This window comes from Rutidosis leptorrhynchoides, chromosome 3 (genome assembly GCF_046630445.1).
Source record: "Rutidosis leptorrhynchoides isolate AG116_Rl617_1_P2 chromosome 3, CSIRO_AGI_Rlap_v1, whole genome shotgun sequence".
In the NCBI taxonomy this organism is placed as follows: Eukaryota; Viridiplantae; Streptophyta; class Magnoliopsida; order Asterales; family Asteraceae; genus Rutidosis; species Rutidosis leptorrhynchoides.
Genome location: NC_092335.1, coordinates 506244048 through 506299549, shown reverse-complemented (window position 1 = coordinate 506299549; position 55502 = coordinate 506244048). Strand labels below are relative to the sequence as shown.

At 33.7% G+C, this 55502-nt stretch overlaps 1 non-coding gene across 1 annotated transcript; it reads left to right on the top strand.

The window, feature by feature from the left end:
• Positions 1 to 24307: 24307 nt before the first annotated feature.
• LOC139903128 (small nucleolar RNA R71) lies at positions 24308 to 24414 on the top strand. The gene has a single exon (XR_011777972.1). It is a non-coding gene; the product is annotated as a small nucleolar RNA R71 (small nucleolar RNA).
• Positions 24415 to 55502: the final 31088 nt, after the last annotated feature.

The window sequence follows — 55502 nt, the reverse complement described above, 5'->3', positions numbered from 1 at the left end:
AATGTTTCTTGAGATCCTTGTACATCTTCCCCGTTCCAGGATGTATTGAGTATCTGGTTTTATGAGCTTCTCTAAGTACCATTTCTCTCATATCTCCAAATTTTGGTACCCAAATCCTTTCAGCCCTATACCGGGTTCCGTCTTCCCGAATATTAAGATGTTTCTCCGATCCCTTGGGTATTTCATCCTTTAAATTTCCCTCTTTTAAAGCTCCTTGTTGCGCCTCCTTTATTTGAGTAGTAAGGTTATTATGAATCATTATATTCATAGATTTTACTCGAATGGGTTCTTTGTCCTTCCTGCTCAAGGCATCGGCTACCACATTTGCCTTTCCCGGGTGGTAACGAATCTCAAAGTCGTAATCATTCAATAATTCAATCCACCTACGCTGCCTCATATTCAGTTGTTTCTGATTAAATATGTGTTGAAGACTTTTATGGTCGGTATATATAATACTTTTGACCCCATATAAATAGTGCCTCCAAGTCTTTAATGCAAAAACAACCGCGCCTAATTCCAAATCATGCGTCGTATAATTTTGTTCGTGAATCTTCAATTGTCTAGACGCATAAGCAATCACCTTCGTTCGTTGCATTAATACACAACCGAGACCTTGCTTTGACGCATCACAATAAATCACAAAATCATCATTCCCTTCAGGCAATGACAATATAGGTGCCGTAGTTAGCTTTTTCTTCAATAACTGAAACGCTTTCTCTTGTTCATCATTCCATTCAAATTTCTTCCCTTTATGCGTTAATGCAGTCAAGGGTTTTGCTATTCTGGAAAAGTCTTGGATGAACCTTCTGTAGTAACCAGCTAGTCCTAAAAATTGGCGTATGTGTTTCGGAGTTTTCGGGGTTTCCCACTTTTCAACTGTTTCTATCTTTGCCGGATCCACCTTAATACCTTCTTTGTTCACTATGTGACCGAGGAATTGAACTTCTTCCAACCAAAATGCACACTTTGAAAACTTAGCGTACAATTCTTCCTTCCTCAATACTTCTAACACCTTTCTCAAATGTTCACCGTGTTCTTGGTCATTCTTTGAGTAAATAAGTATGTCATCAATGAAAACAATGACAAACTTGTCAAGGTATGGTCCACACACCCGGTTCATAAGGTCCATGAACATAGCTGGTGCATTAGTTAAACCAAATGGCATGACCATAAACTCGTAATGACCGTAACGTGTTCTGAAAGCAGTCTTTGGAATATCATCTTCTTTCACCCGCATTTGATGATACCCGGAACGTAAGTCAATCTTTGAATAAACAGACGAGCCTTGTAGTTGATCAAATAAGTCGTCGATTCTCGGTAGTGGGTAGCGGTTCTTGATGGTAAGTTTGTTCAACTCTCGGTAGTCGATACACAACCTGAAAGTACCATCTTTCTTCTTGACAAACAAAACAGGAGCTCCCCACGGTGATGTGCTCGGTCGAATGAAACCACGCTCTAAAAGTTCTTGTAATTGGCTTTGCAGTTCTTTCATCTCGTTGGGTGCGAGTCTGTAAGGAGCACGAGCTATTGGTGCAGCTCCTGGTACAAGATCTATTTGAAATTCAATGGATCGATGTGGGGGTAATCCCGGTAATTCTTTCGGAAATACATCGGGAAATTCTTTTGCGATGGGAACATCATTGATGCTCTTTTCTTCAGTTTGTACTTTCTCGACGTGTGCTAGAACAGCATAGCAACCTTTTCTTATTAGTTTTTGTGCCTTCAAATTACTAATAAGATGTAGCTTCGTGTTGCCCTTTTCTCCATACACCATTAAGGGTTTTCCTTTTTCTCGTATAATGCGAATTGCATTTTTGTAACAAATGATCTCTGCTTTCACTTCTTTCAACCAGTCCATACCGATTATCACATCAAAACTCCCTAACTCTACTGGTATCAAATCAATCTTAAATGTTTCGCTAACCAGTTTAATTTCTCGATTCCGACATATATTATCTGCTGAAATTAATTTACCATTTGCTAATTCGAGTAAAAATTTACTATCCAAAGGCGTCAATGGACAACTTAATTTAGCACAAAAATCTCTACTCATATAGCTTCTATCCGCACCCGAATCAAATAAAACGTAAGCAAATTTATTATCAATAAGAAACGTACCCGTAACAAGCTCCGGGTCTTCTTGTGCCTCTGCCGCATTAATATTGAAAACTCTTCCGCGGCCTTGTCCATTCGTGTTCTCCTGGTTCGGGCAATTTCTAATAATGTGGCCCGGTTTTCCACATTTATAACAAACTACATTGGCATAACTTGCTCCGACACTACTTGCTCCGCCATTACTCGTTCTGACACCATTTGTTCCTTTCGTTCTATTAACCCCTGGTCCGTAGACCTCACACTTCGCCGCGCTATGACCATTTCTTTTACACTTGTTGCAAAATTTGGTGCAGAACCCCGAGTGATACTTTTCACACCTTTGGCATAGATGCTTCTGATTGTTGTTGTTGTTGTTGTTGTTGCGGTTATTATTGTTGTTGGGATGATTGTTGTAGTTGCTGTTGTTGTTGTTGTTGTTGTTGTTGGGCCGTTTGTTGTAGTTGCGATTGATGTTGCGATTGTTGGGATAATTGTTGCGATTATTGTTGTAATTGTTGTTGTTGTTGTATTGGTGATTCTTATCACCGTTTTCCTCCCACTTTCTTTTGACTTACTTCACATTGGCCTCTTCAGCAGTCTGTTCTTTAATTCTTTCTTCAATCTGGTTCACTAGTTTGTGAGCCATTCTACATGCCTGTTGTATGGAGGCGGGCTCGTGTGAACTTATATCTTCTTGGATTCTTTCCGGTAATCCTTTCACAAACGCGTCGATCTTCTCTTCCTCATCTTCGAATGCTCCCGGACACAATAGGCACAATTCTGTGAATCGTCTTTCATACGTGGTAATATCAAATCCTTGGGTTCGTAACCCTCTAAGTTCTGTCTTGAGCTTATTGACCTCGGTTCTGGGACGGTACTTCTCGTTCATCAAGTGCTTGAATGCTGACCACGGTAGTGCGTACGCATCGTCTTGTCCCACCTGCTCTAGATAGGTATTCCACCATGTTAACGCAGAACCTGTGAAGGTATGCGTAGCGTACTTCACTTTGTCCTCTTCAGTACACTTACTTATGGCAAACACCGATTCGACCTTCTCGGTCCACCGTTTCAATCCGATCGGTCCTTCGGTTCCATCAAATTCCAAAGGTTTGCAGGCAGTGAATTCTTTGTAGGTACATTCTACACGATTTCCTGTATTGCTAGATCCAAGGTTATTGTTGGTATGTAGCGTAGCCTGTACTGCGGCTATGTTTGAAGCTAGAAAAGTACGGAATTCCTCTTCATTCATATTCACGGTGTGTCGAGTAGTCGGTGCCATTTCCTTCAAAATAGTCAAATGGAACAAGTTAATCATACAGAATATTAAGAGTAGTTAATAGTATTTTGTAGCATAATATGAACTCATTTATAAAAGCTTTTTCTTCATATTAGCGTTTTATAAGTTTAAATTCGGGTAGTACCTACCCGTTAAGTTCATACTTAGTAGCTAATATACAATTCAACTACTACAATTCTATATGAAAAACTGATTATAATAATATTTCGCGTTCAAACTTTTATACAATATTTTACAAACTTACAATACCGCTTATTTTACATAAAGCATGAAATATAGCACACAATAACTTTGATACAAGATAGTTGTGAAGATTATTCTAGCTAGTACACAAGTCGTTCAGCAAAGGCAATAAAGACACGTAATTCATACGTCCAGAAACAAGTCATGCATTCTGGTTTTACTAGGACTACTTCCCATCCTTGGTCTTGTGGAACATAACCGTTATGGCCGTTGATAAGACAGTGTGTTGTAACGTCGTCAAAGGGACGAGGGTTACGTAATGTCCAACAGTCCCGTAACAATCTAAAAACCTCATTTCTTACCCCAATTACCGACTCCGTCACTTGTGGGAACATTTTGTTTAATAGTTGTAGGCCGATGTTCTTGTTCTCACTTTGGTGAGAAGCGAACATTACTAATCCGTAAGCATAACATGCTTCTTTATGTTGCATGTTAGCCGCTTTTTCTAAATCACGAAGTCCAATATTCGGATATATTGAGTCAAAATAATTTCTTAACCCATTGCGTAAAATAGCATTTGGGTTCCCCGCAATATATGCGTCAAAGTAAACACATCGTAACTTATGGATTTCCCAATGTGATATCCCCCATCTTTCGAACGAAAGCCTTTTATAAACCAAGGCATTCTTGGAACGTTCTTCGAATGTCTTACAAACTGATCTCGCCTTAAATAGTTGTGCCGAAGAATTCTGACCGACTCTAGACAAGATTTCATCAATCATGTCTCCGGGTAGGTCTCTTAAAATATTGGGTTGTCTATCCATTTTGTGTTTTTATACTGTAAAATAGACAAGAGTTAGATTCATAAAAAAAATACTTATTAATACAAGCAATTTTTACATATATCATAAAGCATAAGCACACTATATTACATATATTACACCACACGAATACAACTATCTTATTCCGACTCGCTCGTTTCTTCTTCTTCGGTTTTGGTTCGTTTTGCCAAGTTTCTAGGGATATATGATGTTCCCCTAATACTAGCTGTTATTTTCCACATTGGTTTAGAAAAACCTGGTGGTTTAGAGGTTCCCGGGTCATTGTTACAACTTAAGGACTTCGGGGGTTGACGATACATATAAAGTTCATCGGGGTTGGAATTAGATTTCTCTATTTTTATGCCCTTTCCCTTATTATTTTCTTTTGCCTTTTTAAATTCAATTGGGGTAATTTCTATAACATCATCGGAATTCTCGTCGGAATCCGATTCATCGGAGAATTGGTAATCCTCCCAATATTTTGCTTCCTTGGCGGAAACACCATTGACCATAATTAACCTTGGTCGGTTGGTTGAGGATTTTCTTTTACTTAACCGTTTTATTATTTTCCCCACCGGTTCTATTTCTTCATCCGGTTCCGATTCTTCTTCCGGTTCCGACTCTTCTTCCGGTTCCTCTTCGGGAACTTGTGAATCAGTCCACGAATCATTCCAATTTACATTTGACTCTTCATTATTATTAGGTGAGTCAATGGGACTTGTTCTAGAGGAAGACATCTATCACATAATATCAAACACGTTAAGAGATTAATATACCACATAATATTCACATGTTAAAAATATATAGTTTCCAACAAAATTTGTTAAGCAATCATTTTTCAAGTAAACACGGTCGAAGTCCAGACTCACTAATGCATCCTAACAAACTCGATAAGACACACTAATGCAAAATTCTGGTTCTCTAAGACCAACGCTCTGATACCAACTGAAATGTCCCGTTCTTATTGATTAAAAACGTTCCATATTAATTGATTTCGTTGCGAGGTTTTGACCTCTATATGAGACGTTTTTCAAAGACTGCATTCATTTTTAAAACACCATAACCTTTATTTCGTAAATAAAGGTTTAAAAAAAACTTTACGTAGATTATCAAATAATGATAATCTAAAATATCCTGTTTACACACGACCATTACATAATGGTTTACAATACAAATATGTTACATCGAAATCAGTTTCTTGAATGCAGTTTTTACACAATATCATACAAACATGGACTCCAAATCTTGTCCTTATTTTAGTATGCAACAGCGGAAGCTCTTAGTATTCACCTGAGAATAAACATGCTTTAAACGTCAACAAAAATGTTGGTGAGTTATAGGTTTAACCTATATATATCAAATCGTAACCATAGACCACAAGATTTCATATTTCAATACACATCCCATACATAGAGATAAAAATTATTCATATGGTGAACACCTGGTAACCGACATTAACAAGATGCATATATAAGAATATCCCCATCATTCCGGGACACCCTTCGGATATGATATAAATTTCGAAGTACTAAAGCATCCGGTACTTTGGATGGGGCTTGTTGGGCCCAATAGATCTATCTTTAGGATTCGCGTCAATTAGGGTGTCTGTTCCCTAATTCTTAGATTACCAGACTTAATAAAAAGGGGCATATTCGATTTCGATAATTCAACCATAGAATGTAGTTTCACGTACTTGTGTCTATTTTGTAAATCATTTATAAAACCTGCATGTATTCTCATCCCAAAAATATTAGATTTTAAAAGTGGGACTATAACTCACTTTCACAGATTTTTACTTCGTCGGGAAGTAAGACTTGGCCACTGGTTGATTCACGAACCTATAACAATATATACATATATATCAAAGTATGTTCAAAATATATTTACAACACTTTTAATATATTTTGATGTTTTAAGTTTATTAAGTTAGCTGTCCTCGTTAGTAACCTACAACTAGTTGTCCACAGTTAGATGTACAGAAATAAATCGATAAATATTATCTTGAATCAATCCACAACCCAGTGTATACGTATCTCAGTATTGATCACAACTCAAACTATATATATTTTGGAATCAACCTCAACCCTGTATAGCTAACTCCAACATTCACATATAGAGTGTCTATGGTTGTTCCGAAATATATATAGATGTGTCGACATGATAGGTCGAAACATTGTATACGTGTCAATGGTATCTCAAGATTACATAATATACAATACAAGTTGATTAAGTTATGGTTGGAATAGATTTGTTACCAATTTTCACGTAGCTAAAATGAGAAAAATTATCCAATCTTGTTTTACCCATAACTTCTTCATTTTAAATCCGTTTTGAGTGAATCAAATTGCTATGGTTTCATATTGAACTCTATTTTATGAATCTAAACAGAAAAAGTATAGGTTTATAGTCGAAAAAATAAGTTACAAGTCGTTTTTGTAAAGGTAGTCATTTCAGTCGAAAGAACGACGTCTAGATGACCATTTTAGAAAACATACTTCCACTTTGAGTTTAACCATAATTTTTGGATATAGTTTCATGTTCATAATAAAAATCATTTTCTAAGAATAACAACTTTTAAATCAAAGTTTATCATAGTTTTTAATTAACTAACCCAAAACAGCCCGCGGTGTTACTACGACGGCGTAAATCCGGTTTTACGGTGTTTTTCGTGTTTCCAGGTTTTAAATCATTAAGTTAGCATATCATATAGATATAGAACATGTGTTTAGTTGATTTTAAAAGTCAAGTTAGAAGGATTAACTTTTGTTTGCGAACAAGTTTAGAATTAACTAAACTATGTTCTAGTGATTACGAGTTTAAACCTTCGAATAAGATAGTTTTATATATATGAATCGAATAATGTTATGAACATCATTACTACCTCAAGTTTAGTAGGTAAACCTACTGGAAGTGACAAGAAATGATCTAGCTTCAAAGGATCTTGGATGGCTTGAAAGTTCTTGAAGTAGGATCATGACACAAAAACAAGTTCAAGTAAGATTTTTACTCGAATTAAGATAGTTTATAGTTATAGAAATTGAATCAAAGTTTGAATATGAATATTACCTTGAATAAGAAAGATAACCTACTGTATATAACAAAGGTTTCTTGATCTTAGATGATTACTTGGAATGGATTAGAAAGCTTGGAAGTAAATTAGTAAACTTGAAGGGATTTTTGAAGTGTTCTTGAAGTGTTCTTCCTATGATGATTATAGCTTGATTCTTGAAGTGATTTTTGATGAAGATGATGATTAACTACTGGAAAAATACGTTCATAATAGTGTGGGTGTGTTGAGAGAGAATTAGAAAGAGAATTGGAAGTGAAATGGAGTGAATGATGAGTGGTAATTGGTGAGTGGTGAGTGGGGTTAAAAGGAGTTCTAGTTAGTTGACTAGCTCATGGTAGAAGTTAAAATTGATTAGTCATACATGACATAATCAAGAGTGGAATCCCATGCTAGTTCCTATTGGTATATACCCATAGTAAGTACGTTTTGAAGCTGTGTATAATACGGGTAAAAATACGACTAGAATTCTTGATGAAAGAAAAGAATGGAAAAGTAACTGTAACCATTTTCGTTAAGTATGAGTATTTTGATATATGTCTTGAAGTCTTCCAAAAGTATTTTAATACATCTAAATAGACTACATGTATATACATTTTAACTGAGTCGTTAAGTCATCGTTAGTCGTTACATGTAAGTGTTGTTTTGAAACCTTTAAGTTAACGATCTCAATTAATGTTGTTAACCCATTGTTTATTATATCTAATGAGATGTTAAATTATTATATTATTATGATATTATGATATATTAATATATCTTAATATGATTTATATAAATTTAAATGTCGTTACAATGATAATCGTTACATATATGTCTCGTTTCGAAATCCTTAAGTTAGTAGTCTTGTTTATATGTATATAACTCATTGTTAATATACTTATGGAGATACTTATTTATCATAATCTCATGTTAACCATATGTATATCCATATATATATCGTCATGTCATTTTTTACAAGTTTTAACGTTCGTGAATCGCCGGTCAACTTGGGTGGTCAATTGTCTATATGAAACATATTTCAATTAATCAAGTCTTAACAAGTTTGATTGCTTAACATGTTGGAAATATTTAATCATGTAAATATCAATCTCAATTAATATATATAAATATGGAAAAGTTCGGGTCACTACAGTTTTTCCCAAATATTTTTCGAAACGAGACCTCCAAAGCCTTCAATTTTACCTTTTTAGATGCTCTTTTAACCGTTTTCAATTTCTTTTGTGTATGCATGACTTTGCATGGTACATATAGTTTTATGGCCTATTATTTCACTCACAATGTATTTATGTATGACACATATAATTTTGAATCTAATGTCAATTCATTAAACATGCTTTTTAAATCACAAAGATGCGCCGCCAAATGGAGTAACATTTGGCGGCGCATCACCTTAGGTTTCAGATTGTGCTGAAATTCTTCAAATCACCCTAAAACGACCCTAACATCAAGAATCTCGGAAAGTGTCTTGCCATTCGAGGTCGTCAGGATGCCAAAAAAGACATTTTACTCATTTTTAATGTTCTCTTTGAACGTTTTCAATTTATATCGTATTATTAGTTTTGTGTATGCATGACTTAGCATGGTATATATAGTTTTAAGGCCTACTATTTCACTTGCAATGTAATTATGTATAACGCATATAATTTAGAATCTAATGTCACTTCATTAAACACGCTTTTTAAATCATTTATATGCGTCGCCAGATGGAGTAGCATTTGGTGGCGCAAAACCTTCAGTTTCAAATTGTGTTAAAATTCTCAAGATCACCCTAAGACGGTCGAACGAGCAACACTCTCTGAACCTGCGTGCCATTCGAGGTTGTACAGATTCCAAAAAGGACATCTTTCCTAGCAAATTCTCACCACGCACCAAACACCACCGACGCTTCGTGGTGCTTGGTGTTTTGTGTCTCTAGCCAAAATATTAGATCTATCGTATCTTTTGACTCGTAGCTCTAATTTAGTCACCGTTTTTTTTAAATCGTGTATTTTTTCGAGATCTATCCTTTGGAAAACTGCCGTAGGCGGTTTTTCCCAAATATTTTTCGAAACGAGACCTCCAAAGCCTTCAATTTTGCCTTTTTAGATGCTCTTTTAACCGTTTTCAATTTCTTTTGTGTATGCATGACTTTGCATGGTACATATAGTTTTAAGGCATATTATTTTACTCACAATGTATTTATGTTTGACACATATTATTTTGAATCTAATGTCACTTCATGAAACACGCTTTTTAAATCACAAAGATGCGTCGCCAAATGGAGTAATATTTGGTGACGCATCACCTTTGATTACAGATTGTGCTGAAATTCTCCAGATCACCCTAAAATGACCCTAACATCAAGAATCTTGGAAAGTGTCTTGCCATTCGAGGTCTTCAGGATGCCAAAAAAGACATTTTACTCATTTTTAATGTTCTGTTTGAACGTTTTCAATTTATATCGTATTATTAGTTTTGTGTATGCATGACTTAGCATGGTATATATAGTTTTAAGGCCAATTATTTCACTCGCAATGTAATTTGTATAACGCATATAATTTCAAATCTAATGTCATTTCATTAAACACGCTTTTTAAATCATTAATATGCGCCGCTAGATGGAGTAGCTTTTTCGGCGCATAAGCTTCGGTTTCAGATTGTGCTGTAATTCTCAAGATCACCCTAAAATGGCCGAACAAGCAAGACTCTCTGAACGTGCTTTCCATTCGAGGTCGTATAGATTCCGAAAAAGATTTCTTTCCTAGCAAATTCGCACCACACACCAAACACCACCGACGGTTTGTGGTGCTTGGTGTTTTGTGTCTTTGGCTAAAATGTTAGATCTATTGTATCTTTTGACTCGTAGTTCCGATTTAGTCACCGTTTTTTAGAACGTGTATTTTTTCGAGATCTATCCATTGGCAAACTGCCGTAGGAGGTTTGTCCCAATTTTTTTCGAAACGAGACCTCTAAAGCCTTCAATTTTGCCTTTTTAGACGCTCTTTTGACCATTTTCAATTTCTTTCGTATTATTCCTTTTGTGTATGCATGACTTTGCATGGTACATATAGTTTTAAGGCCTATTATTTAACTCATAATGTAATTATGTATAACACATATAATTTTGAGTCAAATGTAACTTCATAAACACGCTTTTTAAATCACAAAGTAGCGTCGCCAAATAGAGTAACATTTGGCGGCGCATCACCTTTGGTTTCAGATTGTGCTAAAATTCTCCAGATTACCCTAAAACGACCCTAACATCAAGAATCTCGGAAAGTGTCTTGCAATTCGAGGTCGCTAGGATGCCGAAAAAGACATTTTACTCATTTCTAATGTTCTCTTTGAACGTTTACAATTTATATCGTATTATTAGTTTTGTGTATGCATGAGTTAGCATGGTATATATTTTTTTAAGGCCTATTATTTCACTCGCAATGTAATTATGTATAACACATATAATTTAGAATCTAATGTCACTTTATTAAACACGCTTTTTAAATCATTAATATGCGCCGCCAGATGGAGTAGCATTTGGCGGCGCATAACCTTGGTTTCAGATTGTGCTGAAATTCTCAAGATCACCCTAAAACGGCCGAACGAGCAAGACTCTCTGAACGTGCTTGCCATTCGAGGTCATATAGATTCCAAAAAATACTTCTTTCCTGGCAAATTTGCACCACGCACCAAACATCACCGACGGTCCGTGGTGCTTGGTGTTTTGTGTCTTTAGCCAAAATGTTAGATTTATCGTATCTTTTGACTCGTAGCTCCAATTTAGTCACTTTTTTTTAAATCGTGTATATTTTCGAGATCCATCCGTTGGAAAACTGCCGTAGGCGGTTTTTCCCAAATGTTTTTCGAAACGAGACCTCTAAAGCCTTCATTGCCTTTTTAGATGCTCCTTTAACCGTTTTCAATTTATTTCATATTATTTCTTTTGTGTATGCATGACTTTGCATGGTACATATAGTTTTAAGGCCTATTATTTCACTCACAATGTATTTATGTATGACACATATTATTTTAAATCTTATGTCACTTCATTAAACATGCTTTTTAAATCACAAAGATGCGCCGACAAATGGAGTAATATTTGGCGGCGCATCACCTTTGGTTTCAGATTATGCTGAAATTCTCTAGGTCACCCTAAAACGACCCTAACATCAAGAATATCGAAAAGTGTCTTGCCATTCGAGGTCGTCAGGATGCCAAAAAAGATATTTTACTCAATTTTAATGTTCTCTTTGAACGTTTTCAATTTATATCGTATTATTAGTTTTATGTATGCATGACTTAGCATGGTATATATAGTTTTAAGTCCTATTATTTCACTCGCAATGTAATTATGTATAACGCATATAATTTAGAATCTAATGTCACTTCATTAAACACGCTTTTTAAATCATTAATATGCGCCGCCAGATGGAGTAGCATTTGGCGGCGCATAACCTTCAGTTTCAGATTGTGCTGAAATTCTCAAGATCACCCTAAGACGGCCGAACGAGCAAGACTCTCTGAACGTGCTTGCCATTCGAGGATGTATAGATTCCGAAAAAGACATCTTTCCTGGCAAATTCGCACCACGCACCAAACACCACCGACGGTTCGTGGTGCTTGGTGTTTTGTGTCTTTGGCCAAAATGTTAGATCTATCGTATCTTTTGCTTCGTAGCTCCGATTTAGTCACCATTTTTTTAGATCGTGTATTTTTTCGAGATCTATCCGTTGGCAAACTACCGTAGGCGTGTCGTCCCAATTTTTTTTCGAAATGAGACCTCTAAAACCTTTAATTTTTCCTTTTTAGACGCTCTTTTGACCGTTTCAATTTATTTTATTTTATTCCTTTTGTGTATGCATGACTTTGCATGGTACATATAGTTTTAAGGCCTATTACTTCACTCACAATGTAATTATGTATAACACATATAATTTGAATCTAATATAACTTCATTAAACACGCTTTTTAAATCACAAAGATGCGCCGCCAAATGGAGTAACATTTGGCGGCGCATCACCTTTGGTTTCAGATTGTGCTGAAATTCTCCAAATCACCATAAAACGAACCTACATCATGAATCTTGAAAAGTGTCTTGCCATTCGAGGTCGCCAGGATGCCGAAAAAAGACATTTAACTCATTTTTAATGTAGTCTTTGAACGTTTTCAATTTATATCGTATTATTTGTTTTGTGTATGCATGAGTTAGCATGGTATATATAGTTTTAAGGCCTATTATTTCACTCGCAATGTAATTGTGTATAACGCATATAATTTCGAATCTAATGTCACTTCATTAAACACGCTTTTTAATTCATTAATATGGGCCGCCAGATGAAGTAGCATTTGGCGGCACATAAGCTTCGGTTTCAGATTGTTCTGAAATTCTCAAGATCACCCTAAAACGGCCTAACGAGCAAGGCTCTCTGAACATGCTTTCCATTCAAGGTCGTATATGTAGTGACCCGAAATTTTCCATGTTTATATATATTAAATGAAATTGATAATTACATGATTAAGTGTTTTCAACATGTTAAGCAATCCAACTTGTTAAGACTTGATTAATTGAAATAGGTTTCATATAGACAATTGACCACCCAAGTTGACCGGTGATTCACGAACGTTAAAACTTGTAAAAACTATATGATGACATATATATGATTATATATATAGTTAACATGATATTATGATAAGTAAGTATCTCATTAGGTATTTTAACAATGAGTTATATACATAAAATTGAGTTTATTGAATTAAGAAACTCGAAAGGTATATATAACGATTATCGTTATAACAACATCTTACTAAATACATATGAATCATATTAAGATATTGATACACTATGTTTAATTATGATAAATGATAAGTAAACATGTCATTAAGTGTATTAACAATGAACTACATATGTAAAAACAAGACTACTAACTTAATGATTTTGAAACGAGACATATATGTAACGATTAACGTTGTAATAACATTTAACTGTATATATATCATACTAAGATATATTAATATATCATAATATCATGATAATGTAATAATTTAACATCTCTTTAGATATAATAAATAATGGGTTAACAACATTTAACAAGATCGTTAACCTAAAGGTTTCAAAACAACATTTACATGTAACGACTAACGATGATTTAACGACTCAGTTAAAATGTATATACATGTAGTGTTTTAATATGTATTCATACACTTTTGAAATACTTCAAGACACTTATCAAAATACTTCTACTTAACTAAAATGCTTACAATTACATCCTCATTCAGTTTCATCAACAATTCTACTCGTATGCACCCGTATTCGTACTCGTACAATACACAGATTTTAGATGTATGTACTATTGGTATATATACTGTAATGATCAGCTCTTAGCAGCCCATGTGAGTCACCTAACACATATGGGAACCATCATTTGGCATCTAGCATGAAATATCTCATAAAATTACAAAAATATTAGTAATCATTCATGACTGATTTACAAGTAAACAAAATTACACATCCTCTATATCTAATCCATATACCAACGACCAAAAACACCTACAAACACTTTTATTCTTCAATTTTCTTCATCTAATTGATCTCTCTCAAGTTCTATCTTCAAGTTCTAAGTGTTCTTCATAAATTCTATAAGTTCTAGTTTCATAAAATTCAGAATACTTCCAAGTTTGCTAGCTTATTTCCAATCTTGTAAATTGATCATCTAACCTCAAAAAATCTTTCTTATTTACAGCAAGATATCTTTCTAATACATGGTAATACTCATATTCAAACTTTGATTCAATTTCTATAACTATAACAATCTTATTTCGAGTGGAAATCTTACTTGAACTTGTTTTCATGTCATGATTCTGCTTCAAGAACTTTCAAGCCATCCAAGAATTCTTTAAAGCTAGATCTATTTTTCTTATTTCCAATAGGTTTACCTACTAAAATTAAGGTAGTAATGATGTTCATAACATCATTCGATTCATACATATAAAACTATCTTATTCGAAGATTTAAACTTGTAATCACTAGAACATAGTTTAGTTAATTCTAAACTTGTTCGCAAATAAAGTTAATCCTTCTAACTTGACTTTTAAAATCAACTAAACACATATTCTATATCTATATGATATGCTAACTTAATGATTTAAAACCTGGAAACACGAAAAATACCGTAAAACCAGACATACGCCGTCGTAGTAACACCGCGGGCTGTTTTGGGTTTGATAATTAAAAACTATGATAAACTTTGATTTAAAAGTTGTTCTTCTGGGAAAATAATTTTTCTTATGAACATGAAACTATATCCAAAAATCATGGTTAAACTCAAAGTGAAAGTATGTTTTTCAAAATGGTCATGAAGACGTCGTTCTTTCGACTGAAATGACTACCTCTTACAAAAATGACTTGTAACTTATATTTCTGACTATAAACCTATACTTTTTCTGTTTAGATTCATAAAATAGAGTTCAATATGAAACCATAGCAGTTTGATTCACTCAAAACGGATTTAAAACGAAGAAGTTATGGGTAAAACAAGATTGGATATTTTTTGATTGTTGTAGCTACGGGAAAAATTGTAACAATTCTATACAAATCATATCCTAGCTAACTTATATTGTATTATACATGTATTCTAATATATTATGTAATCTTGGGATACCATAGACACGTATGCAAATATTTTGACATATCATATCAATCCATGTATATATATTATTTGAAACAACCATAGACACTCTATACGCAGTAATGTTGGAGTTAGCTATACAGGGTTGAGGTTGATTCCAAAAATATATATACTTTGAGTTGTGATCTAGCCTGAGACGTGTATACACTGGGTCGTGGATTGATTCAAGATAATAGATATCGATTTATTTCTGTACATCTAATTGTGGACAACTAGTTGTAGGTTACTAACGAGGACAGCTGACTTAATAAACTTAAAACATTAAAACGTATTAAAAATGTTGTAAATATATTTTGAATATACTTTGATATATATGTACATATTTGTTATAGGTTCGTGAATCGACCAATGGCCAAGTCTTACTTCCCGACGAAGTAAAAATCTGTGAAAGTGAGTTATAGTCCCACTTTTAAAATCTAATATTTTGGGATGAGAATACATGCAGTTTTGAAAATGATTTAAAAAATAGACACAAGTATTGAAACTACATTCTATGTTGAATCGTTATACCGGATATCGCCCTTGTTGAACTTGGTAACCTAAGAATTGGTGTTTATTATAATTGCCACCAATTGACGCGAATCCTAAAGATAGATCTATGGGCCATTGACAAGCCTCAGTCAGAGAATTTGAATTGCTTTAGTACTTCGATATTTATATATGGGGATATTCTAGATGCATTTATTAATGTTGGTTATCAGGTGTTCAACCATACGAATAATTTTTCTGCAGATTGCATGCTATTGAAAGATGAAATCTTGTGGTCTATTATTACAATTTGATATATAGGTTAAACTTATAACTCACCAACATTTTTGTTGACCTTTAAAGCATGTTTATTCTCAGGTGATTATTAAGAGCTTCCGCTGTTGCATGCTAATATATGGACAAGATTTGGTGTCAGCATGCTTGTATAATATTGTTTAAAACTGCATTCGAGATTTACTTTGTTGTAACATATTAATATTGTAAACCAATATGTATTGGTAGTGTGTAAGTGTGATATTTTTAGGTTATCATTTCTGATAATCTAGGTGGTGTCCTTTTAACCTTGTCGATAAAATAAAGGTTATGGTTTGTTTTAAAAACGAATGCAGTCTTTGAAAAACGTCTCATATAGAGGTCAAAACCTCGCAACGAAATCAATTAATATGGAACGTTTATAATCAATATGAACGGGACATTTCAGTATAGATTTCGAAAAAGACATCTTTCCTGGAAAATTCGCACCACGCACCAAACACCACCGACGGTTCTTGGTGCTTGGTATTTTGTGTCTTTGGCCAAAATGTTAGATCTATCGTATCTTTTGACTCGTAGTCACCGTTTTTTTTAAATCATGCATTTTTTCGAGATTTATCCATTGGCAAACTGCCGTAGGCGGTTTTTCCCAAATATTTTTCGAAACGAGACCTCTAAAGCCTTCAATTTTGCCTTTTTAGATCATTTTTTAACCGTTTTTAATTTCTTTCATATTATTCCTTTTGTGTATGCATGACTTTGCATGGTACATATAGTTTTAAGGCCTATTATTTAACTCACAATGTATTTATGTATGACACATATTATTTTGAATCTAATGTCACTTCATTAAACATACTTTTTAAATCACAAAGATGCGCCGCCAAATGGAGTAACATTTGGCGGTGCATCACCTTTGGTTCCAGATTGTGCTGAAATTCTCTAGATCACCCTAAAACTACCCTAACATCAAGAATCTCGGAAAGTGTCTTGCCATTCGAGGTCGCCAGGATACAGAAAAAAACATTTTACTCATTTCTAATGTTCTCTTTGAAAGTTTTCAATTTATATCGTATTATTAGTTTTGTGTATGCATGAGTTAGCATGGTATATATAGTTTTAAGGCCTATTATTTCACTCGCAATGTAATTATGCATAACGCATATAATTTAGAATCTAATGTCACTTCATTAAACACGCTTTTTAAATCATTAATATGCGCTGCCTGATGGAGTAGCATTTGGCGGTGCATAACCTTCAGTTTCAGATTGTGCTGAAATTCTCAAGATCACCCTAAAACGGCCGAACGAGCAAGACTCTCTGAACATGCTTTCCATTCGAGGTTGTATAGATTCCAAAAAAGACATCTTTCCTAGCAAATTCTAACCACGCACCAAATACCACCGACGCTTCGTGGTGCTTGGTGTTTTGTGTCTTTATCCAAAATATTAGATCTATCGTATCTTTTGACTCGTAGCTCCAATATAGTCACCGTTTTTTAAATCGTTTATTTTTTCGAGATCCATCCGTTGGAAAACCGCCGTAGGCAGTATTTCCCAAATATTTTTCGAAACGAGACCTCCAAAACCTTCAATTTTGCCTTTTTAGAAGCTCTTTTAACCGTTTTCAATTTCTTTCATATTATTTCTTTTCTATATGCATGACTTTGCATGGTACATATAGTTTTAAGGCCTAATATTTCACTCACAATGTATTTATGTATGACACATATTATTTTAAATCTAATGTCACTTCATTAAACATGCTTTTTAAATCACAATGATGCGCTGCCAAATGGAGTAACATTTGGCGGCTGATATGGCCGAAACGGACGGTTTTTATTTGCGCAGTGTCATTAGGCCGCGGCTCGCCAAGATCAGCCACTCGTGGGAGAGGGTACTGTTTTAAATTTATATTTAGCGGGGCCTAAATCTTACTACTCTTTATAAGTAAGGGAAGTATGACATAGAGTCGTATTTTTGAGATATCAGTAACATCGAACCTATATTGTAGCCTAAGATAGTTAGGGAGTAGTGAATATTTATTTTGGGATTTTCTAATTTAAGATAGATAAAGTAAATGTGATAAAATTTGTAATTCAGAAAAGGTTAAAAAAAGTGCATACTATGACTTTATCAGTTATTCTGCCGAGATTATGGAATGCTGGCTTATGAATAGGCAGAGGCCTTGTATTCATTACACTGGTCCTAAACGCCTCTGTCATAAGACATGTCACTGGGTACTGCGTTAGGCTTGAAGATTCTGAATAGAAAGCAACGTCCCTTACCCTCGACGCCCTTGCAGTCTCACTACAGGCATACACGTTCAGACGGCTCATCCAATTGAGCGACTCGATTGGGTGACGTATTAACATTCTGAAATGGTCTAAACTTTCTTAAGCATAATAGAATACATGGTTTACCATATCCAAGAGATGTGATGTGCTTCAATGCTTTCGTTAATGATTGGTAAAAGATAGTTAGGCCCTTAAAAAGAGTTCAACCATAAAGAACACCATGGCCAAGTCAAGTCTGACTTTCATGAACACGTTCGGTTATCCTAACGGTCCAATCCTTTATGTGTCTAAACAAATAGTTCCTTAATTAACTAAGAATCCCTCAAGCGGGGTGCAATGCTTGAGACCGCGTTATGGTGCAGTGTACTGGTCAACACTAACCGTGTTCCATGGCCTTACTTAGCAGTGGTACAGATTACAACAACCGCTGTGCTTCAGCATGCACGTACGAAGTTTATATGCTTGGTGACTACACTAGCATGGTCTAGGACCAACAATGTACTAGGGGTCAAGTCAGATGTTTCACTACGAAAGTGTCCTCAGTCGGAATCCAAAGCTCGATAGACTTACTACAACCGGTGTGCCTCGATCAATCTTACGTTGTATCCGATAGACTTCTCTTACCAAGGGGTGACACAGATAGTGTAATCTGAATTGGGGTTCGCGACTTCCCAATAACAGAGCCTATAACTACGTTCTATTAGTTGGAAAAGCGATTGAGTTTAAAGCATAATCGGAAAGCATCTTGACAACATACACAGACCATAATATTATTTCGTCATTATAACTGCTTACATCATAGCATACACTAAAGATAACTACTCGCTAATCATTGCAATAATATCATAAAACATTATATAAGATAAAGGATAGAAGTACCAGTAGATTAAATGAGTTCCGAATACAAAAGTGACAACTTCAAGACTCCAAACTGCTCCTAATACAATCTTCAGCGTTCGCCTCCGGGTACTTAATTTCCCGCTCAGAGGTGAGAAGGCCTTGAAAGTATGACTAATATTGTACAAGAGAGAGAAAGAAGTGAATTGAAGTGTTTGTTGGAATGAATGACAAAGACCCTTTAAATAGACTTGAAAATTGCCAAATACGCCTGGCAGGCCGTTTGGCAGGCCATATGGTAGGCCGTATTTGGCAGGCCGTATGCAAGGCAGGCCGTTTGGTGGCTCGTGTAGTGGCACGTATATGGCAGGCCGTATGGCAGGCCGTTTGGCTTGCTGGTCAGCCTTGATTCCCTGGATCGTAACTTGATTTCTTGTCTTTCACCGTTTTCGTTCTAGAATCTTCATTTTAGCTCCGATTCTCTTGATTCTTTTTGCACAGTCTTCGTAATTACTTGTTCTTCAATTCTAACCGACGAAATGGGTATTTTGCTGACAAAGTTCGAATCTTTCTTATTTTTGGGCCTTAATACCGGGGTGAAAATGTGACTTTTAGCCGATATCAAATATCCCACACTTAGATTTTGCTTGTCCTCAAGCAAACTCTCATTTTAAAGAATCTGTTCGGCATTGCTTTTCTAATAGCCTAAGCGGTTTGCTTTTATTATAAGAGCAAAAAGATAAGGTGAGTCATCTATGTTAGGATTAAAATTATCTCTGCAAGCATGCGAGGAGGTTACATGACATCGGCTAGCTTTCACGGGTCACTAAAATCACTCAAGTGTTTAGGGTTCCCTATAGATCTAAGAAATGAATACACTCATAGCCAGTCATGCTGCACCCATCGTCATAGGCTTGATAAAGACTCAAATCCTTGCTGCTAACGCGAGAACGGTAGTAATCTCAGCTTTATGGGTTATTTGTCAATGATGGAGAAGGAATTTTGGAGTGGTAGTGAAGTTGTTTTTGAAGGGTGAGATAAAAGGGTAATATAGTCTTTATACAGACTTTTGTTCGGATAGATAGGAGTGCTGAAGTATTTTGAGAAGCACTTTTGAACTTTTCTTCATTTGATAATCATTTTCGGTTGAGTTCTCTTCAGTATTTCTCTTATTTAGTTCTGCTCCTTTTTTCAGGGAGACTTCATCTCGAGAAACTTTTTGCCGGTAAACTTTTTCAAGACCTTTGCCATGATACTTGAGAGATTTATAACATTGGGTTTTTGGAAGGAATCTCATTTTCTGGGTTTTCTGAGAAATAGTAAAGGTGATATGGATGTGGTGGTGGAGTAGAAGTAGTGGAGGTGTGGAAGGTTTATTTTTGACAAATGGGTAGCTATTTTGATTACAACCGAACCACACTTTGCTGCTTGGAGATGTAGATCTAAAGCAAGTTCTGATTCTGAGCACAGTCGTCGGCATTCTCAACGGAAAATAGTGAAGCATTAAAGATGAATGCTGGTCTTATTTGGGGTGCCTCACCATAATCAATTTAGGTCGATAATGCCTTAATCATGCAATGCTCTATTAGAGATTTCAATCTAACATGATTTCCACCTTACTTAACCCTTATTTTTATTGACAAACATTTTAGGTTTTCAAAAATACTTTTTCGAAAAGGGTTTCTTTTGCAAAAAATTTGAAATTTGGCTTAAGGACTTGGAATCTTCGTAATGGTTTATTATGATATAGCATAAAAAGATACCAACATCCCACACTTAGATGAACGTTGTCCTCAATGTTCCTAGTGTATCCCACACTTAGGAGTTTTAGTTGAAGATTTGGGATTGTTTGTCTAGTGTTTTGATTGGGTGTTATCCACACTTAGTGATAAGCTGGGATGCGGTATGGTTTGAATCTTGAGCTAGTAGCGAAAAGAAAGAAATACCCCTAGCAGATGCGGCTGGCTCCTTGCTTCTTTATCGGTTCATTTGTCATCCTTTATTCTTCTACTCTATTTTATTGCACGGGTTTCCTCCCGAGAAGCGCTTTTGTTTAAGGTCGTTGGCTCGACCGTAGTGATTCTTCAAAAAGCAAACATTCCTCGTTGATGGTTGTGATCTTGGTCTTCTTGAGGGAATGTAAGTCTTGGTGGATAAGTTCTGATAAAGTGTCAGACCAATAGTGGTAACAAGTCCGGTACTTCTCTTGAAGATCTTCTGAAAGATAAGTAGTGCGCAGTTTCTGCTCTTGATAAGTCTTGAAGTCCGATGAGAATATGATCCACAGCTCTGCTGGTTGACCCATGAATGTCAATCATGGTTGCAGTGCTGGTGTTGATGATTTCTCTGACTGGATGCTCATTTCGGAGGTCTTCAAACAATGTAAGAAACTGTATCTTTAGAATTTTGAAGTCTTCGGAATGGTGATCTCCACAGTAAGAGTCTGTAGCTTTGCACAGATTAGTTAAGAGACGAAGCTGGAAAGAAGTGAACAGCAATCCTGATCCGAGTATTAATTTCACCTTCTTTGAGTATATCTCTCGACATCCAGCTTTAAATATGAAACTAGGATCTGTGGATTCGTGGAAGATACGTAATAGCTGCTTCGTAACATAGGTGGCAATGTTGACTTGATCTGGTTCAAGATGAAAGAACGGATTGTTTCGCCTTGCTTCCTCCATAACAGCGTCTTGTAACTCTTTGATAATCAGATCAGCGTGGTGATCAATTGTTACGTAAATCACTAGTCTGTCTGGTGTGCTTTCGAAGTTATCTCTATCCAGAAGAGCGAAAAGACTATGAATATCCTCGATCATTTGCAAATCAGAGTGATAAGTCGGGCGGCCGGTGGAAAGATCCATATGCTTCCGGATGAGAGTCAGTAGTGCTCGTTCGTTTCGTGAGAACGGAAGTGCAGATCCGGCTAAGGCATTATAAACCTTAGAGTAAATGATCTTCTGATCTTGATAGAATCTTGTCTCAAGAATAGTGCGAACCACTGAATTATGCCCTCGTTGCCTTTCTTCGTGATAGATATGATCGTGAAGAGAATTGATAAAGTCTTGAATGCGTTCTTCTATGATTTCAACATCATTGTCTTCTCTTCGGAGATAGAGGTGGTGCTCTTCTCTGATAGCCATGATTCGTTCTATTAAGCGTAGCGAAAAATCAATGGTTGACTTTCGGATGGCTTTGAGAATGTCTTCAAATTCATCGGTATCATTGATGAAGGTAATCATGTCTGCATGTGTAGATATAACCGGAATTTGATCTGAAGAAGAGTCTGGCTCCCCTTGATCTACTTTGGTTGGAGAGTGTGAGTTAGTCAGAATGTCTTCGTGATGCTCTTACTTGTCATCATCGGTATCCGGTTCCTCTGAGGATGCATCTGATGAATGGGTTTCTTCAGTATTCTGATTCTCCACTTTGATACTTACAGGATCAATTTCTATATCCTTAACCTCAGCCTTGTCGGTCTTCTTCTTGAAGCGAATGATTAAAATGTGATCTGCCGTTTCAAGCCTCATTATTTCTTCATGACGCTCAGTGCTTGGAACGGGTGTTGTCGCAGTTTCTTTTACGTCTTTCATTTCCTCTTCCTCTTCAGATTCCTCCTTTTCCTCTATTTCTTCGCTGGGACCCTCTTCTCCCATTTCTGGGTCGTCTACAGACTGTGATTCGACACCCATCTCGATATCGTCGACTGGTGGTAATGACTCATCATCGGAAGTGATCCGTCTGGTGGAAATAGCAAACATCTCTGCCTGTCCAGAAAGATCGGTTTGTCGGTCAATTTTGAAGGTAACGCTCTCCCCATGTGATCGTAAGATCATGGTTTGATTGTACACATCAATGACAGTCCTAGCCGTATTCATGAAAGGTCTCCCTAACACTACTGGGGTGTGTAGGTCTTCCTTAATATCCATTACTACGAAATCCGTAGGATACAAGAATTTATCAACTTTCACCAAGACGTTCTCAACTATGCCCTTAGGATATCGAATTATATGATCGGCAAGTTGGATTGTCATTTTGGTTGGTGACAAGTCTCCTAATCTCTTGTAGAGAGAGTAGGGGATTAGGTTGATACTTGCTCCTAAATCTGCTAGTGCATGAATGGTTCCAGATTGGTAGATTGAACACGGGAAAACGAATCGATCCGTATCTCCTAGCTTAGGTGGTAGAGAGTTTCTGAGTAATGCAGAGCATTCTTCACTCAGTGGAATTTTGTTAGAGTCTGGTATCCTCTCCTTTGTAGATAGAAGCCTTCAGATGTATCTCTTCTGGTTGAGAACTTTGGACATAGTGTCCAAGAATCTTCCATCAATTTTGAAGGAATCAAGCTTGGATGGTTCTTCTTGTAGCCTTCCAGGATAAGGTATGCGAACTGGAGTTTCAGGGGTCAGCTTCTGAGTATATGTCGATTTGTTCTTGAGCCTATTTAACCTTCTCCGTGGTTCTTCCTCTGGGATTACGGAATCCATTTGCTTTGCTTCTTCTATGTGGGGATTCTAGATAGTATTACTTGGCAATCTTCCCTGCGGTCAGGTTTCAAGGCATTGTGATAACTGTCCGAGCTGCGTTTCCAAACTTTTGAGCAGAACCAATTGATTTCTCATTAGTATCTCTGTTTGATCTTGTATGGTTGCAGTTCTCTGATTTAACTGTTGTTGTCCTTGGATGAACTTAGTTAACTGATCATCAGCTCCGAGAGTGGGGTTAGCTGCTTTTATAATCTGGGTGGTAGGGGAATTCTCCTCAACTGGGGGACCAATGAGTGAAAGTGGTTGATTTTAGGTCAATTGAGATTGTTGGGCTGGATAAGGTGGATAGCGATAGCGGAAAGGTTGATTGCTTCGCTAAAATTGATTAACCCTTGGTGGTTGATTGAATCCGGGATTTGGTGGACGAGCTGGGTATTGAACGTAACAGACTGAACCGTCAGGGTTTTCGTACTCAACTTGATAGTCTTCAGTAGGTTGCGGGTTGGTACAATTAACACAAGCCTGAGCTTGGTTAACCTGCTGCGGTTACGTCTTCAATTCTCCGAGTTGTTTGGCAAGAGATTCCATCTTATCTGTGAGAGATTTAATGGCCTCCATTTGATTGTTAAGTGCAGAGAGTGGGGCAGATGATGAAGTTGTTTCACCACTGTTCCAGTCATGATGATGCATCGTCATGTTCTCGAGCAATTCCCATGCTTCATCTGCGGTTTGGTTCATCAAATTCCCTTGAGCTGCTGCATCGATCGTCGTCCTATGATTTACCGTAAGACCATTGTAGAAGGTACAGATTTAGGCTGACCGTTCTAACTGGTGATTAGGGCATTTCTTCAGCAGGGTTTTGAAACGCTCCCATGCAGTGTAAAGAGATTCATCATAACTTTGTTTGAAGTTAATGATGTCATTCTTCAGTTTCGTTTGTTTAGAAGGAGGGAAATATTTGGTTAGGAATTTAGTCGCCATCTCTGTCCATGATGTGATGGAATCTTTTTCCAGTCCTTCAAACCAAGTTTGAGCATGACGAGTGAGAGAATAGGGGAACAAGTATAGCCGGACTATATCTTGTCCTATCCCTGGCTGTTTGTAGGAGTTCGAAAGAGATATGAATTTATCAAGGTGAGAATTAGGATCGTCATTCGGTAATCCATGAAACTGACAGCTATTCTGAATGAGCTGGATGATGTGATGTTTTAACTCGAACGAGTGTCCTTGAATCTCTGGAAATCTGATTGGTCATCCTAGACCTTCAGTCGAGGGTTTCGTGTTTTCTGCTAAAGTAACGCGTAACGCCATTTGGTTTCTGATTCGTGCTTCCTTGCGTGCTTTAGAGATTATTGCGTCTGGATCAGGTACGAACAACAACGGCCCTAGTCTAGATCGGGTTTGGGTGATACACTAGGTATGCCTTTTTTTTTGTTTTTAATTTTTGCAAATAAGCTAAATTATAGTAAGCTAAACTAAACTAATCTAATTCTAATCTAATTTAATCTAAGGCAATCTAAGGTAATCTAAGGTGGTCTAATCTAAGGTAAACTAGAGTAATCTAAAGTAATCTAATCTAATTAACTAACTATCCTATGGTGAAATATGTTTTTGGTTCTGGCTACAGATTCTCTGGTATTTCAGTAACAAAGTTCCGCACAAATTATTCAACAAACCAAGTGGCCAGGCTGACTACGGAGAGGCAGGATCCTTTTGGTCCCAATATAATTGGCGACTGTTCGAAAAATCCAATAACCAAGTCCGTGTATAATTTTCTTTCTTAGACACCACTAAATGTTTGTGAATAAGTTTGATTGAAAACAGTATTGCCTGATACCAGTTCCCCGGCAGCGGTGCCAAAAACTAGTTAGTTCTCCTGATATGGCCGAGACGGACGATTTTTATTTGCGCGGTGTCGTTAGGCTGCGGCTCGCCAAGATCAGCCACTCGTGGGAGAGTGTACTGTTTTAAATTTATATTTAGCGGGGCCTAAATCTTACTACTCCTTATAAGTAAGGGAAGTATGACCTAGAGTCGTATTTTTGAGATATCAGTAACATCGAACCTATATTGTAGCCTAAGATAGTTAGGGAGTAGTGAATATTTATTTTGGGATTTTCTAATTTAAGATAGATAAAGTAAATGTGATAAAATTTGTAATTCAGAAAAGGTTAAAGTAAGTGCATACTATGACTTCATCAGTTATTCTGCCGAGATTATGGAATGCTGGCTCATGAATAGGCAGAGGCTTTGTATTCATTACACTGGTCCTAAACGCCCCTGTCATAAGACATGTCACTGGGTACTGCGTTAGGCTTGAAGATTCTGAATAGACAGCAAAGTCCCTTACCCCCGACGCCCGTGCAGTCTGACTACAGGCATACACGTTCAGACGGCTCATCCAATTGAGCGACTCGGTTGGGTGACGTATTAACATTCCGAAATGGTCTAAACTTTCTTAAGCATAATAGAATACATGGTTTACCATATCCGAGAGACGTTATGTGCTTCAATGCTTTCATTAATGATTGGTAAAAGATAGTTAGGCCCTTAAAAAGAGTTCAACCATAAAGAACACCATGGCCAAGTCAAGTCTGACTTCCATGAACACGTTCGATTATCCTAACGGTCCAATCCTTTATGTGTCTAAACAAACAGTTCCTTAATTAACTAAGAATCCCTCAAGCGGGGTGCAATGCTTGAGACCGCGTTATGGTGCAGTGTACTGGTCAACACTAACCGTGTTCCATGGCCTTACTTAGCAGAGGTACAGCTTACAACAACCGCTGTGCTTCAGCGGGCACGTACTGTGATGACCCAGGAATTTCCGACCAAATTTAAACTTTAATCTTTATATGTTTCCGACACGATAAGCAAAATCTGTAATGTGGAGTCTCGAAAGTTTTGAAATCTATATTCATGTAATCAAATACCCTTTGACTATGCTCGACGATTCACGAACAATTAATTGTAAATAGATATGCGTGAATATATATATAAATAATAATTAGAATTATAAAATGAAATATTACATAAAGTAATTGTTAGAATTAATAATGTAAAATAAAATAATATATATTATTATTATTTAAGACACAGCTATATATAAATAATGTATATTAAAAATAAATATTGAATGATTGTAATACTCCTTTGATATACCGATTGACACTGAGCAAGTTAAATACGAACTTATGTAATTTTAAAATAAAAGGTGATCCAAAAATGAGTTATAAGTTATAGGCTTATTAAAAGTATATTTACGATCTAATAAACTAATGTATAATTATAACCTTAATATCATTATATAAGGTATGTATATATATATATATATATATATATTTGATTCCAATTACACTTATCAATCACAACCACTTTAGCTTTATCCCTGCTCATGATTTGTACTCAAATTGTGCCATATCAGCTATCAAACAAAATCTGTTAGAAGTACCTCTCTCCTTTTTATTTTTATTTTCCTGTACCAACGAATTCATTCTGACGACTCAATTTGATATAAAACAAATGGATTACTTAGATTTGTTAGCACTCACAATCAAACTTTGTTGTTTTCATTTATATTCTTGTACCTGTCAATATCCAATTCCCAGCACAATCCAAAAATCCAGTACAACTTAATAAAAGTGTAGACCTGTGAGAGCCCCCCATCAAAGGTCGATATCTTCCCTTTGCTTTCTAATATTTTTTATATATTTGTGTACTAACAAAATATTTACATGTCGACCATATCTATCTATATACGAACGATTACTTCATAATATTATACAAGTTATTCGATTAACCATTAAACATTATCATTGTTATTGCAAATAACTTGTTTCCTGTCTCGTTCATGTCAAGCCACCTCTTCCTATTTCCTTGTATCTTCTTCGTGAACCAGCTGGAACAACACCAAGTTTAACCATGAGCCATTACAGTCACTATAACAGGTACCTGTTCAAACCAATAAACCTTGCTACTACAGCTGTACGTATATATATATATATATATATATATATATATATATATATATATATATATATATATATATATATATATATATATATATATATATATATATATATATATATATATATATATATATATATATATTTGTTTAAACGAATTAACCCACCCTTCTGTTTCTTGTCATGTGCGAAAAACTCACACACCACAGCCATTGAACACCCATCTTCTGTTTATGTTCTGAATTAGCAATGAATACCACACAATATTACTGCTACAGATGCTTCACTTGTATTATATATATATATATATATATATATATATATATATATATATATATATATATATATATATATATATATATATACATATACATATACATATACATATACAAATATATTTTTCTTCTCTTCCTTCAAGTCGACACCCAACAAAAACTACAACGTACTTCTATTTCAATTTCAGCTGATATACTTCTGTTTTACTGCTGTAATGATACTCACCTACTACAAACTCAGGAACTACCACTGCCATCTTCACCCTAACCTATCATCACCATAACCATATCACATTCGACCACACCTAGTACCTACAACTCGAACTTGTTCCTGCTATTCGAAAAACCCTAACAAAACTATCAGCTCTCTCTCTCTCTCTCTCTCTCTCTCTCTCTCTCTCTTTCTTATTTCTGTTTTATGAACGAAACTCGAAGATGATGAAGTGAGAAAGTAATGAAGGTGTACGTAAGATAATGAATAAGAAAATGATGGAGTCAAGAACCGTTAGCTGTATCCCAAATTTATCGATATTATATAATTTTTTTTAAATGGCCGACAATTTGATTGAGTGAATTGCTGGAGTCCTCAATGTTATGCTAGCGAATTGATTAAACGTATCTGTTTTAGATTCGGGTTTTAGCTAGGTTTAATGGTGTTCTTTTGGGCCGAACTCCTCAATTGTTTCGTGGTGGGCCGTTAATGGACTGGTTGTTGTTGGGCTTTAGAGGAGAACATAATGTTACGGGTTAAGTGTGTGACGATCCGGAGATTTCCGACCAAATTTAAACCTTAATCTTTATATGTTTCCGACACGATAAGCAAAATATGTAATGTTGAGTCTCAAAAGTTTTAAAATCTATATTCATGTCATCAATTGACCTTCGACTATTTCCAACGATTCACGAACAATTGCGTGTAAATAAATATAAATATAAAAATACATATATATACCTATACAAATATAAATAAATAAATGTTATACTATTTACTTCCATTATTAATGTTAGTATTAATATTATATTTTTTTTATATATAGGATTAATACATTAAATTTGTTATATCATTATAATTAGTATTATTATTATTATTATTATTATTATTATTATTATTATTATTATTATTATTATTATTATTATTATTATTATTATTATTATTATTATTATTATTATGATTAATATTATTAATACCATTTGTATTGTAATATTATTAGTATCCTTTAGTATAATTAATAACTAATATAATTATTATTAGTATTATTATTATTTATTAAAATAAAAAAAATAATTATTATTATTAATTATTAAATATTAATTATGTAAAATATAAAGTCAAGGAATTCGTACAAAGTTGTTACATGTTACAATCGAACTATTTTGGAATCTGCTTTCTGTCTACAAATTGGTACAATTCGATTCCATCTAAACACGTAACAACAAATTCCGTTTAGAGTCAATATCAACTTTTAAAGTTTTATTTATTTAATTTTTTTGTCTGACTACCTTCTATCATCTTCATCAATATTATATGTTTACTCAAACCCAACCTCACTGATCACTTCATTTTACTTCTCTGTAATCAAATAACCATCTACTAACATAAACCTACATTATCAAAACCCATTATTTTTTTTTCTCAAACCCTGAACCAACGAGTTACACTTTCTCACCTTGTTGTTCGATTTCAAACCAAAACTCATAACCACCTTGATTATTATCATGTAAACCACCACAAACTACAACATGAGTATTCGGTTACTCGTTTCCATTTTGAACCAACAACAAACACAACTTAACAATCAAACACCCTACCTGTTTTTCTATTTTCTCCTTTTTCTGTTGCAGTCATTTTTCACCACCTTTCATCACTTTAAAATCGCCATTTTCTTTTAGATTTCATCATGGTATGTTGCTACCGCTGCTCTTTTCCTTTCTGTTTCATGTTTAAACTAAACAACGCTAGTATGCTTGCTTCTCATATCTGCAGATCACGAAACCATTATCTTCTGCAATCCACTTCTGCTGTTTCACTATTTCTGTTTCTGTTTTCCTTTTTGACTTTCGTTTTACTTCTTGATCTGATTTGCTGCTACTACTACTGTATCATATAAAGGAACTTGTGAACCAAAGCATGCAAATAAACCAATACCATTTTATACTTTTGATGGCTTAGGTATTATAAAACAAAGAGAACCCCACCCACTAATATATGTCTGAGATATATTAGATCATGCAATTGAATATTGAAAATAGATGAAATCGTGGCTGTTATATTATTTTTTTTCTGACAACTCCTAAACCGAGATACCACTTTCTAATTGATCCATTTTCCTAATTGCTTTCACCTGACTACTACTCCGTTGTTTTATTTTCTTCCTTTTTCAATCGTGTTTTCAAACCAAAATCCATAAACCACAAGATCAACCACTACTGTTGCGAAAGTTCCTATTTCGGGTTCTTTTAAAATGTTATCGAACCATCTATCAAATACAACTCTTCGGTATCAATTATTTCTCCAAAAAGCAAAATAGGTGTCGACTAAGTTTTGCTATTTTTGGCTCTCTTTTCGTGTCAACTAGAGTGGGACCAAGAAACATAATCCACTTAAGTTACTTTTAAGTTGATACAAGTAAAAATATGCGGAGTAATGGGACACATATGCAAGCGAATAGTTTACATATTGGATAAAGTAGAACGTGGTAGGCACCACCTGTAAAAGCATGCAAACCTTATATATTTTTTTCTTTTTTGGTGGACATCTATAGTGGAAGACAAAAAGGGAAATTCTTGGTTTCTTTTATGTAGTGATGAACATGATAATTAGGCATGGATATATAACACCTTTTTTTTTAAGTGGAGGGTTTTGACTAACAAAAGAAGGATTAGATATTAAGATTGATATTGGTCCGTGATTAAAGGAAAAAGAGAAATAAAAGGGGAGTCAAGATGAGGTATCTAATGTTTCGCATGTTTCCTGTCTAAAAAAAAAAAAAACAGAAACGTTTGGAACTTCTGTTATCAAGCCACGATTACTAGAGTGTGCAGTTATTAGACTTTTAAATTCAATAGGTGAATTTGATTTGATGTAAATATCGGGCTTAGCATTAGTGGGCTGTATCCTTAATCTTGTTGGGCCGAGATTTCTTCAATTGTTGGACCTGATTATATTGATGTTGGGTCTGTGTTCCATTTCTTGATGTTGGGCCAAGCCTAGGTTGGTTAGTGGACTTGGAACAGAAAATACGGGATATATATATTTAGATACGGATAAATTCAGGAAAAACATTAGTGGTTCAATGGTTTAGGGGTTAGTACGGCAAGCGAGTGGTCGCGGGTTCGAGCCCGGGCATGGACAGTTATTTTTCCTTTTTGGAGCTTGTTACATTAAGGTAGCACACTTATTATTTTTGTTAATATTATTATCATTATAATTATAATTATTATTATTATTATCATTATCATTATTATTTTACTACTAATATCATTATTATTATTATTATTATTATTAGTATTATTATCACTTTATAAACATTAGAACCATTACTACTAATATAAGTATATTATTACTATTAATATCATTATTTTTATCACTAATGAAATCATAACCATTATTATCTTCATTAACAGTATTAAGTATTATAAGTATTATCATTTTTATTATTAATATTACTCTAGTATTACTACAACTAATATTTTGTAAACAAAAGATTAAGTAAATAAAAATATCTATAATAACCATAACTTAAATATATAAACACTTTACCTAAATATACAAAATGAATATATAATGAAGTATATAAGTTATTAATATAAAAAATTTCACTAATAATAATATAATTATTTGTTCAGTTACAATTATATGTATTGATGAAAATACAAATGATATAGGTTCGTGAATCCAAGGCCAACCCTACTTTTGTTCATTGTCGTCATATGTATTTTTACTACAAAATACAATAGGTGAGTTTCATTTGCCTTTTTACCCTTTACATTTTTGGGCTGAGAATACATGCGCATCTTTTATAACTGTTTTACGAAATAGATACAAGTAATTGAACTGCATTCTATGATAGAATTATCTGGGGTGGGATTGATTATTATGACACGTATTAGCCCCCGGTTTCCGTTAGAGCGTATGAGCTCCCGAGCCGGGTGGATGGTTTATTATTCATGACATTTTGGCACCGGTTGGCCTATATTTTATAAACATGTGTTCAGCCGTGGGGTGTAAAGACCGGCACAGAGGTTATATATTTTGAAGGCACATGTATTCAGCCGTGGGGTGAAAGACCGGCACAGATGGTTACTATTATATTTTGAATCCTCACCAGGTGTTCTTCATATGAAAGATATTTTTTTTGTGTGCAGTTGGAATGGGACTTCTGCACGTTTTATAATATTTAAAATCTTGTGGTCTATTAAAATGATGAACATGAAATGATTACTATAAACTAATGAACTCACCAACCTTTTGGTTGACACTTTAAAGCATGTTTATTCTCAGGTTTGAAAGAAATCTTCCGCTGTGCATTAGCTCATTTTACGGATATTACTTGGAGTCATTCATGACATATTTCAAAAGACGTTGCATTCGAGTCATTGAAGTTCATTAGAGATTAATATTAAGTAAATGACGGATTAGGTCATTTATAGTTTGGATATTATGAAATGGTATGCATACCTATCAACTTTCGATGAAATGAAAGTTTGTCTTTTAAAAACGAATGCAATGTTTGTAAAATGTATCATTTAGAGGTCAAGTACCTCGCGATGTAACCAACTATTATGAATCGTTTATAAACGATATGGACTTCGTCCGGATGGATTAGGACGGGGCTCTACAGTTGGTATCAGAGCGGTGGTCTTAGCGAACCAGGTCTTGCATTAGTATGTCTAACTGATAGTTATTAGGATACATTAGTGAGTCTGGACTTCGACCGTGTCTGCATGTCAAAAGTTTTGCTTATCATTTTTGTCAAAAATCATCTGATTATCATCCTTAGGAAATCACTTACTCATTATTCTTAGTCTAGACACGTTTTACTGCATTGACTGCATGAATAGTGTATAGATAAAATCCATATCTTAGCGTATCTATTACTGTAGACCTTGTCTGATAACTCTCGTAAATTTCTCCATAATTTAAGGGATCCTGGTACTATATATATCTATGCAAATTATGCATTGAAAATACCATCCAACTATCAATTGCTGTCACTAAACTCTTCATACAAAAAAAAAAAAATCTTTCCTGAGATCGCGTAAGATGGCCTCTACGAATCGACCAAGTTCCTCTGATTCCGAAGACAGCGTGACAGGAGCACACGAACCAATCAACTGCCGTGATTACTGGAGAAAATGGGGGTGGGTTCGCGATATACTCACCCTATGGAAAAGGGAAGAAGGTACTCCATATCATGAACCGAATCTACCACCTAACCTTGGAGTACTCGACCCGCTCACCGGCGAACCTGTTCGCAACACCGTTTATACCCTTTTTGCCAGAATTTTTCGTCTTGAGACTACCATTAACGGAACTAGAGAAGATATCCGATCTCTACCTCACACTGATAACCAACCAGGGTTAGTAGAAGAAGTTAAAGAACTCCGAGCTCAAGTGTTAACTTTAGAGAGCACGATACACAATTTGCAAGCACCAGCAGTATCACCAACACCAGTAACATCACTAACCTTAGTATCAACAGCATTAGTACCACCAACAACAACATCCGCATCACCAGCTTCGACATCTCATTCTGTACCTCGAGTATAATCATCGTTCTACGTATCGTTCTATCTATTTTATTTTCGTTCGACATGGCGATTATGCGATCTCTAATGTTTTAGAGATTATATATTCTTGTTCTAATGGTAAATCAAATGAGATTAATAGCACATTAACTCATTAAATCCGTGATTATATCTGAAGAAAATATATGTATATATGTTTTCATAAAGATTGTAATTAAAAATTCTTTTGTACAAACTGTTAATGATGAAAATATTTTAACGGGTAGGTAATACCCGAGGAATAATTAGATTTCATATTAATAAGTTACATTGTACATTCTTCGAATCTGATTCAACAGTCATTTACTATCCTATTTACAACCACCGATATACGTATCCGTTCATCAAAGAACAACTATTTTCATCCAATTTCAATTTCATATTCGGATTTTGACCAATCAGCATCCAAATCAAGATTTGACAAGTGGCATAATGAAGAAAACATTTGACGGAATAAAATTTGTTAGAAACAAACAAATTAACTATGAGAAATTTTGTTAAGAATCCACGCTAACAAAATCCTAGCTAACTGTGGACTAATCAACTGAGGACTAACAACAGTAGACAATTAAAATGAATTAAAATATTGATTATAACATATGAAACTAAACAATTTTTCAAGTTTGCCACTTGATTTTCATCTTAAACCTCATTTGTATCTTGACGATTACAATCTACGTTCAAACTTTTCGTGATTCTTGAAAACACCTCAATCGGGAGGATGAATCAACCGCACTTCATCTACGGAAGAAAAGATTTACGCATATAGTTATGCACCTGAAAAATTCTCGGAACCTGTATAAATGTTTAACACGTATCTGTGCTAGCTTCTTTGGAATTGTTATTTTCGAAAATAACAACAAAATTCTTTTCAAATTAGCCGATTTTGTGACAGCTCCAGCAAGTTAACTTCGACTTTTTGTTCGAAACAACCTTATTATAACTTTGATTTATATGGGTGCTCTTTTATGATTACCGGGGAACCTTTTATATTTCACCATATTACCATCAGCGTTTAATCATCTAAAAACACAATTCTCCTGAAACCACCTCGGATTGATAACCGATGATTCAGATATCGTAGCATTAAATGCAGAGGAAACAGAAAAATTGTAGAAGGTCTAAACAGCCAAAAGTTTGATGATAGAGAAAGGAGTGTTATGAACGCACGATAGTAAATTTGGTACTGAAAAACAGATTGAGCAAACCATGAAGGAGACCAAAGCCAAATACAAGGACCATACCATATATTCAAAGAAACCAGGTAATTCTAGATCCGGTAAAACATTCAATGAATATCTAGCTCTGTACTCATGTTAAAATCTTGCGGAAAATCTTTCTCCATCAACCATCGAACTTAGAAATTCCAAAATATCATCATCAATATCTTCGATATTTCTGAGGATATTTTCATAAATATTCTCGTCCGAAATTATATACCTCTTCGTGCTTCCCGTGTATCATTATATTGGAAACATTCAAGAGAAAATTTAGTACCGAAAAGCAAATTATGCGAAACTATGAAGAAAGTCGTGGACAAATCACAAAGAATAAGTTGACTTCAAAGAATCCAAATGATTCATTATCTGCTAAAGTTTTTAGTGAATATCTTGCTCCTTACTCTAAACCCTTGCAGACAATAGTTTCTATCATCCGCTGATCTTAGATATTCCAAGATACTATCGTATCTTTCATTATAAATATCCTCCATATTTTTGGAGATATTTTTATAACTATTCTTATCTGAAATCATTAATCTCTTCGTGCTATCAGTATTACATCATATAGAAACTGTTAGTTTCTATATTCTGTAAACTTTCGAGCTTAAAATTTGAATGTTATTGAAGTAATGTTGGGAACTGATGCATGAGTTAGTATAATATAATGACACTTGATCAACGTGATTATATTACAGTAAGTTATGCTGAGTTTCTAATGGGACGTGATGATTCACAGATCCTAACATCATCACGTGCCATGTTACATAACTCTTTCATTATGCTTAACTTCTGAACATATCAAGAAAGTATTTTCTTGATAGTTCTATTCTCCGTGATTCTGATAATTTGATAAATCAAATCGTACTAATACATTAGATCTTATTTAGAACACGATTTTTATTCGAAATTCCATACTTACGAATTCTGGACCATTACTCGCTTTACTAGAGGTTGGGAGGATAATAAAAAGGCAAAGAGCTCCAAAATATAAGAGAAAATATAAAGCCCAACAACAACACCGAAATTACAAACCGTGGATATCAGTGCGTATAACAATATAAAGACACGGAAGGATTATAAATACAATAATCCCTAAAGCATAGTAGAAATAAACGGATTCCTCCAGTGGAAGTTGGAAAAGGAGAATGATTGTTGCGATAATCAGGATAAGTACAAGGATTAGAACTGAATTAAGCATTTCACGATCTTTTGAATTTGGGAATTGAGTATTGAAGTGGTGAAGATTAATGGAACGGAAAAGGTAAAATTTATAGTGAAAATATCAGACAGAGGAATCGAGGCAGCTCACCGCATTTATTTATAGAAATCTAAATTTCCTTATTCGCAGAAGAATCAAATCTTTTAGATTTCGAAGATTTTCTTCAAATCCCTTAAATTCCGGAATTCAACCAAAACAACGTCAAAAGTTAAGATGCATCCTACTTTCAAAAATTCAACCCTGACTCTGTCAAAAGTTACGACGAATCTTTACTTATCCTATTTCAATCTTTTGTGATAATTTCACTCGTACGCTTCGAATAATTGAGTTGTTTTTATTCAAATCACCTGATGGTGATAAAACTCTATTTATCAACTCATATTCGTCATGAAAACATTTTTATTGTTAGCCCTGACCACCTCACTCAAATTTTGGGACGAAATTTCTTTAACGGGTAGGTACTGTGACGACCCGGAGATTTCCGACCAAATTTAAACCTTAATCTTTATATGTTTCCGACACGATAAGCAAAATATGTAATGTTGAGTCTCAAAAGTTTTAAAATCTATATTCATGTCATCAATTGACCTTCGACTATTTCCAACGATTCACGAACAATTGCGTGTAAATAAATATAAATATAAATATAAAAATACATATATATACCTATACAAATATAAATAAATAAATGTTATACTATTTACTTCCATTATTAATGTTAGTATTAATATTATATTTTTTTATATATATAGGATTAATACATTAAATTTGTTATATCATTATAATTAGTATTATTATTATTATTATTATTATTATTATTATTATTATTATTATTATTATTATTATTATTATTATTATTATTATTATTATTATTATTATTATTATTATTATGATTATTATTATTATTAATACCATTTGTATTGTAATATTATTAGTATCCTTTAGTATAATTAATAATTAATATAATTATTATTAGTATTATTATTATTTATTAAAATAAAAAAATAATTATTATTATTAATTATTAAATATTAATTATGTAAAATATAAAGTCAAGGAATTCGTACAAAGTTGTTACATGTTACAATCAAACTATTTTGGAATCTGCTTTCTGTCTACAAATTGGTACAATTCGATTCCATCTAAACACGTAACAACAAATTCCGTTTAGAGTCAATATCAACTTTTAAAGTTTTATTTATTTAATTTTTTTGTCTGACTACCTTCTATCATCTTCATCAATATTATATGTTTACTCAAACCCAACCTCACTGATCACTTCATTTTACTTCTCTGTAATCAAATAACCATCTACTAACATAAACCTACATTATCAAAACCCATTATTTTTTTTTCTCAAACCCTGAACCAACGAGTTACACTTTCTCACCTTGTTGTTCGATTTCAAACCAAAACTCATAACCACCTTGATTATTATCATGTAAACCACCACAAACTACAACATGAGTATTCGGTTACTCGTTTCCATTTTGAACCAACAACAAACACAACTTAACAATCAAACACCCTACCTGTTTTTCTATTTTCTCCTTTTTCTGTTGCAGTCATTTTTCACCACCTTTCATCACTTTAAAATCGCCATTTTCTTTTAGATTTCATCATGGTATGTTGCTACCGCTGCTCTTTTCCTTTCTGTTTCATGTTTAAACTAAACAACGCTAGTATGCTTGCTTCTCATATCTGCAGATCACGAAACCATTATCTTCTGCAATCCACTTCTGCTGTTTCACTATTTCTGTTTCTGTTTTTCTTCTTGACTTTCATTTTACTTCTTGATCTGATTTGCTGCTACTACTACTGTATCATATAAAGGAACTTGTGAACCAAAGCATGCAAATAAACCAATACCATTTTATACTTTTGATGGCTTAGGTATTATAAAACAAAGAGAACCCCACCCACTAATATATGTCTGAGATATATTAGATCATGCAATTGAATATTGAAAATAGATGAAATCGTGGCTGTTATATTATTTTTTTTCTGACAACTCCTAAACCGAGATACCACTTGCTAATTGATCCATTTTCCTAATTGCTTTCACCTGACTACTACTCCATTGTTTTATTTTCTTCCTTTTTCAATCGTGTTTTCAAACCAAAATCCATAAACCACAAGATCAACCACTACTGTTGCGAAAGTTCCTATTTCGGGTTCTTTTAAAATGTTATCGAACCATCTATCAAATACAACTCTTCGGTATCAATTATTTCTCCAAAAAGCAAAATAGGTGTCGACTAAGTTTTGCTATTTTTGGCTCTCTTTTCGTGTCAACTAGAGTGGGACCAAGAAACATAATCCACTTAAGTTACTTTTAAGTTGATACAAGTAAAAATATGCGGAGTAATGGGACACATATGCAAGCGAATAGTTTACATATTGGATAAAGTAGAACGTGGTAGGCACCACCTGTAAAAGCATGCAAACCTTATATATTTTTTTCTTTTTTGGTGGACATCTATAGTGGAAGACAAAAAGGGAAATTCTTGGTTTCTTTTATGTAGTGATGAACATGATAATTAGGCATGGATATATAACACCTTTTTTTTTTAAGTGGAGGGTTTTGACTAACAAAAGAAGGATTAGATATTAAGATTGATATTGGTCCGTGATTAAAGGAAAAAGAGAAATAAAAGGGGAGTCAAGATGAGGTATCTAATGTTTCGCATGTTTCCTGTCTAAAAAAAAAAAAAAAAAAAAAAAAGAAACGTTTGGAACTTCTGTTATCAAGCCACGATTACTAGAGTGTGCAGTTATTAGACTTTTAAATTCAATAGGTGAATTTGATTTGATGTAAATATCGGGCTTAGCATTAGTGGGCTGTATCCTTAATCTTGTTGGGCCGAGATTTCTTCAATTGTTGGACCTGATTATATTGATGTTGGGTCTGTGTTCCATTTCTTGATGTTGGGCCAAGCCTAGGTTGGTTAGTGGACTTGGAACAGAAAATACAGGATATATATATTTAGATACGAATAAATTCAGGAAAAACATTAGTGGTTCAATGGTTTAGGGGTTAGTACGGCAAGCGAGTGGTCGCGGGTTCGAGCCCGGGCATGGACAGTTATTTTTCCTTTTTGGAGCTTGTTACATTAAGGTAGCACACTTATTATTTTTGTTAATATTATTATCATTATAATTATAATTATTATTATTATTATCATTATCATTATTATTTTACTACTAATATCATTATTATTATTATTATTATTATTAGTATTATTATCACTTTATAAACATTAGAACCATTACTACTAATATAAGTATATTATTAGTATTAATATCATTATTTTTATCACTAATGAAATCATAACCATTATTATCTTCATTAACAGTATTAAGTATTATAAGTATTATCATTTTTATTATTAATATTACTCTAGTATTACTACAACTAATATTTTGTAAACAAAAGATTAAGTAAATAAAAATATGTATAATAACCATAACTTAAATATATAAACACTTTACCTAAATATACAAAATGAATATATAATGAAGTATATAAGTTATTAATATAAAAATTTTCACAAATAATAATATAATTATTTGTTCAGTTACAATTATATGTATTGATGAAAATACAAATGATATAGGTTCGTGAATCCAAGGCCAACCCAACTTTTGTTCATTTTCGTCATATGTATTTTTACTACAAAATACAATAGGTGAGTTTCATTTGCCTTTTTACCCTTTACATTTTTGGGCTCAGAATACATGCGCATCTTTTATAACTGTTTTACGAAATAGACACAAGTAATTGAACTGTATTCTATGATAGAATTATCTGGGGTGGGATTGATTATTATGACACGTATTAGCCCCCGGTTTCCGTTAGAGCGTATGAGCTCCCGAGCCGGGTGGATGGTTTATTATTCATGACATTTTGGCACCGGTTGGCCTATATTTTATAAACATGTGTTCAGCCGTGGGGTGTAAAGACCGGCACAGAGGTTATATATTTTGAAGGCACATGTATTCAGCCGTGGGGTGAAAGACCGGCACAGATGGTTACTATTATATTTTGAATCCTCACCAGGTGTTCTTCATATGAAAGATATTTTTTTTGTGCAGTTAGAATGGGACTTCTGCACATTTTATAATATTTAAAATCTTGTGGTCTATTAAAATGATGAACATGAAATGATTACTATAAACTAATGAACTCACCAACCTTTTGGTTGACACTTTAAAGCATGTTTATTCTCAGGTTTGAAAGAAATCTTCCGCTGTGCATTAGCTCATTTTAAGGATATTACTTGGAGTCATTCATGACATATTTCAAAAGACGTTGCATTCGAGTCATTGAAGTTCATTAGAGATTAATATTAACTAAATGACGGATTAGGTCATTTATAGTTTGGATATTATGAAATGGTATGCATACCTATCAACTTTCGATGAAATGAAAGTTTGTCTTTTAAAAACGAATGCAATGTTTGTAAAATGTATCATTTAGAGGTCAAGTACCTCGCGATGTAACCAACTATTATGAATCGTTTATAAACGATATGGACTTCGTCCGGATGGATTAGGACGGGGCTCTACAAAGTGTATTCGAAAATTGATTTAATCAGAAAAACCGAAGTCAGATCAATGGTTACCAGGAGGTGCTGAGGAATGAGGGGTCTTGGGTTCAATTCTGGGATGGGACATAATTTTTTTTTTTAAAGCTTATTAAGGTAGTCCTTTTATTTCCATTACTATTATTATTAACATTATTATTATTGTTATTGTTATTATTAATTATTAATTATTAATGATTGTTTTTTATTATTAGTAATATTGTTATTATTAATCATCATCATCATCATTATTATTATTATTATTATTATTATTATTATTATTATTATTATTAATAATATTATTATTATTATTATTATTATTATTATTATTATTAATAATATTATTATTATTATTATTATTATTATTATTATTATTATTATTATTTTTAATACTAACACTAGAATATATTTAGTATTATCATTATTAATATTATCCCTAAGTATTAATATTAATTATTATTAGTTTTAATATTACTATTATAATGAAATTTAATATTAGTATCATTTTATAATTATTAGTATCATTATTATCATTATTAATAATATCATTTCTATTATTAGTATCATCATTATTAATAAGGTTATTATTATTAGTAACCCATTAATGTCAAAACTATCATTTTTAACGAATAAATAATTTTTTATATAAAATGTATTTGGTACATATATTATAACTATAGTAATATTTCATATAACTACATATATTAACACTATCTAAATAAATAATTACAGGTAACAAACTATTGATTTTCAAACATAATAATAATAATGTATATATATACATACATGTATATATATGGATATATACACTAATATAACTAAATGAATGGATAATAGTCATTTTAAAATATATATATACACAACAAATATGTGTAACATATAATTTAAGATATAATATAAGTATATGTTTTAATTTTAATTGGGATTTAAAATAAATCCTATTCAACTACAAATATATATATGAATAATATATATTAATAAATAAAAGTATGTGATTTCGATTATATATTTTAATATATAAATACAAATGATATAGGTTCGTGAATCCGAGGTCAACCCTATACTTGTTCAATGTCGTTCTATGTATTTTTACTACAAAATACATTAGGTGAGCTTCATTAATCCCCTTTTTAAATGTTTTTGCAATATATATTTTTGGGACTGAGAATACATGCGCTGCTTTTATAACTGTTTTACGAAATAGACACAAGTACTTAAAACTACATTCTATGGTTGAATTATCGAAATTGAATATGCCCCTTTTATTAAGTCTGGTAATCTAAGAATTAGGGAACAGACACCCTAATTGACACGAACTCTAAAGATAGATCTATCGGGCCCAACAAGCCCCATCCAAAGTACCGGATGCTTTAGTACTTCGAAATTTATATCATGTCCGAAGGAGGATCCCGGAATGATGGGGATATTCTTATATGCATATTGTGAATGTCGATTACCAGGTGTTCAATCCATATGAATGATATTTTGTCTCTATGCATGGGAAGTATATTTATGAGAACTGAATATGGAAATCTTGTGGTCTATAAAAATGTTGATAATGGTTATTTATGTTAAACTAATGAACTCACCAACTTTTTGGTTGACACTTGAAAGCATGTTTATTCTCAGGTATGAAAGAAATCTTCCGCTGTGCATTTGCTCATTTTAGAGATATTACTTGGAGTCATTCATGACATATTTCAAAAGACGTTGCATTCGAGTCGTCGCGATCATCAAGATTATTATAAAGTCAATTATAGTTAGATATATTATGAAATGGTATGCATGCCGTCAGCTTCCGATGTATTGAAAGATTGTCTTTTCAAAAGTGAATGCAATGTTTGTAAAATGTATCATATAGAGGTCAAGTACCTCGCGATGTAATCAACTGTTGTACATCGTTTATAATCGATATGGACTTTGTCCGGATGGATTAGGACGGGTCCTTTCAGTTGATATCAGAGCGGTGGTCTTAGCGAACCAGGTCTGCATTAGTGTGTCTAACTGATAAGTCGTTAGGATGCATTAGTAAGTCTGGACTTCGACCGTGTCTGCATGTCAAAAGTTTTGCTTATCACTTCGTGTCGAAAATTTTCCTATTTATTATTCTTAGAGAATCACTTGCTTATCATTCTTAGTCTAGACACGTTTTACTGCATTGACTGCATGAATAGTGTATAGACAAAATTCATATCTTAGCGTATCTGCTACTTCATATTTTAGCGTATCTATTACTGTAACTTTGCCTGACAACTTCCGTAGATTCCTCCGTAACTTATGGGATTTTAGTATTATATATGCATATGTAAATTATGTATTGCAGAGTACTAATCTACATCCTATAATCTATTTCTTATCAAAAATCCTTCATCTGATCGTATGAGATGAATCCTGCAACCAGTTCGAGTCCCTCAGATTCCGATAGCTATTCCGATAGTTATTCCGACAGCTATTCCGACATAGATGTTCACCTAAACTCCGAAAACAGTGTCATCGGCATGAATCAACCAATCAACCATTATCAATTCATCTGATGGGTTCGTAGTCGACTTAATTAATGGAAACGCGCAAAAGGCAATCCCTTCCACCAACCGAATTCACCTCTTGACAATGAACCTGAAGCGTTTACCGGCGAACCTGTTCGAGACACCATTTTCAGTCTCATTTCCAGGGTAACTCGACAAGATTATATTCTATCCACAATTCTGAATCTTATTCATCCGCTCGTTCCGACCGACAAACCAACCGAAATAATAGAAGAAGTCAACGAACTTCACGCTCGTGTAATTAATTTGAAAAATATGGTGCAAAACGTACCAGCTTCAGCAACATCAACGGCACCAACAGTACCATCAACATCAATACCAGTACCACCAACTACCCAAGTTCAACATCTCACACCTCAACATCTCATTATGTACCTCGAGCATAATCATCAATCTGCAAATCATTCTACATCATTTATCTTCGTCGACATGGCGATTATGTAATCTCTAATGTTTTAGAGATTATGTACTCTAGTTCTAACAATAAATCAAATGAGATTAATATCATATTGACTCATTAAATCCATGATTACATTTGAAGAAAATATATATGTATATATATTTTCATAAAGATTGTAATTAAAAGATTCTTTTGTACAAACTGTTAATGGTGAAAATATTTTAACGGGTAGGTAATACCCTGGGGATATTTAGATTTCACATTAATAAGTACACTGTACATTCTTTCAAATCTAATTCAACAGTCATTTACTATCCTAGTTACATCCACAGATATACGTATCCATTTACCGCAGAATAACCACTTTTATTCAATTTCATATTTGGATTTTAACCTATCAGAATTCAACTAGTGGCATAATGAAGAAATAATGGACACAATAAAAATTGATTAGAAACAGACTAATAAATAATATGAAATTTTATTAAGAATTCACGCTAACAAAATTCTAGCTAACTGTTCCTAGCTAACTGTTAATTTCGTATTATATTTAATTATCGCAATTTATTTATCGCAATTTATATTCTCGCAATTTTATTTATCATCATTTAATTTCTGTTATTTACTTTACGCACTTTAGTTATCATTATTTAATTTCTGTATTTATTTTACGCACTTTGAATATCGGGACACGTATACAAGGTTTTGACATATCATCTCGACGCATCTATATATATTATTTAGAATCACCATAGACACTCTATATGCAGTAATGATCGAGTTCTCTATACAGGGTTGAGGTTGATTCTCAAATAATATATATACTTTGAGTTGTGATCGATTCTAAGACGTATACGGGTCACGATACGTATTAATTAATTCGAATATTATATAGTAACTTATATATGAATTATTATTTGTACACTGCTAACTGTGGGCTATCAACATTGGACATTTAAAATGAATTAAAATATTAATTATAACATATGAAACTAAACAATTCTTCAAGTTTGCCACTTGATTTCATCTTAAACCTCATTTGTATCTAGACAATACTAATCTGTGTTCAAACCTTTCATGATTCTTGAAAACACCTCAAGCGATAGGATGAATTAACCGCACTTCATATACGAAAGGAAAGATTTATGCATATAGTTACGCGCCTGAGAAATTCTCGGCAACTGGGTAAAAGTTTAACATGTAGCCGCGACAGATCCTTTAGCATTTATTAGCAAAAATAACTTACGATCCCTTTTCAAAGTAGCAAATTTTGTCACAGCTCCAGCAAGTCAACTTCGACTTTTCATTCGAAGTAGCCTTACTATAATCCTGATATATATACGATTACCCTTTTGATACCGGAGAATTCTTTTATATTCCACCATATTATCAGTAGACGTACCAGTAACCTCGTTGCTTCTTGGCTTAAATCTCTCTGACAAATCATTATATTTATTCATTGAAACCCTATCATATACCCATCCGTATTTTGTAACGAGAACTGTCATACCAATTACCGGGAATCAGCAATCAGTACTTTGAAAACTCACATCATATCTAAATCAACAGTTATATGTATGACATTTATCTCTTAGAATTATGATCTCTCATTCTGAGGTTCTGAAAAGCACTCAGTCACAAATTAATACTATGAATGTTGAAAAAGTTGAATGAAGCAGCAGAAACCATAGACAACCGTAAACGACCTTAATCATCGGAAGCTTGATGATAAAGAATAATATGTTAGAAAAGCTCAGAAACGTTGGAATTGGAAAACGGATAGAGTTAACCAGGAAGGAGACCAAAGACAAATATAAGGACCATACCCTATATTCAAAGAATTCAGATAATTCTGGATCCGTTGAAATCTTTAGAGAATATCTTGCCCCGAAGTCATGTTAAAATCTTGCGGAAAAATCTTTCTCCATCAACCATCGAACTTAGAAATTCCAAAATATCATCATCAATATCTTCGATATTTCTGAGGATATTTTCATAAATATTCTCGTCCGAAATTATATACCTCTTCGTGCATCCTGTGTATCATTATATTGGAAACATTCAATAGAAAATTTTGTACCGAAAAGCAGATTATGCGAAACTATGAAGAAAGCCGTGGACAAATCACAAAGAATAAGTTTGACTTCAAAGAATCCAACAGATTAAATGTTTGCTAAAGTCTTTAGTGAATATCTTGCTCCTTACTCTAAACCCTTGCGGACAATAGTTTCTATCATTCTCTGATCTTAGATATTCCGAGATATTATCGTATCTTTCATTATAAATATCCTTGATATTTCTGAATATATTTTCATAACTAATCTTATCTGAAATCATTAATCTCTTCGTGCTATCAGTGTTACATCATATAGAAACTGTTAGTATATATATTCTGTAAACTTTCGAATTTAAAATATGAATGTTTTTGAAGTAGTGTTGGGAACTGATGCATGAGTTAGTATAATATAATGACACTTGATCAACGTGATTATATTACAGTAAGTCATGCTGAGTTTCTAATGAAACGTGATGATTCACAGATCATAACGTCATCATGTGCCATGTTACACGACTCGTTCATTCTACTTCACCTCCGAACATATCAAGAAAATATATTCTTGATAGTTCTATTCTCAGTGATTCTGGTAATTTGACAAATCAAATCGTGCTATCACATTCCTTCCTGCTTAGAACATTATAATCATTCGAAATTCTATATCTACAAATTCTGGACTATTATTCGCATGACTTGAAGTCGGAAAGAGAAAACAAAAGCATAGAGCTTTGAAATATAAGAGAAAATATAAAGCCCAATGACAACACCGAAATTACAAACCGTGGATATCAGTACGGATAGCAATATAAAGACATGGGAGGATTATAAATACAATAATCCCTAGAGCATAATAGAAATAAACAGATTTTTCAGGTGGGAGTTGGAAAAGAAGAATGATCATTGCGATAGTTAGAATAAGAACAAGGATCAGAACAGGGTTAAGCATTTTCATAAATCTTTTGAATTTGAGAATTGAGTATAGAAGTGGTAAAAATAAATGGAACGGAAAAGGTAAATTTATAAAGGAAATATCAGGCGTAGTAATCGGGGCAGATCACTGTATTAATTAAAGAGATCTTAATTTCCATAAATCCCGAAGAATCAGATCTTATAGATCCTCAAAAATTTTCTTTAAATCCCTTGAATTCCGGAATTCAACCAAGGCAATGTCAAAAGTTAAGACGCGCCTTATTTTTCTAAATTCAAACGTGACTACGTTAAAAGTCAAGACAAATCTCTATCTCTTCATTTCAAATCTGTTGTGATAATTTCACTCGTACGTTTCGAATAATTGAGTTGTTTTATTCAAATCACCCGATGGTGATAAAACTTTAATTATTGACTCATATTCGTCATGAAAACATTTTTATTGTTAGCCAGGACGACCACACTCAAATTTCGGGACGAAATTTCTTTAACGGGTAGGTACTGTGATGACCCGTGAATTTCCGACCAAATTTAAACTTTAATCTTTATATGTTTCCGACACGATAAGCAAAATCTGTAATGTGGAGTCTCGAAAGTTTTGAAATCTATATTCATGTAACCAAATACCCTTTGATTATGCTCGATGATTCATGAACAATTAATTGTAAATAGATATGTGTGAATATATATATAAATAATAATTAGAATTATAAAATGAAATATTACATAAAGTAATTGTTAGAATTAATAATGTAAAATAAAATAATATATATTATTATTATTTAAGACACAGCTATATATAAATAATGTATATTAAAAATAAATATTGAATGATTGTAATACTCCTTTGATATACCGATTGATACTGAGCAAGTTAAATACGAACTTATGTAATTTTAAAATAAAAGGTGATCCGAAAATGAGTTATAAGTTATAGGCTTATTAAAAGTATATTTACGATCTAATAAACTAATGTATAATTGTAACCTTAATATCATTATATAAGGTATGTATATATATATATATATATATATATATATATATATATATATATATATATATATATATATATATATATATATATATATATATATATATATATATATATTTGATTCCAATTACACTTATCAATCACAACCACTTTAGCTTTATCCCTGCTCATGATTTGTACTCAAATTGTGCCTTTTCAGCTATCAAACAAAATCTGTTAGAAGTACCTCTCTCCTTTTTTTTTATTTTCCTGTACCAACGAATTCATTCTGACGACTCAATTTGATATAAAACAAATGGATTACTTAGATTTGTTAGCACTCACAATCAAACTTTGTTGTTTTCATTTATATTCTTGTACATGTCAATATCCAATTCCCAGCACAATCCAAAAATCCAGTACAACTTAATAAAAGTCATATTTGCTTTCTAATATTTTTTATATATTTGTGTACTAACAAAATATTTACATGTTGACCATATCTATCTATATACGAACGATTACTTCATAATATTATACAAGTTATTCGATTAACCATTAATCATTATCATTGTTATTGCAAATAACTTGTTTCCTGTCTCATTCATGTCAAGCCACCGCTTCCTATTTCCTTGTATCTTCTTAGTGAACCAGCTGGAACAACACCAAGTTTAACCATGAGCCATTACAGTCACTGTAACAGCTACCTGTTCAAACCAATAAACCTTGCTACTACAGCTGTACGTATATATATATATATATATATATATATATATATATATTTGTTTAAACCAATTAACCCACCCTTCTGTTTCTTGTCATGTGCGAAAAACTCACACACCACAGCCATTGAACACCCATCTTCTGTTTATGTTAGGAATTAGCAATGAATACCACACGATATTACTGCTACAGATGCTTCACTTGTATTATATAGATATATGTGTATATATATATATACATATACAAATATATTTTTCTTCTCTTCCTTCAAGTCGACACCCAACAAAAACTACAACGTACTTCTATTTCAATTTCAGCTGATATACTTCTGTTTTACTGCTGTAACGATACTCACCTACTGCAAACTCAGGAACTACCACTGCCATCTTCACCCTAACCTATCATCACCATAACCATATCACATTCGACCACACCTAGTACCTACAACTTGAACTTGTTCCTGCTATTCGAAAAACCCTAACAAAACTATCAGCTCTCTCTCTCTCTCTCTCTCTCTCTCTCTCTTATTTCTGTTTTATGAACGAAACTCGAAGATGATGAAGTGAGAAAGTAATGAAGGTGTACGTAAGATAATGAATAAGAAAATGATGGAGTCAAGAACCGTCGGCTGTATCCCAAATTTATCGATATTATATAATTTTTTTTTAAATGGCCGACAATTTGATTGAGTGCCTTGCTGGAGTCCTCAATGTTATGCCAGCGAATTGATTAAACGTATCCGTTTTAGAATCGGGTTTTAGCTAGGTTTAATGGTGTTCTTTTGGGCTGAACTCCCCAATTGTTTCGTGGTGGGCCGTTAATGGACTGGTTGCTATTGGGCTTTAGAGGAGAACATAATGTTACGGGTTAAGTGTATTCGAAAATTGATTTAATCAGAAAAACCGAAGTCAGATCAATGGTTACCAGGAGGTGCTGAGGAATGAGGGGTCTTGGGTTCAATTCTGGGATGGGACATAATTTGTTTTTTAAAGCATATTAAGGTAGTCCTTTTATTTCCATTACTATTATTTTTAACATTATTATTATTATTATTATTATTATTATTATTATTATTATTATTGTTATTGTTATTATTAATTATTAATGATTGTTATTATTATTAGTAATATTGTTATTATTAATCATTATTATTATTATTATTATTATTATTATTATTATTATTATTATTATTATTATTATTATTACTAACACTCGAATATATTTAGTATTATCATTATTAATATTATCCCTAAGTATTAATATTAATTATTATTAGTTTTAATATTACTATTATAATGAAATTTAATATTAGTATCATTTTATAATTATTAGTATCATTATTATCATTATTAATAATATCATTTCTATTATTAGTATCATCATTATTAATAAGGTTATTATTATTATTAGTAACCCATTAATGTCAAAACTATCATTTTTAACGAATAAATAATTTTGTATGTAAAATGTATTTGGTACATATATTATAACTATAGTAATATTTCATATAACTACATATATTAACACTATCTAAATAAATAATTACAGGTAACAAACTATTGATTTTCAAACATAATAATAATAATGTATATATATACATACATGTATATATATGGATATATACACTAATATAACTAAATGAATGGATAATAGTCATTTTAAAATATATATATACACAACAAATATGTGTAACATATAATTTAAGATATAATATAAGTATATGTTTTAATTTTAATTGGGATTTAAAATAAATCCTATTCAACTACAAATATATATATGAATAATATATATTAATAAATAAAAGTATGTGATTTCTATTATATATTTTAATATATAAATACAAATGATATAGGTTCGTGAATCCGAGGTCAACCCTATACTTGTTCAATGTCGTTCTATGTATTTTTACTACAAAATACATTAGGTGAGCTTCATTAATCCCTTTTTTAAATGTTTTTGGAATATATATTTTTGGAACTGAGAATACATGCGCTGCTTTTATAACTGTTTTACGAAATAGACACAAGTACTTAAAACTTCATTCTATGGTTGAATTATTGAAATCGAATATGCCCCTTTTATTAAGTCTGGTAATCTAAGAATTAGGGAACAGACACTCTAATTAACGCGAACTCTAAAGATAGATCTATCGGGCCCAACAAGCCCCATCCAAAGTACCGGATGCTTTAGTACTTCGAAATTTATATCATGTCCGAAGGAGGATCCCGGAATGATGGGGATATTCTTATATGCATATTGTGAATGTCGATTACCAGGTGTTCAATCCATAAGAATGATATTTTGTCTCTATGCATGGGACGTATATTTATGAGAACTGAATATGGAAATCTTGTGGTCTATTAAAATGTTGATAATGGTTATTTATGTTAAACTAATGAACTCACCAACCTTTTGGTTGACACTTGAAAGCATGTTTATTCTCAGGTATGAAAGAAATCTTCCGCTGTGCATTTGCTCATTTTAGAGATATTACTTGGAGTCATTCATGACATATTTCAAAAGACGTTGCATTCGAGTCGTCGCAATCATCAAGATTATTATAAAGTCAATTATAGTTAGATATATTATGAAATGGTATGCATGCCAGTCAGCTTTCGATGTATTGAAAGATTGTCTTTTCAAAAGTGAATGCAATGTTTGTAAAATGTATCATATAGAGGTCAAGTACCTCGCGATGTAATCAACTGTTGTACATCGTTTATAATCGATATGGACTTTGTCCGGATGGATTAGGACGGGTCCTTTCACGTACGAAGTTTATATGCTTGGTGACTACACAAGCATAGTCTAGGACCGACAATGTACTAGGGGTCTAGTCAGATGTTTCACTACGAAAGAGTCCTCAGTTGGAATCCAAAGCTTGATAGACTTACTACAACCGATGTGCCTCGGTCGATCTCACATTGTATCCAATAGTCTTCTCTTACCAAGGGGTGACACAGATAGTGTACTCTGAATCGGGTTCGCGATTTCCCAATAACAGAGCCTATAACTACGTTCTATTAGTTGGAAAAGCGATTGAGTTTAAAGCATAATCGGAAAGCATCTTGACAATATACACAGATCATAATATTATTTCGGCATTATAACTGCTTACATCATAGCATACACTAAAGATAACTACTCGCTAATCATGGCAATAATATCATAAAACATTATATAAGATAAAGGATAGAAGTAGCAGTAGATTAAACGAGTTCCGAATACAAAAGTGACAACTTCAAGACTCCAGACCGCTCCTTATACAATCTTTAGCGTTCGCCTCTGGGTACTTAATTTCCCGCTCGGAGGTGAGAAGGCCTTGAAAGTATGACTAATATTGTACAAGAGAGAGAAAGAAGTGAATTGAAGTGTGTGTTGGAATGAATGACAAAGACCCTAGACTTGAAAATTGCCAAATACGCCTGGCAGGCCGTATGGCAGGCCGTATTTGGCAGGCCGTAAGCAAGGCATGCCGTTTGGTGACTCGTGTGGTGGAACATATATGGCAGGCCGTTTCCATACTGGCAGGCCGTATGGCAGGCCGTTTGGCTTGCTGGCCAGCCTTGATTCCCTGGATCGTAACTTGATTTCTTGTCTTTTACCGTTTTCGCTCTAGAATCTTCGTTTTAGCTCCGATTCTCTTGATTCTTTTTGCACCGTCTTCGTAATTACTTGTTCTTAAATTCTAACCGACAAAATGAGTATTTTGCCGAAAAAGTTCGAATCTTTCTTGTTTTTGGGCCTTAATACGGGGTGAAAACGTGACTTTTTAGCCGATATCAGCGGCGCATCACCTTTGGTTTCAGATTGTGCTTAAATTCTCCAGATCAACCTAAAACGACCCTAACATCAAGAATCTCGAAAAGTGTTTTGCCATTCGAGGTCGTCAGGATGCCCAAAAAGACATTTTACTCATTTTTAATGTTCTCTTTGAACGTTTTCAATTTATATCGTATTATTAGTTTTGTGTATGCATGAGTTAGCATGGTATATATAGTTTTAAGGCCTATTATTTCACTCGCAATGTAATTATATATAACGCATATAATTTAGAATCTAATGTCACTTCATTAAACACACTTTTTAAATCATTAATATGCGCCACCAGATGGAGTACCATTTGGCGGCGCATAACCTTCAGTTTCAGATTGTGCTGAAATTCTCAAGATCACTCTAAGACGGCCGGATGAGCAAGATTCTCTGAACGTGCGTGCCATTCAAGGTTGTATAGATTTCAAAAAAGACATCTTTCCTGGCAAATTCTCACCATGCACTAAACACCACCGACGCTTCGTGGTGTTTGGTGTTTTGTGTCTCTATCTAAAATATTAGATCTATCGTATCTTTTAACTCGTAGCTCCAATTTAGTCACCATTTTTTATTAAATCGTCTATTTTTTCTAGATCTATCCGTTGGAAAACTGCCTTAGGCGGTTTTTCCCAAATATTTTTTGAAACGAGACCTCTAAAGCCTTCAATTTTGCCTTTTTAGATGCTCTTTTAACCTTCTTCAATTTTTTCATATTATTTCTTTTGTGTATGCATGACTTTGCATGGTACATATAGTTTTAAGGCCTATTATTTCACTCACAATATATTTATGTATGACACATATTTTTTAAATCTAACGTCACTTCATGAAACACGCTTTTTAAATCACAAAGATGCGCCGCCAAATGGAGTAATATTTGGCGGCGCATCACCTTTGGTTTCAGATTGTGCTAAAATTCTCCAGATCACCCTAAAACGACCCTAACATCAAGAATCTCGGAAAGAGTCTTACCATTCGAGGTCGCCAGGATGCTAAAAAAAGACATTTTACTCATTTCTAATGTTCTCTTTGAACGTTTTCAATTTATATCGTATTATTAGTTTTGTGTATGCATGACTTAGCATGGTATATATAGTTTTAAGGCCTATTATTTCACTCGCAATATAATTATGTATAACGCATATAATTTAGAATCTAATGTCACTTCATTAAACACGCTTTTTAAATCATTAATATGTGCCGCCAGATGGAGTAGCATTCGGTGGCGCATAACCTTCAGTTTCAGATTGTGCTGAAAATCTCAAGATCACCCTAAGACGGCCGAACGAGCAAGACTCTCTGAACGTGATTGCCATTCGAGATTGTATAGATTCCGAAAAAGACATCTTTCCTGGCAAATTCTCACCACGCACCAAATACCACCGACGCTTCGTGGTGCTTGGTGTTTTGTGTCGTTAGCTAAAATATTAGATCTATCGTATCTTTTGACTCGTAGCTACAATTTAGTAACCGTTTTTTTTTTAAATCGTGTATTTTTTCGAGATCTATCCGTTGAAAAACTGCCGTAGGCGGTTTTTCCCAAATATTTTTCGAAACGAGACCTCTAAAGCTTTCAATTTTGCCTTTTTAGATGTTCTTTTAACCGTTTTTAATTTCTTTCAAATTATTTCTTTTGTGTATGCATGACTTTGCATGGTACATATAGTTTTAAGGCCTATTATTTCACTCACAATGCATTTATGTATGACACATATTATTTTGAATCTAATGTCACTTCATGAAACACGCTTTTTAAATCACAAAGATGCGCCGCCAAATGGAGTAATATTTGGTGGCGCATCACCTTTGGTTTCAGATTGTTTTGAAATTCTCCAGATCACCCTAAAATGACCCTAACATCAAGAATCTCGAAAAGTGTCTTGCCATTCGAGGTCGTCATGATGCCAAAAAAGACATTTTACTCATTTCTAATGTTCTCTTTGAACGTTTTCAATTTATATCGTATTATTAGTTTTGTGTATGCATGACTTAGCATGGTATATCTAGTTTTAAAGACTTTTATTTCACTCACAATGTAAATTTGTATAACTCATATAATTTCGATTCTAATGTCATTAATATGCGCCGCCAGGTGGAGTAGCATTTGGCGGCGCATAAGCTTCGGTTTCAGATTGTGTTGTAATTCTCAAGATCACCCTAAAACAGCCGAACGAGCAAGACTCTCTGAACGTGCTTTCCATTTGAGGTCGTATAGATTCCGAAAACGACTTCTTTCATGGAAAATTCGTACCACACATCAAACACCACTGATGGTTCGTGGAGCTTGGTGTTTTGTGTCTTTGGCCAAAATGTTAGATCTATCGTATCTTTTGACTCGTAGCTCCGATTTAGTCACCGTTTTTTTAGAACGTGTATTTTTTCGAGATCTATCCATTGGCAAACCCCCGTAGGCGGTTTGTCCTAAATTTTTTTCGAAACGAGACCTCTAAATCCTTCAATTTTGCCTTTTTAGACGCTCTTTTGACCGTTTTCAATTTCTTTCGTATTATTCCTTTTGTGTATGCGTTACTTTGCATGGTACATATAGTTTTAAGGCCTATTATTTAACTCACAATGTAATTATGTATAAAACATATAATTTTGAATTAAATGTAACTTCATAAACACGCTTTTTAAATCACAAAGATGCGCCGCCAAATGGAGTAACATTTGGCGGCGCATCACCTTTGGTTTCAGATTATGCTAAAATTCTCTAGATCACCCTAAAACGACCCTAACATCAAGAATCTCGAAAAGTGTCTTGCCATTCGAGGTCGCCAGGATGCCGAAAAAAGACATTTTACTCATTTCTAATGTTCTCTTTGAACGTTTTCAATTTATATCGTATTATTAGTTTTGTGTATGCATGACTTAGCATGGTATATATAGTTTTAAGGCCTATTATTTCACTCGCAATGTAATTTGTAAAACGCATATAATTTCAAATCTAATGTCATTTCATTAAACACGCTTTTTAAATCAATAATATGCGCCGCCAGATGGAGTAGCATTTGGCGGAGCATAACCTTCAGTTTCAGATTGTGCTGAAATTCTCAAGATCACCCTAAAACGGCCGAACGAGCAAGACTCTCTGAATGTGCTTGCCATTCGAGGTTGTATAGATTCCGAAAAATACATCTTTCCTGGAAAATTCTAGCCATGTACCAAACACCACCGACGCTTCATGGTGCTTGGTTTTTTGTGTCTTTAGACAAAATATTAGATCTATCGTATCTTTTGACTCGTAGCTCCAATTTAGTCACCGTTTTTTTAAATCATGTATTTTTTCGAGATCTATCCGTTGGAAATCTGCCGTAGGCAGTTTTTCCCAAATATTTTTCGAAATGAGACCTCTAAAGCCTTCAATTTTGCCTTTTTAGATGCTCTTTTAATCGTTTTCAATTTCTTTCATATTATTTCTTTTGTGTATGCATGACTTTGCATGGTACATATAGTTTTAAGGCCTATTATTTCACTCACAATGTATTTATGTATGACACATATAATTTTGAATCTAATGTCACTTCATTAAAC